The sequence below is a fragment of the Eleutherodactylus coqui genome, chromosome 13 (assembly GCF_035609145.1).
Source record: "Eleutherodactylus coqui strain aEleCoq1 chromosome 13, aEleCoq1.hap1, whole genome shotgun sequence".
In the NCBI taxonomy this organism is placed as follows: Eukaryota; Metazoa; Chordata; class Amphibia; order Anura; family Eleutherodactylidae; genus Eleutherodactylus; species Eleutherodactylus coqui.
The window spans coordinates 43,858,130-43,922,945 of NC_089849.1; the positions used below are offsets into that span (position 1 = coordinate 43,858,130).

Consider the following 64,816-nt stretch of genomic DNA (forward strand, 5'->3'; position numbering starts at 1 on the left):
ATTGCATGCTATGGACAGGCATCGCTGCGGAATTCACAGCGGGCGCCTGGCCATGAATTCCGCAGCAAAAATCCATCCATGTGCATTGGGCCTTAAAGTGGTTGTACCAAGATACACTTATCCCCTCATCCACAGAATAGGTGATACAAGTCTGATTGGTGGGGGGGGGGGGGTCTCCTCGCTGAGACTCCCACCAGTCCTGAGAACGGCGGTCCCGTGTCCTCCTCACTGTGGGCTTGCTGTACCCCGCACTAAGGAGAAGATAGAACGAAGCTAAAGCTGCGCACGCACGGTGCCACTCCATTCATATTCAAAGGGCCTGCCGGAGATAGCCCCACTGAAAGGAATGGCGCGGCAGCCACTACGGGTGGGAGCAGCAACCCTGCAGTGATAGGTAAAAAGGAACACGGGACCCTCGTTCTTGGATTGGTGGCGAGACCCCCAGAGATCAGACTAATCACGTATCCATAGAATAGGCGATAAAGTTCATCTTGGTGCAGCCGTCATTGGATGAGGCAATCACATGACTGCTGGCTGTGACATCTCTGCGGAGGGTCCTGTACTTTACATACAACAGCGAGGGTCACAGCAGGATAGAGGGGATCTGGCTGCACGCAGGACCACGGAGGTGCGCACGGATTTAGCATCATTCAATGGGCAAATCTGCTGCGGAAACCACAACAATTGATAGGTTACGGACACACCCCCACGGGAGGATCTGCCGTGCGGACCCTCCACAACAGCTGCAAATATTGCAAAAAAATCTGCCAAAATCTGTGCCGAAATTGTCCGGCGGAGCGGATTTGGGATCCACAGTATGTCAATTATATGATGAGATTTTGGGCGCAGATTCCACCAATGCGGAGGAAGAGGGGGGGGGGGGGGATACAGAATGGCGCAGATTTTGATGTGGATCTTACGCTGCGGCCACCGCACAGCAAGTCCCGCCCCGTGAGCACATAACCCAATTTATTCCCATTGGGGATACTGGGCTGAGGAAACCCCACCGTCAGCCTCTCCCAAAGCTGAACTGGCTGGTAACAGAGAACAACAGGCTGACTGATAGGACAGTGCAAATAGAATTAACACTACTGTCTCACGTGACGCCTGCTGAGTAACTAGGACAACGCTGGCTGCCATGCTCCCCTTCTACACAGTCGTGCCCACGTAGCCCCCCTCTTCCCCCGGTTCCCCGCTCCTCTCACCATCTTGATTGCGGTACGTCTGCTTCTCGCTATTCAAAACCGAAAGCAGCACCCGGTTCCTGCGCTGCTTCTACTTAGACACACCCACTAAAAGCTGATTGGCTCCCTCTCCAGGCAATCCGTGCGCTGATTTGATTATAGTCCTGTCAATAATCGACGATTGGTTGAGTTGCCCGAAGGGGGAGGGAATAAATAAAATAAGCGAAGTCATAGAGTGCCGCAATGCCTGATGGGTAAATGGAGGACCAGTGGGGAAAAACTAGTGCATTGTGGGAGTAGGTAGATATAGAGCGGCGGAAATAAAAGCATGATGGGATGCGGGAGGACTGGTTGCTATGGTAACTGAACGCATTTCGGGAAAATTGATTTAGATTAAAGAAAAATGATTAAGGGGCGGGAATAAAGCTTCTCCCATGTAGGGGCCGTTTATAAAGGCGTGGACACCGTGTTATTACTAAATTCTGTGCAGTTTAATAAAGCAATCGTTCATTTTATGCAGGCGTATAAATCATCGTTCGTCGTTTGCCTGTTGTCTCGTGTAAAAAGCGATCAGTCATTCGCAGGGGGGATAGGTAATATTTTGTAGAAAGGCACCCCCAAATAGACAATTCCACACCCACCCAAATTAGGCCGGGCGCACACGGCCGTAAGCGGAATCCATTGCCGGCCTCCCGCAGCGGATTACAGCTGTGAGCTCGGACCTGAATCTGTATACAGCCGTGAAATTGTACTGCGCATGAGCGTTTACACTCCGTGCGCCGTCGCTTAGTGATGGCACGGATGCCCGCAGCCCATACGCAATGTACTTGTGTATGGGCTGCGGGTATATACACGACCGTAGAAAACAATGGAATCTATGCCACGTATATCCGCAGTAAAATAGAACATGCTGCGTTTTATTTTTCGCTCACGGATTACACAATTCCGACTTGCTAATTTGATCGGAACTGCGTAAGGCAATACAACTGATTGCCTGTTAACTACCGCGTATCACACGCATGGACGGAGCCCGCAGAATCCGCAATTCAAATCTGGTCGTGTGAGATCGGCCTTAATTGCTCAGTGTAAACATGGCCTGACAGACTAAAGCCGGCCTCAAACGAACGATCCGGATTCCGCATGTGGGTTCCCGCAGCGGGATCTAGCTGTGACCCCAGCCGGCGACCCTGCGTACCGTAGTTCTGTATTGTGGATGATCGCGGACGCTTGCCGTCGGTCATGCGCTGTACAGATTTTTTTGCTAAATATTTGTATTTCCCGAGCCTATGCTAGGCGATAACGCAGGTACCCGCAGCCTATCCACAATGTCAATTGCAGGTCGCTCGGCCGCCATTGACTTTAATGGAGGCTGCCAATGCGGAGTCTGCAGCAAACCAGAGCATGCTGCGATTTTTCCTTCGCTCGCGGAACATGCAGTTCGTTTCCGCAAGTGTGAAGGAAAAAGCTATTTATACATACCTTTTAACCCTTTCCAATCCAATTTGTATCCTGGTTTTCCTAGGGGGCTTACTGTTTTACTGCTGTTATACAACGGCGCTATCTGCTGGCTAAAGCCAGTACTGCATGAGGTGACACGTTGGATAGGCTCCGACAGCAGAGAGGCTGGCAATTTACAGTAAGAGAACCCCGACGGATGTCTTCCAACATCGGAGCTGTACAGCCTTAAATCATAATGTCTTAAGACGTCAGACAGTGGATTGGAAAGGGTTAATGCATGCTATTTGCTGCGGATCCACCATGTAGATGCTGACTGCGCACTCCGCAATAGAAATCCGTTCGTGTAAGACCAGCCTAACGATCATCAAAACAAGCAAAATGACCAAAAAATGTAAATGATTCTCTGCCCGTATAAACAGATGCTGTTTGAAAGTAAACAACTTAGTCATTGCTCGCTCGCTCCGACGACTAATTGCACCATGTGAAAGGACCTTAAGGGGTCTTTCACACAGGATGGAATATTCCATAACAGCGTTGTGTTACACTCCCACTTGCGGAATATTTAGTACCTAAATCTGCACGGCTAATATACGGATTTTGTTGCAAAATTGGAAAATAGCGGAATTCTGTCAGCAAATCTGCATCAAAATCCACAGTTAGCCGTGTAGATTTTGGTGCAGAATACGCCAAGCCGGACGCTGTTGCAGAATATTCTATTACGTGTGAAGGTCCCTAAGAATAGCGAGAAATGGGGAAACTATTGCCTGGAAAAATCATTGAAATTAGTGATTTTCAGTGATAATTGTTCTATGTGAACACAGGAGTCCACCGGGTTCTGAGCGAGAGATCTCTCGTTTCAGTTCACTGAATACAATGCAGCTAGTGAGCAACTCTCGCTCAGTGTAAACAGGTAGTCGTTTATCCTTGAGCAACTGCCTGTTCACAGTGAATGGAAGCAGGTGGCCAGAAGAGATCTTTGGCGCGCTCTGCCTCCACTCACTAAATGACTGTCACTCCTGTGGGAAAGAACAGGAGCAATAACTGTTGAAACGACTATCGGGTGACAGTTGTCTCACTTAAAGTAAGTCACTCACCCAGTTTTGCAGCCCCTCACCCAGTCACCTGGTCGCCCCCACTATTCATCTGGGTCCTGACCATGGCTCCCGGCAGTGGAGACATCCTCAGATCATTGTTTTTATCCATGGGCCACTCTAGAAGTAGGCAGCGGCACAGCAAAGAGATCAAGTTCTTCCAGCAGACCCCACAATTAAAGTACCGCAGGAAAACCGTACTCCCTGGCTGAACGTCTTATGACGATTTTGCGCGATTTTAACATTACAAGTCCCATAGACCCCTGCAGAAAAAAAACGCGAATTTCGCAGTGAAAAAAAAACTGTAGTGGGTAGTCACCCTTAGGCCATCTGCAGACGGCTGGGTCGGATCCAGCTGCGAGAATTCTCGCAGCGGGACCCGTCCCACGCCCCTGCAGGGACCAGCGCGTACTCACCTGCTTCCGCGGCTCCCGCTGTTTGAGGTGCCGGCTGACGGGCAGCCGGCGCATGCGCAGACCGGAGCCGGTGGCCGAGAAGTGAGCCCCGCACAGAAATAGAGCATGCCGCAATTTGTTTGCCACGAGAGATTTTGCGCGGACAAATCGCAGCCGTCTGCCTAGGATTGCGTTTGCTAACGTAATCCTATGGCAGCTTCCATGGGCGGAAATTCCGCGGGAAATCCCGCTGTGGAACTTCAACCCGTGTGCAGGAGGCCTTAGGCGGAATTGCCACGAAATTTTAATCCCAGGATAAACCAGCAAAGTGAAAGAGATTTGTAAAAATCTCGTTCACACACTGCGGACACGTCGTCGTGGTCAAGCCGTGCCGAAAGTGACATGCCGTAAGGAGATCAAAGCCGCGGCATGTCAATTTTAGCGCCGTCTCTGTCTCTATGGGAGACTGATAAGGGATAACAAGGCTGAGGGACATGGCTGCAGCAGAATGCAGGCGGCGAAGCCGTCCTGGCGCGAGTTTTGAAGCTGCATTTCTGCAGTGGAAATTTCGCTGCATTTCTGTGCGGTCCCACTGCGGTCATTCTGCGAGATTTCCACGAGACTTATGCCCCGTGGGAACGCAGCCTAAATTTCTCACACTGATGGGCTATCCTGCCATTAAAGGGGCTGTGCCAAGATGCACAACCCCCAACAAAATGCAGGGCCTGATTCCCCTATGTCTTGCTCTTGGCACCCCTAGCAATCAGCTGATTTAGCTGGGGAAAGCTGCAGCCAGCTACACATTTCCCCTGCTGCGGCTACTGCAGTGAAAATGTATTATTACAGGATGGTCATTCACATGAATGGCTGTCCTGTAGATACCAGAACTGAAGAACATCTGCCAGAAAGGGAGCCTCTCTTACTGAGGCTCTTGGCACGACCCCTTTAACTTAGTGGCATGCCCACTATAGCCCATAAACCAGCAAAACACACAGGGTACGGAGCAGAAGCAGATAGCTTAGACACCTATACAGTGCTCGGCACTGGAAATGCAGGTGCATCTCCTATTAAAGGGAACCTGTCATCAGGTATGAGTCATGGAGCTCATACAGCAGATTCCCTGGAGTTCAGGGAGGTATTTCTTATACTTTCTTGGCTCCCCGATCCAGCACTTTCACCCCCGAAAGTCAAAGCGGACCATATAGCCAGACCCCTGCTCATTTTCTAACGCTGCGATCGAATGTCTGTAAGGCTCCATTGAAATCAATAGGAGCGTTATACCGCGATTACCGCGGCGTCCAAAGCGTTTAGTGTTGCGACAGCAGATGTCAATGATGAATACCTCGACAAAATCACTGAACTTCAGCAGCGCCAGGTACAGCGGCATCTCATAAGAACAACAGCGCGCTCAACGTTTTGGTGTCACCAAATCGTAGCGAATCCTCTTATTGCTAAGAAAGCCCTTGAGATCCTCATACCGTTTGTTACAACGTACCTTTGCGAGTTATCCTTTTCGAGAAAATGAAGAAAAGGAACAGACTGCTTCGAAAATGACACGAGAGTGGCACCTGCCAAGGTGAAGCAGCGCATTTCTGAACCTGTCTTTGAAAGGTAACAGGAAATGTCACATTGAGTTGGTTATGTACGACCGATGCACTAATAAAATATATACCAATGTTTTGGATTTGAAAAAAACATATTTTATTTTTCCAATTACGAAGCGTTCGGTGAACGCACGTACGAAACTTGTGAGGTTCATTATCTCCAACAAGATTAAGAGCCGCTGAGGTAGATGAAGTACGCTACTTTCAATTAAATCCAATCCCCAGCTGGTATATGTGTAATAAAAATAGCAATCTAAATCCCAAAAAATATCCCTACGTCAACACTGAGCTGCCATGACATTGGGCAGGAAGTGTTAGCATGGTCTGAATTCAATAAAGCACTAAGGAAAATCTTCTGAGTAGCTGTCAGATAGCTGATTTTACGGACTGAATATTCAGCCAGCGCTACATTTCTCCTGAGTGCCCTCTGCAGGGAAAATGCAGCATTAACAAGGCGGCTATTCGGATGACTGATTATATTCATGTGACTGATTTCATGTATCTGGCAATCACCACAGTGAGAGATGCTGCTTGTCAATGGCCCCCCAATATGCTTTATAAAGGGGGGGGGGCAAGTGAGGGAACTACCCCTTTAAGGGCTCCCACACACTTGCGTTTTTTTAACGCTGCGTTAACGCTGCTTTTTTTTAACGCGATTGTCAATGGGACTTTCTAATGTTAAAAACGCATCGCACAAAAATCGCAAAGCACAAACTTGCGAATGCGTTTTTAACAGAAAGTCCCATTGACATTTGCGTTAAAAAAGCGCAGCGTTAACGCAGCGTTAAAAAAACGCAAGTGTGTGGGAGCCCTAATTTTGGAATGACCATGTTATGGACAGATGTAGCAAAGTTTAACTTGACGCTTTTAATGCGCTATGATAACTTTCTGTGTTGACAGCAAATGTCAGGTGACCGCTGCCTGCCAATCAGACTGCACATGACCTTTCCGAACTCTTGGCATCATGGTGCCCAGGACTTGAGCACTAGATGAGAACAGGCAGCAGCACTATGATATAATTTTAAGGGCTTAGTCACACGGGCGCATCGGCGCCCGTGTGACTGAGCCCTTACTGCAGGAAGAAGACGGCCGTACATCAGGACGGACGACTCCCCGCAGCGCCGAAGAAAGAACACATGACTGGCAATGAAGCCGGTCACATGTTCTTTCTTCCGGCGCTGCGGAGAGACGTCCGTCCTGAAGTGCGGCCGTCTTCTTCCTACAGTAACACGGGCGCCAATGTGCCCGTGTGACTAAGCCCTAACAAAGCAGTTTGTATCAGGACAGCCCCCTTTAAAGGGGTTGCCTAAGATAAAAAAAAGATTTTTAGAAAGGGGTATGTGGAAATATTATAAAGAGCTCATGGAACTCATATTTACCTCTACTGGCTCCTTGCTCGTAGCCGGCAGCTAGTGGCCTAGGCTGCAACCAATGACAGAGCTCAATAACCATTCCTGAGTGTTGTCATTGGCTGCAACAGCTTGTTTGGAGACGATCAGGCTGACTGCAGCCTGCAAAGATGACGTCAGCGGGGAGACGAGCGGAGAGAGGTGAGCACGAGCTCTTTATTACGGTATGAGTCTACACTGGGGGACCTCTCTCCAATAGTTTTTGAATAAATTAAGATAGGATAACTTATTGCAGAAAGTTATCACAGTCAAGTTGAACTTTGTTACACGCGTGGATTCACCCTCTACTGCCATGTCCCCCAGCCTTGTTATCCATTATCAGTCTCTCATTCAGTCTCCCTATAGATTTATCTATAAATAGTATAAAATTGCATGATGTTCTCTCCCGGTGGCCAAAATTAATTCTCAGCTGACAAATCTATGAGTTCATGGTTATATAATTGCAAAGTCTTTCATGTATTAATTAGTGCAAAGCTGCGATGAGTAAAGAGGCAAACTGGTTTATCTGGGTCAGCAGCATCTTCTGGAACGCATCCTAGATGGTCAGGTGCTTTATATTTACACTTCCATCGGTGCTGATCGTGTCCTCATTATGGAGTGGATGCCGCTTGCTGAATATATGTCACTAGCGAAACTTCCTGTATAGTTTAGAGAACCTGACACATCGGAGACTTTGTCCTGGTTATTGGCGGCTTCTGGCACGGCTCATGCTCTTTCCTCTACATCTCACCTAACCGCTGGAAATACATAACTACCAATTGTTTGGATTGTCCCGGTCTGCTGAGTAAGGTATGCATTTAACTAGATATCGTAGACACATTTTATAACAAACTCATGACAGTATCTCAGTTTCACCTTCTATAATAAGAAAAAGATAAACCGAGACATCTAAGGTTGGGTTCCCGTATGTTCATCTATCATGTTTTTAGCCATCTAGCGTGGTAGTGGAACATCAAAGGGAAACTGATGCCACTGCGGTGCCCATAGTATTCTATGGGATTGTTTAAATGACATCAAGCACATTAGTGTTGACGCTGGGTGTTTCCCTGTGCCAAGCAAAAAAACTTTGCATGCACCAACGTTTGCTATGTTACTTCCTTTGCTTAGTTGGCCAAGAGGAAGCAAAGTGCATGTGGACAAAACGCATGAGCAGCATCACCAGTTTGGTAGAAAGATCATGGAGAGCAATAAATCCTAGATTATAGTGCCATAGGGTGAATTATAGTGTGTGTGTGTGGGGGGGGGGGGGGTGGATGACATTTGGGCTGTTTATTATTTCCCTTCCCCTGCTTGGTTTCTTTTACATTTTCATGAAAATGTATACAGCTTTAAGGCTGGGTTCACACTAGGCGGATTCCTGGCGGAAATCTTGCGGTTTGGCCGCAGCGAAAAACCGTGAGATTTCTGCCGGCAAAGTGCTGCTTCAAAACCCGCGGCACTTAACTACAGGTTTTGAAGCTGCCTGGTCGCACGCTTTTCCGTTGCGGCGGGCGCTCCTATAGAGGAAAGTGCAGCCGCAGGGGATAGAAAAAAAAAAAGAACATGCTGCGGCTGGCGAATCCGCACCGCAGCGCCAGCTTCTGTCTGCTTTGCTGTGGCGGATTCACCGTCCCGTGTGGACGAGATTTCTGGGAAATCTCGTCCACATGGCCAGCTAATCCTGGGATTAGCGGCCGCAGGCGGATTTGCCGCGGTGAAACTCCGGACGGAATTTCCGTGGCAAATCCACCCAGTGTGAACCCAGCCTAAGAGATGAAGGCTGTGGTGGGTGTTCATGGAAGAAGCGGAAGTACTTTTCCAGAAGTGTGGTTGTGGGCACAAGAGAAAGAGAGGAAACCTGCTACATTGCTGGTCTCCAATTTCGGGCAGATGGCACATGGACATTCTTTTACGTCCGATTTTCGGCCAGAAAATTTGACAGAAATAGCACCCATTCATTTGAATGGGTGTAGGGACAAGGACTTTTTTTACACGTACTAATAGCCCAATTTTAAAAAATTGCAGCATGTCCTATTTTTGTCCGATTTTAAGACAAGAATAACACTTGTCAAAGTGCAGTGTTCAGCACATCGACGAGATGTCCGAGTGCTGTCCGATGCAAGTTGCTCCTAAGAATCTCGGGCGCAACTTTTTAATCACCCTTGTGCATGAACCCTCCAGGAAAAGGACATTCTGCCTTGATCCCGTTTCCGGAACTCCGCAGCAGAGAAGAGCAGTGTGGGAAGAGTTGTGAAAGTAGTGGATACTCGCACAGCTGTTACATCGAGAGAATTGCGCAATGCAGCTTTCAATCCTTGGGCATCCTATAAAGGTCAGGGAGTAGCACTAATGTGTGTACACTTTGAATTATTCCTTTAGTTGAAATTAAGGGTACGTCCATATGTAGTCGGAAATGCTGTAGATTTTCCGCAGTGGAAAATTTGCAGCAAAATCTGCAGAATTTCCGCATCAAAAACACAACATTGTTGCAGATTTTGACTAGGATTCAGCTGATTTCAAGAAAAGAATGAGCAGTATTCGAAACCATGGTGTTAAGCAGGTTCTGAGCTTTCCATGGAGAGCAGGTGAGCTAGGATCCCGTAACCCCTACTCTGTCTCCCTTCCAAGAGCCAGGGATGTTTCTGTTGAAACCCCCGTGTCATCTAGACCTGCGTCTTGGGAGCCCATGCCAATTTTCTCTGGCCCCGTTACAACAATATAGTTCCATTCCGTTTTCTAATAAATGTCACCATGGCTTGCCTAAATATTACCACTGTTGGCCGCCGTTTAGTTTGCAGGGAGCCATGAGAGCAATTTGGAGAGAACTAATCACATTTGGTGTCGCCAGATTCCTCTCCTTGACTTTGAACTGCCAATTCTACTCAGGACTTCCCCTATTAATCAGGGCAGAGTCAATGAAAAGGGCATCGTCTGCTATGGGAAATTCAGCATGACCATGTTTTATATGGTTGCCTACTTGTTGGAATTGGTGCTATATACTATGTTGATCTCTGCCTCCAACTCAATATCACCAACTGAACTCACAGGTTTTTACTTGATTCTATTTGTAGGCTTTTTTCTCACATTGATTCTTTGTTACATACCATGTAAAGAGGTTTTCTGGGGCTTGATTTTTTTCTACAGCTGTGGAGTGTTGTAATTAGAGATGAGCGAATGTACTCGGTAAGGGCGATTTCGCAATCGAGCACCGCGATTTTCGAGTACTTCACTACTCGGGTGAAAAGTACTCGGGTGCGCTGTGGGGCGGGGGGTTGCAGAGGGGAGTGGGGGGTAGCAGCGGGGAACAGGGGGGAGCCCTCTCTCTCTCCCTCTCCCCCCACTCCCCGCTGCAACCCCCCGCTCACCCACGGTGCACCCGAGTACTTTTCACCCGAGTAGTGAAGTACTCGAAAATCGCAGTGCTCGATATGCGAAATCGGCCTTACCGAGTACGTTCGCTCATCTCTAGTTGTAATAGAAAGAAAAAGCCATATTTGCCTCCTTCAGTGACTCCCCTCCAGCAGTTGAGCGCAGGTCCCTGCCGCACCGAACCCGGAAGATGCTGGCTGCAGTTATGTACTGTTTAGTGTGCATGCGACCACACAGCCAATCACAGGCTTCAGTGATCATGGCAGAATTACCGCTGAAGTCTAGGATTCGCTGAGCAGTCATGTACACAGTGAATGACACGTGACCACAGCCGGCTTCTTCAGGGTTCAGTCCAGTCGGGATCGGGGCTCAAGTGTTGGATGGGGAGCCACTGGAGGAGATGAATATGGCTTTTTGCCTCGTTTCACAACATTCCATAGGCATAATTTTCTTTATGTCCCACAAAAGCCCTTTAAAATTGTGTTCATTCTTCAGTGTTAAAACAACAGTCTACTGCAATGATGGGAAAAATCTTAAATTGGAAGATAAATGTGTCACCTTGTACATGCACAAAGATGACAGATCAGCCCAGGTGTGGCCAGGTTCGGATGTTAGAATTACAATTAGTATACTCCACCTAATTAAGGTTAGCAATAGTGCATTGACATTTCCAAATGTCATTATACATATTAGGGAGTCCTCTTCCTGTTGATCTCCGATTACTGCTGACGTTGAATAACATAGTCTAATTATTGGTCTATAGACTCAGGCGCAACTCAGATTAAACAGCACATAGACACCAGTCCATGTGCTGGGTATTAGTGTACCTTGACGCCACCGGAAGCTAGGGGTTTGACAGGGGGAACGCCCCTGTCACACGCCTAGCTCCCGATAGGGTGAAAGCTGGAAGGGCCTACCAGCTTAAATAAGTAGCTGTAAAGGTAAAGAAGCAAAGTAACCCTCACCCTTAGCCTTCCGGGGCCGCAAAAAGAAAAACTATCCAGACACTACAGCGGTCACTCTGACCGCAGCAGCCGTCCCCCATTGAATGTGGATGCTTGTTTCCAGGCGCTGCCTCAGCACTCAGAGGTGGGTCGCAGGCGGCGGCTCGGTGCTACATGACCGCCACATCTGGAGCCTCGCATCACTGTGAGTGCAGCAGGTGTCCCACGGTAGCATCTTGAGCCTCGCTTCCGTGCGGTGGCTGTGTTCTGAGGTCACTTGCGGTCGGCGGGTGTGTGCCGGTCCCCCGCTGCCGTACCATGTGGAGGCTCCGTCTCGGACGCTCCCTCTGCGCTCTTAGCTGGTAATGGTCCGCCGCCTCAGTGCTGCCTGACCGCTGCTCCCCCATTCACAGCTCAAGCAGCTGTGGCAGTATGCAACTTCGGCCATTAAGTGGAAGGACGCTCTGATGTCCCTGCTGCCGAGGCGGCCTGCCCCTTCATCAGTCAGTAGGGTTCCTCCTTCAGGGCCGCAAGCGGGGGAACACCGTTGCAGCTGTGGCCACCGCTGTATGCCATTCGAACAAATGTTTTGTGGCCTTCCAGGACCTGCAGGGAGTTCGGCTCTGCAGCCAATCAGCATCAGGGGGCGTCACCCCCTGTCAATCGTGATTCGGAGGACTTCCTGGTGGCGTCAAAATACACTAATACCCATGTGCTGTCCAATATGCATTCAAGTGCATGGGATTGAGCTGCAATAACAGGCATAGTTGCTATGAAATGTACAGCACTGAACCGGATATGCAGTGAAGTGCCGCAGTGCTCCCTCGACTGCTGCCACTTCATACAGTTGATTGGCATGGGCCCCACTGATTCGATATTGATGAGATATCCTGAGGATAGGGAGTAAGAAAGTGAATGGGACTCAGCCTACAGTTCCAGCCAGGGCCACTGCCAGTGCATGGAGTTGTCGCTTCCACAGGCAGACAGCTGTGCAACAGGGGGGCCCAGGTTCAACTTTGTGCTGTAATAAGCTCTGTAATGGTTCTCATAGTTATGTAATTTGGATGGCCGTCAAACATTATTGCAGTTTGTGTATTTCTCAATGGAGTGTTGTATGTGACTTCCAATTGGTTGCAGACGTTAGGTGGGAGAGATGTAGGACTTGAGATCATAGAGAGCTGCAAGCTGGAGAGCCAATCCAGTAGTACTGAGCCTTAAGAAAGACTGCAGTGCCAGGAGAGAGAGCTGCCAAAGGAGTGAGGAGTCAACTTCGGGAGCCATGAAGGGCATGTCCTGGAAGACTGTGCCTGTAAGAGAGGGTACGTGGCACAGGAAAGGAGGCAGCCGGTGTTTGAGAAGCGCAGCTCCATAATGCACTAGAACCAACGTTGCTGAGAGAACAACGCTGCAGGGAATTCAGCTAGAGAGACTGCTACAAAGGATTCACACCACTCTGCAAATCAGGGTACCCCCAACAGATGTCAAAAGACGCATCACCTACATTTTGGAACCAAACACGCTGGAGATCTGTAAGTGGGGTGGGACCTCAAGAAAAGGCTGACGTGTGCACATGGGTGGTGACTTAAATGTAGGCCTGCCAGTTAAAATATGCGTGTTTGAGCCGAGAGCAGAAAAAACGCATATTTACCCGCCAGTTGCGGATAAGTTATTGGACAACACTTGCGTTACTTTTGCACTGTGTGTGGGCGACCACCATTGGTGGGTTGAAACGTTGGGTGGTACTGCCATGTATTCTACGGTTGAAGTGTGTCGCTGATCTTAGTGATTTATAACAGATTGTTGCCATCCCCCACTCAGGTTCGTTAAGCTTACTCTTAGTTAGAGTCAGTTAGGTTGCCTAATGTTTCTGAATAACCTCATAATACTCATCTATTAACAGAAGCTTCTACTGCCGACTTCATCTCCAAGTTCATTTATTACAATAAAATAGTTATTTTTGTAAGCCTTGTGTCCGCATCGTAGCCTGCGTCCTGTGTGGCCTGCCCTACTGCAACAGCTGCACTAACACCAGCCTGGGAAAACAGCTGATTGCTGGAGTCCCAAGCGCCGGACCACCGCCAATCTGCTACTGATGGCCTATACTGAGGGTAGCTCATCAATAGCCAGAAGTGAGAGAACCCCTTTAATAAAGATCAAGGGCAGAGCAGTTACTTGTCTGGGAAAGAACTGCTCCATTCTGTATTGTCAGGCAGGGCACTTGCATATGGTAGCACTCCTGCCCAATCATTAAAGGAGTTTGCAGAGGACTAGAAATAGGGCTGATGTCCATGGGTGGGTTGGATTCCACAAGGTCTTCTTTTTTCTCTACTGCAAATGTGTGTGGAAGTACTGGCTGACGCACATGCGCAGTAGAGTTCTTTTTTTTCAAACTCCTGCTTTCCCGCAGATCGGAAAAGCCGTCCGTGCGGGAATGGCACTAAAATGGAGCATGCTGGGATTTGATTTCCGCACCCACAAGTCTGCAGATCAAACCTGCATGCTTTAATTCAGTTGTGGATAGAGATGAGCGAGCATACTCGGTAAGGCGATTTACTCGAGAGAGCATTGCCTTTTTCGAGTAACTGCTGGCTCGTCCCTGAAGATTCGGGGGGGGGGGGGGGGGTGGAGAGTGAGAGAGATCTCTCTCCCTCCCGATCTCCTCCGCAACCCCCGCTCACTTCCATGGCCCCCCCGAATCTTTAGGGACGAGCCAGCAGTTACTCGAAAAAGGCGATGCTCTCTCGAGTAAATCGCCTTACCGAGTATGCTCGCTCATCTCTAGTTGTGGACGCCCATGTTTCCCTATGGGCGGCTTGAACTGCGAATCATCTGTGCGGGTTCCACACGCGCATTCCGCAATTTAAATCCACCCGTGGACAATGGGCCAAAGGATGACATTTCTCCAGAAACAGTGCCACATCTGTTCATGGGCTACGTCTGGTACTGCAGTTCAGCTCCATTCACTTGATGAGATGGAATACCAGGCGCAGCCCATGCACAAACATGGGGAAAAAATAGACCCCTTCTTCTGGTGCTGGACAACCTTCTTTAATAACTCTAAAAATCCCTTTAAGGCCGCTTTCAGACGGCTGAGAATATTGTGCGCGATTTGTGCGTTGCGAGATTCACAAATCTCGCACGAATATGAACCCCATTCTTTGCAATGGAGTCCTATGCATGAGCGTTTTTTTTTTTTTTTTTTTCCCCGCACCGCATCATGCTCTATCTTGGCTCGTTCCTCAGAACGCATCACGCATTGTTTACAATGGGATAGGAAAACACATCGGCAGGCGTTCGCTGCGCCCGCGAGTGCGATGCAAGATTTCCTATTGACACCTGTGTTATCAATGCCAACCCTATCTCGAATCCTCGCCTCATTCATTTAAAGGGGAATCTATTTTGGCCAGTGAAAGACAGACCGATTCCACTACATGTGTGCATGTTGCACACGTTTTATTGTGCATGTGCGTTTTGACATACATGTGTCATCCGTGTGTCATAAATTTTTCATATGCACAAAAAAAAAACCAAAAGAGAAAAAAAAAAAAACCAAGAAGGCCCCATAAATGTCACTTTGTTTTCCATGTTGCCTGGCAACATGCCTAAAAAACAGCGCACATGTGACAAACAGACCGATTTCACCATGCTTTTCAATGACTTCATTCCCGTGTGCGATGTTTCCTGTCCCGCGATGTTGCGAGATTTGTTATTTTTGCTATTTGCTATTTTTTCTCGGCTATGTTTCCCTATGGCGCCTCCGCATCGCAACAAAAAAATTTGCGATGTTCTTGCGATACGTTTTTAACTGCAACTCCTGTTGTCGTCTATCATGCGAGAAAATCGTAGGCTGCTACGATGATTTTCAAGGAAAAAGCACTGCTGATGCTCAAACATCGCATGAGCAAATATGCGATTTTCTTGCGGTGATATCGCGCTCGCCAGTGTGAAGCAGCCCTAACAGCTCCTTCACACGGGCGTATTTGCACATGCAGTTCAGAGAGAATACAACCATTGATTTCAACAGTTTTGTACACATTTCCGTATTTTGGGTGCGCATTTTTCGCACAAAAAACCCGCAGCATGCCAAACATCCCCATAGAAGTCAATGCGGGGGCGCATATACGCACGGAAATGCGTTCAACACTACGTAATTCCGCTAGAATAAAAGAACACATCTGGAACTCATTAGACGAATCAGCCATTTCAAACAGGGCGTGCTTGCATCCCGCGCGCAAAAATACATGCCCTGTGGCCGAAAAGGTACAGCAAACTATGCCGATACACATGCATTAAAGTATCGTTTATAGCGCAAATATATTGGCCTCAGGCGCGCACAAATGTGCATACCCCCTGTGAAAAAGCCCTTATTGTTGCGGATTCGCACCAGAATCTGCGTTGTGAAAAACGCTCAGATTGGCGCTAATCTGCGCACAGATGCCCGCAGCTACATATGCGAATCCGCGTCTCGACGGTGGATTATGTGGCAGATCTGCATCAAAACACGTGTAAAGATTGCCTCGGATTTCGATGCAGATTTGTTGGCGCTGGATTTTTATGCCACGTGTGAGTCAATCCCTAAGGATCCAGCCGAGGGGGGCATCTAGAGGGGAAGGGGGGCTCCAAAATCAAAAAGCCAGTTGCTACTATGACAAGCGCCTCCATGGCAGCTACTATGCCCCTGTCTCTGGGCAGATGACACATGGTGGCAGGGGCACTGTCTATGGCAGTGCCAGCCCAGAGGAAGCCACAGACACACAGTCTGGCAGTGTCTGGCTCTTTGTCCTCTCCACACATCCCAGCTCCTGTTTTCCATTCCTTCTCCTCCCCCTTTGCTCAAATCCCCAGGGAGGAGGAGGGGGTCACATGACCGGGGGGCGGGGCCTGTCCTTGTCTGCAAAAAAAAAAAAAAAAAAGCCATTTTGAGAGAGAAGAAAAAAAAAGAGAGAAGAAGAAGAGGAAGAAGAAGAAGAGGGGAGGAAGAGGAGACAAAGGGAGGGGGAGACAGGCGAGGAGGAGAGGAGAGTGCTGAGACTGGAGGGGGAGGGGAGAGACAGTGGAGAAATAATCCTGGAGACAGGCGGACCACAGAGAGAGCATCATCATCATCAGGTAAGGGCGCTGGGGGCGGACCCAGGGGGGATGTGCTCTTTGTTGGGGGGGTGCTGAGGTTGGGGGGTGCATTGTACTGGGGGTCCCCCTCTGTCCCCCATGTGTGATCCTTCCTGCTCACCCCCCCTCCCCAGCTTGTGCTGTGTCTACTCACCCCTCTCCCCACATATGTCTCAGTCTGGGGGGCTCATCCCTGCCCCCCTTTATAATCTGGGGTGATCCTGTGCATTTCCAAATGTTACCGTCACATTCTTACTCCATAGTCTGATTTACCTTTTTTTTTTACCTGTACGGTTGGCGTTCGATCGCGTGGTAGCGCAAAAGTCATGGCGGAAATGTCCTGGCCAAGATGGAAAACTTTAGTTGTTTACCCCACAGATGCATTATTGGGGGCTCATCCCCATAGCGCTTACTAAATTGACATGTGATTGCGCTCGGATTTACGTCATTTCATTACACAACGGCGGTAAATCTCTACGTAGAAGGCGCCTTTAATCTTTTGGGGTTTTCTGCTATACACTAAATTTTTTTTATCCCCTGCATCCTAAAAAAGGGGCATTTCTAATCCGCACCTAAAGTGAATTACGGTGACAGTAATGTGCCTACCCAGGCCGGTCTGACCATTATCAGATGTGCGCCAATCTAGGTAGAAGGGTGACCGGACCAGCAGGTGACAGGGTGGCAGCGGACGGTCCCTTTATTTACTCCATGCATGACAGCGTGCATCTTCCCTGTCTTCATAGATGACTATTTTTAACCCTTGATTGCCGTTACCAACTATAGTCAAAAAAATCGGATTCTGCCAAACTGGAAAATGTTCTGTCTTGTCAGTTATTAATGACATAAGTGACAACCAGTATGGCTGCTATCACAGCCCCCAGATGTCGGATTCGTGAGTTTACCTCGTCCTACTCCCAGGATCACTGCGCAATTAGGAAGATTTTCAGAAATTGTATTGGCAGCTGTATTGGACTTTACCCAACTTTCCCAGGACCAGATATTCGGACGGAACGATAGAATAGAACGTGACAGAAGAGGACGACTCAAGGACTTTTTTTTTTTTTTTACATGCAAGCAAGATTTTGAGTAGAGTTGTGCTTGAAGTGCAGATATGAGACGGCGAATCCTGCAGGCCGTGTGGACCTTTTCACGTGTGTGACGGGGTAAGCAATGCGAGGGCTATTATCTTGTACTCATTGCGAAATAGGAAACCCAACTTGATCCGAGCCGTTCGCAAAGTGTGTTGGTTGACACAGCGGTATCCGAAATGGGTATTTCCGTGTAGATTCTGCCTTCGAAATCCGCGGCTAATCCCCGTGCGCAAAAGGTTTCAGCATTGTCAATGGGCTAAATCCACGAAGCTATTTAGTGCGGATCTGCATGAAGTCGCGGCGCTCATATATATGGCCTTCACACGCACTGATTCAGAATGAATGGCGGACAAATAATCGTGCATACTGTCGTATCTCCCCCGTACACTTTCATCGTTGTCGGCAGCAATCCGGCGAAATGCGCTGCTGCTGCTGCTGATCTTCTTCAACCGCACAAAAGATACGATCATCCGATGAGCGAGCGTTTCCTCATTCTTCGGCTGATTGGGTGCAACTTTCACAGCGTATTGATTGGGCAAATTACGAATGTTCTTGTCCGATCAACAGGCTGCATAAAAGTACCGTAAAACTACTGCTACCATATATGTTCTGCCTTACCAGTAGTCATCGTCTTCTTTCCCCTTTTCGGCAAAATTGGGTGGCAACCAATGGCCACCCTTACATCTCGCATAGGGGTTGTCATTCTTCTGTGTTACACTTATGAATCGTAATTCCCCCAAAAATAAGACCTATCCCAAAATTAAGCCCTAACCAGATTTTTCAGAATTTTTTTGGGAGGTTTGAAATCTAAACCCCACCCCAAAAATTAGCCCTGGCTAGATTACATTAAAAAAAAAGCAATACATTACCTAGCAAGCTCGGACCAGGTCCTCCCGCTTCTCTCTGGAGCTCCAGCTCGCTTGCTTCAGTCCTCGTCCGCCGACAGAAGATCGCTTCCTGGTTACAGAATTCACAAATCCCGCTTTCAGGAAACAATGGTTCTAACTGGTTCTTGAGTGCTGCTAAGCCGATCAATGCAGCGCACGATGAACCAATGCGATGGCTCTGATTAGTCCATCAAGCGCTGCATTGATTGGCTAAGCAGCGTTCGAGAACCAATCACAGCCATTGCATTGTGGAGGCGGGATTCATGGACTGGCTGAGTCGTGGCATTGATTGGCTAATTCATAAATCCTGCCTCCACAACATGATGAATGTGATTGGTTTTTGAGCGCTGCTCAGCCAATCAATGCAGCACTCGATGAACCAATCATAGCCATCGCATTGGTTCATTAATTACTGCATTGATTGGTTGAGCTGCGCTCAAGAACCAATCAGAGCCATCGCTTCCAGGTGGTGGAATTTATGAATCCCGTAACCAGGAAGCGATCTTCTGTCGGCGGCCAAGAACTGAAGCAAGCGAGCTGGAGCTCTGGAGAGCAGTGGGGGGAACCGGACCGAGCCTGTATAATAAGACCTGGTGCCTCTTTTGGGGCAAAAATTAATATAAGATTGGGTCTTATTGTCAGGGAAACACGATAATTAGAGATGAGAGAGCATACTCGTTAAGGCGATTTACTCGAGAGAGCATCGCCTTTTTCGATTACCTGCTGGCTCGTCCCTGAAGATTCGGGGGGCGTCGCGTGGCGGTGGAGGGGAGCGGGGTGGAGAGTGAGATATCTCTCTCTCTCCCTCCCAATCCCCTCCGCAACCCCCCGCGGCCCCCCCGAATCTTCAGGGACGAGCCAGCAGGTAATCGAAAAAGGCGATGCTCTCTCGAGTAAATCGCCTTAACGAGTATGCTCGCTCATCTCTAATGGTAATACATCCCCCACCTCCCCCATCGCTCTATAGCTAGGTACATTTGCTTATCAGGACTCTAGGAAAGCTGGGTGAAAAAGCCTCTGGAAGCCGTAATATCATAATGGAAGAAGCTACAAAGAGTTTCTGGATTTCCCAAAAAGCCTTAAATTGGGTTGATTGCTAAAGCCGAATGTGAACACTTGTATTTTCTAGGATTCCACGTATCTCTAGACGCTTTATCGCAGTGGAACACAAAATATAGCTAAAAGCCTTTAATTCAACACTTTGGGATGCGAAAAGCTCGATGACAAAAATAGACCCATGTTGGATTAATAGTTATTACCGCGGCGGATTGTCTGCAGTCCACGGTGATTTAAACGGAGTGTCCAGGTATGACAAATGATTTTTCTATACCCTGTTAGGGAATTCTGAGTTAATAGAAGGGGGCACTCTCTTCAGAACCCCCAGCTTTTGTTATAAAGAGTGTCCCTCGAGCTGGAGGACCTGCCCTGTCCTGTCCGGTATTACATTCACGGAGATGAATGGGAACTGCATAATACTTCATTTACCTTGAGGTGGCGCTGCAGAGAAGGTAAACCCTTTACCGCCAGGATTACAGTTGATCGCTGGGGTTCCCAGCACGGGGACGCCATGTCCAAAGCAGAGAACCCCTTTCATGTTTACCTTTAAACTCCCTGCAGATAAGTACATGCTTGTTTAGAAGCGTCCAGCAGTTTGGAACATCTAATAATCCGGCGCAAGAACCTTACTATTTGTGTGTCAGACTCCGATCAGATTCACACGGGCGTATTTACGTGCGTAATATTCAAAGAATAGAACCCACTGACTTCAACAGGTTTGTTCACCTGCGCATTTCGGTGAGGGAAAAAAATCAGCAGCATACTCTACTTCCCTACGCATTTTCGCATCAAAAGTCCCCATAGAAGTCAATGGCGGTGCACAAATGCGTGCGCAATACACTTGGAGACGTGTGAAACATTGCATAATTGCGCAAGCAAAAGAAAACATTTGGAACTCATTAGACTAATTAGCCATTTCAATCAGTGTGTATTCTTTTGCCATGCGCAAAAAAACATTGTTAATTCCACAAATACGTAGCGCTCGTGTGCGTGCAAGTACGCTTGTGTGAGTCTGGATTTGGGTTATGTTCACACAGTGTTTTTTGCATCAGGTTTCGCATCAAATTCACATCCCATTACAATTAAAGGCAATCTGCGCCAAAGTCTATACGAGGCTTTTTTCCGTACATAGATTTGAAATCCCCACACAGAGAAAATTACATGTCACTACGTGACGTGGAATCCAGGCTGAATCTCCACGGAACGCACACACGAAATTACGCAGTTTAGAAGCGTTGAGTTCACATGGAGATCTGCAGGAATAATCAACGGTACAGACGTGGATTTCTGCTTTGGAATTTTGCGGAATCCGCATGGAAAGATCAGACGTGATTTCCACCTGTTAGAACATAATAGCCTTAAGGGCGCCTTCACGCTTGTGATAAAATCACGCAATTTTCGCATGATGCGAGAGAGGGTGAGAACGCAGAATTATGAAACCAATGATTTTCAAGGGTTTCCCTCATGCGATGTGGAGTGAAAAAAAATCGCTGCGTGTCCTATCTATCTGCGTTTTTTTTTAAATCTCCCATGTTTCCCTATGGTGCCTCCTTTTTATCGCGTCGCAAAGCACTAACTTATGATTTTCGTGTGATGTGATGCGTTTTTAACGTTCGATAAAATCAGCAGCCATGCGAGATTACTGGCGCAAAAAAATCATGTGAACAAAGACTCGATTTTCGCCGCGATTTTCTCACGGCAAAATCACGATCGCCATTGTGAAGGAGCCTTAAAGGACCCGTTGACATTTTTGAACTACATATTACATTGGTATACATGTACACTTTAACCGAAAGTCTGCCGATTCCTCTGTTGCCGCGCTGGACACACGATCAAGCTGCTTCGAGAATTTGGGGACTTCAACTAACGTCCTTCAACTTTCCGTGCGTCTTCTCTTTTGGCGTGAGCAATATGGCACGCCGTTAATGACGACGTACATAGTCTGGTCAAATGTGCTGGGGAGATACTAATAATTCTGCACATATGCGCAATTTGTTTGGAACCCTGCATATGTGTGAAGCCTTGTCAAGCATAGTAGTCGGAGTGATTGACCTGCGCCAGATTTGTCTATCCACATCCGTAAGGTGACGTGCCCGGTAGTGAGGGATGTAAACAAACAAAATTTGGCAAAATTAGCCAAAAATGTATTTGGGTTGGTTTGTGGCTGGGTAAGCTTGTATAAAAAGTAACGATATCGGAGTCGGAAAACCGCTTTTAAAGGTATAAATTCTGGTCGCCAGATTCTCTTTTGTGGATCCGCGAAAGCGTTCCTAGCTCTGTTCCTTTAAATAAATGTCTGCAGCGAACGGTATAATATTATGTCTCCCCTGGATGCGTCTCCCCGCTGCACCAGTACAGGATCGTGCAAGCGCAATATTTCTCTATCCTCATATGATACTAATAAAAGCCATTTCCAGACGCTCTGCAGGTTGCTGTTCTAAATGCTTTCCGGTGTCCACACGTAATTCATCCGCTCTTCGGCGCATGTTCACACGGGCGGTTTTCACATCCGTATTTTGCGTGTATTTTGCAACTGACTGCACACTGACCCATTCTGAGGGTATACAGACATGTTTTTTTTTTTTTTTCCTTTTTTACATGGACTGTTAAAAAATATCCTATCACATGTCCTGTTGTGGTGCGACAGTCTCCCATTCAAGTTAATGGGCGCACACAAAAAAACGTAAGACACGTGTGTGCACTGTGCTCTCCACTGGGCATTGCTGAGCGACTCTAGAAAAAAATTGGGGTACCTTCCTTTTATTTAATTTTAATTTTTTTTTTTGCATATGAGAAAAGCCGAGCAGACGCAGCTGAGGCGCGGACGTAAAAACGGACATTTACATGCATTAAAATTGTCCTGTTTCTCATGCACTAAAATAAGACATGCTTGTGCAAATAAGGACTTTGACCCCGTTCACATCTGTGTCTCGCAGTTATGTTCCATTTCAGCGTAGGACAATGAAAATACTGGAAATGCCGGCACGTGCTGGACACGAATGGCGCCAAAACGGCCCCCATTGACAATAATGGTATCTGGTAGTCCGACTGGCATTTTTATGGATGAAATAGCGTGAAATCTTGTTGTATTTCATCTGGGATTTTTTTTGTGGGATCTGTGCTGGAGGCCCTGACACAAATGTGAATAGACGCTTATGGGGAAGGTTCATCCAGAGCCTCCTAGTTCACGAACTGCACTGAAGCTGTACAAGAATGTACAGGATGGGGGGAGGATTGTTCTATATAACCATGCAGATTGAAATGCCACTCAGGGTCAGTAGGGAGCTGGGTGACAGTGCCCATAGGAAGACCGTCTGTGTTGCCCTTAGCAACCAATCAGAGGTAAATTACAATTTCTCTAACTGGTAAAATTGAGCGCTGGTTGGTTGCTATAGGCAACTGTTCAGGTCTCCTTTATCAAAACTGATCAATAGCATAACTGCCCGTGTTGCCCATAGCAACCAGTCAGAACGCAGCTTTCATTTTACCTGAGCAGTTTAAGCCCTCATGTCCACTAGCTAAATGGAATTGCGGATTCCGCAGCGGATTTCATTGGCCATCCGCGGATAGGGAATCATTGCCATCCACGGTCCATTAAATTGATTTTTGCACCCGCGAATGGCATTTTAAAAGAATTGCGTTTTTCACGCGCGGGAGAAAAAACGCGGCATGCTCCATTTTGCCGCGGATCGGCAACATTGCTATCACATATAGCATGATAGCAATGTGTGCGGATATCTACATGCAAAAAAAATACCATTTAGGCTATGTTCACATGGGGCGGATTTGCCGCGGAAATTCTGGCCAGAATTTTGCCGCGGCAAATCCGCCTGCGGCCGCTAATCACATGATTCGCCAGCCATGTGAAAAATCTCATCCACACGGGATGGCAAATCCGCCGCGGCAAAGCCGGCTGAAGCCGCACTGTGGCGCGGATTAGCCGGCCGCAGCATGCTCATTCTTTTTCTTCCTCCGTTGCGGCTGCGCTCTCCTCTATGGGAGCGCCGGCCGCAGCGGAAGAGCGAGCGGCCGGGCCGCTTCAAAACCCGCTGCTAAGTGCCGCGGGTTTTGAAGCAGCGCTTCTCCCGGAGGTAATAAGCAGCAGTGAAAAACCGCGAGATTTCCGACGGGATTCCGCTGTGTGGGAACCCAGGCTTAAAGCGTATCCGCCGCGGAAATCCGTGGCAGATTCGGCACGGATTGTATTTTTCGAGTGAACATGAGGCCTAAGAAATGAAAGCTGAGCTGTGATTGGCTGTATGAGCAGCAAGTTCAGCCTTAGGCTAGGCTACATTCACGCAAGCGTCAATCTCACGCCGTTTTGTGTGTTGTCAGACGCACAAAACTCGCGTGAATATAAATTCCATTCTTTTGAATGGACTCCTACACATGAGCGATGTTTCCCCTCACAGCGATGTTATGAGGTAAAACATCGCTGTACGTCCTATTTTTCCGCATTCCTCAGAACGCATCGTCCATTGATTTCAATGGGACAGTCAAAGATATCGCATGCCGTGTGATATGCCCGTGAGTGCGATGTGAGGTCTTCCATGAAATCAATGGCAAACACTTGCTGATTCACCGACGCGCGTGAAACAAGCATCGGAGGGTCACAGTTCCACAGAAGTGATGTGAGGCGCTTTTGCATGAAAAACATCTCGTATCCGCGGGTAAAACGCACGTTGATATCAGGTTGGGTTCCTCGGCCCGATATCGCGCTCGCCCGTGTCAAGGTAGCCTCATTGTTTTCATAAATGAAGCCCTCTGTTTTGCCTATAAATGTTGGTATATTCCATGTTTTCGGGCTACTAGGGGTTGTCACCGCTGACCAGTGTGCGGCTCATCACCCCATTATCATCATTAGGCCTCATGTCCACGGCCGTACCAGTAAAACGCTGCCGTGGACAGCAGAGACCACGTATGGAGTGTACTGCGCATGCCCGCGTATCATCCATGGACGTTCATTGACTCCATGCACTGCGTATCACGCAGCTGCATGATACATGGTGGAAAACGCCCATGGACATGAGTTCAGTGTCTTTAGGGTACTTCATACGCAGCGGAATTAGTGGAGATTTTCCACAGCGGGAGGTATGCGCCAAAATCCGACTCAATTTTCATCTCAATTAAAAGGGTATAATCTGCTGTGGACTTGCACCAAAATCCGCAATGTGTGAACACACCCAGGAGAGCCAACCACAAACCCTGCTGTGACATCAACCGCCATCTACCGCACGGTTTATTATTTCTTCCGCTCTCTGCCTATAGGGGCAGGAATATGGGAGGAGTCGCACTTTACAAGGTTTAGTGCCTTGACATCAGCCGCTGTCGGGGATTTGTGTCACGTTTGACTTGCTAGAAAAGCGCAGCATGCGAAAACAATGGGAACCTTTATGGGACTTCGACAGATCCCATTATAAGGGCTCATTCATACGGGCGGTTGACGGTGTATTTCCGCCTGTGTGAATGAGCCCTTAGTCAAAGTTGTCCATTAGTTGTCATTTGAATCGGTATGTGGTGGATCCGGCAAAGCATCATGCTCTAAACAGAAGCCGTGACGCCAGTGCCTATATAGCTTTATATGTAGCTGCTACGATTTTTGAAGGGCCTTTTACACGGACTGATAATCGGGAACAGCTCTTCGTCCGAACATACATTCACCTGATCATGCCCTGTGGAAGGTGCCAGTGAGCAGCCATTGTTTGTCAAGTCATTGGATTTTTCATGTGCCATCAAAAATCCTCTGTTGTCACGTAAACAAGAATGTGCTGTCGATGAAAATGGAAGAATATGTGCCTAAAGGATCGTACTAACAATTACTCGGTTTCATTTATCAAAATTCTCTAAAAGGAAGACTGGCCTTGTTGCCCATAGCAACCAGTCAGAGCTCTTTCATTCTACCGGAGCAATTGCAGTTGAGCTCTGGTTGTGCTCAACGAGGCCATTGTTGGGGTACTTCACACGTAGCGGAAACTTCTGCAGCAACATTTTTAAAAGTTTTTGACTCAGAATCGGCTGCATCTTTGCAGTTGATTTTATCGGCTACGACGTTCCCCCCTTACCTCGCAATTCCTGGCGCTGACAGTGCACCCCTTCACTCAGCAGCCTATAGAGAGTGCAATAGTGGCAGCGTTATTGCGCTCCCTAGTGGACGCCGGGTAGAGGGCACTTTACACACCTGTCCCACGTTCATGCTGCTCCGAAATCGGGAAGCTTGAATTTAGTGACCAGTTCCCTTCAATTTTTAAGGGCACCCTAAACCTAAAGTTTAATATGGTCACATTTTAACTTTCTGTTAAGGTCTAAGGTTCCTTTTACAAGGGGACGCTTGTTGAGCACTTCACCGCCCGACAGCGTCCCAACGATTATCACATCTGTGCAATGCCATTCAGTGAATGGAGGCAGAATGCGCTGGAGATCTGGTCTGACGACCTACCTCCATTCACAGTAAGCAGGCAGCCGTTCACAGACGATCATCGATGCCTGCCTAAACTGAACAGCGAATGAATTATTATTCGTCATTCAGTCCCCGGCAGTGTTTACACTAAACGATTAGCATTCGGTTTTGCACGATCCAGCGATAAACTAAATGATAATCGTTCCATGTAGAAGGGCCCTAAAGCCTTGTTCACACTTGTGCTATAATTTCCGTTGTTCAGTTCTGTCATAGAAGCTAAAATATGGTAAGTGCCGATGGAGTACTTTACTGACACGGAAGGGGCTTGATTGACCCTGCTGACTATAATGGGGTCCGCCAGGTTTTTGTCATGCTGCCCGGTATTTTATTCAGACGTTCCGACGCAGATGTGAACAAAGCCTGAGGCCGTACTGTGCTGCAGCCTTCTGTCACAAATATTCAATTTCCTGAAGTATACCGCTGATGAAAGGTGCCATGTGTGCCACAGTGTAGGCATGTAATGGTATGCATTACCAATAGGCTTCTGTTGTGAAATAAAATACCAGAGATTGCCAAAAGGAATATATATTGGAATATGCCAGATGCAGGTCACCACTTGTGATGTGAACACAGTCTAAGTTCAGTTCAGTACAAGCACAAGGGGACCTGGTGTTTCTGGGTCTTGCAGCTATATATAAAGGCCATCTGAAACCAGCCTAACAATTGTAATAATAATCTTTATTTGTATAGCGCCAACATATTCCGCAGCGCTTACATGGACGGGGAATACAGAAAGACAAAAGTACAAAAATTACAGAACCACGGTTACATAGTAATCAGGTGATGGAAACAATAGGGGTGAGGGTCCTGCTCCAACGAGCTTATATACTACAAGTAATGGGGTGATACAGAAGGTAAAGGGCTGGAGATGTGCACAGTATGGCGAGGTGGAGAGTGAGGGATGCTATACACAGACAATGGTCAGACATTTAGCCATGTGACGGCAGAAACGGTATGACTACAGGGGGCAGTTGATAGTGGCTAGCAGGGATTGCAGTCAGTAGGTCAGGGAGCATGTTATCAGGCGGAGTACAGAGGGGTTTGTTTAGGGAATGTGGTATGCCTCCCTGAAGAGGTGCGTTTTTAGAGCACGCCTGAAGTTCTGCGAGTCCTGGATTGCCCGGGTATCTTTTGGTAGTGCGTTCCAGAGGACCGGTGCTGCTCTGGAGAAGTCTTGGAGGCGGGAATGAGAAGTTCGAATTAAAGGGGCGCTCAGTCTGATTTGGTTAACAGAGCGGAGAGCCCGGGCTGGGTGATGGATTGAAATGAGGAAGGCAATGTAGGGGGCGCTGCGCTGTGGAGGGCTTTATGGATGAAGGTAGTGAGTTTAAAATGAATTCTGTATTTAACGGGCAGCCAGTGCAGTGACTGGCACAGGGCAGAGGTGTTCGAGTAGCAGCTGGACAGGAAGATGAGCCTGGTTGCCGCATTCATTGTACTTCTATAAGCTGCGGACTTTTGGTTTACTAGCGCTTTAAATGGATTTGTTATTTTCACAGCATCGTTGCCAGGGAAAGCTTTTAAAATCCGTGGGGACATTGTGGAGTTTTATGATTGGATAATCTGCAGCTGGCCAGGCAAGGGTAGATGTAGCGTCGGTGGTGGGTATGATACCTGTCTGCCTGCTCTTGGCCGGCCAGAATCACGTGTTTCAAATTATGCCCATTTGTATGAAATAATGGAAGCATGGCCAGCCTTAGCTACTTGTAACCCGTGCGACCACACAGGGCACTGGGCATCAGTCGGTAGGGGCGTGCACAGGTGGATTGTAGACTTGGGCGATTGTTCCCATTGAGTCTACCTGGGCAGATAATTTACTTCTTCTGTGTGGAGCTATGTGAATTATCCTCCTCCTGGCTCTGTCTCCTGCCCTCTGATGTTCCACGGTGCCAGAACACAATCGCTTAGTTTTGCTACTGTATTTATGAGCTTGGTTCTGGTATTATATCTGTGCACTCTGGTTGGTTCATGTTATATTTACATTATGGGCTTGGTTCTGGTGCTATGATAATGTTACAAGCTTGGTTCTGGTGCTATGATAATGTTACAAGCTTGGTTCTGGTGCTATATTTATGTTATGAGTTTGGTTCTGGTGCTGTACTTATTCAATGAGCTGTTCTGGTGTGGATATGCTGCCATCTTGCTGCTTTCTGCAGAAGCAGAATACGGCAGACCGTAATATATATATATATATATATCATTTTTTTTCTTATGATTAGAGTTCTGGTGCAAAAAATGGTAATGCACAGAGGGGGAAATTTACTTGGCCTGGCATTTCTGACGTCAGGCTTGGTATAATTTCTCCCTGTGCACAGTGTGCTTAATACATAAAGAGATGCATCCTGGCACCAACATGTGCCTTCCCAGAAATGTACGCCAGGTCCAACCTGGCATACATTTCTGGTAAAATGTAAAGTAGTTTCTGGTGTAAATTATTCATAAATCTGTTCGTCTAGGGCTGCCAACCCCCATCCCCCCCCCCCCCCCCCCCCCCACACACACACTCCCCTTCAATAAGCCTTACCCACTTTTTGGAAAAGTGCCGGGGCTGGCGCAGAGTGAAGAAAGTTCCTGACTTTTTGTGCAAGAATTTGCAACTTTTTTTTACACCAGAGACTGGCATAAAAACCTTTATAACTATAACCCATAGTGCCATCTAACGTAAGGCTGGCATTGCATGGATGGATACTCCATATCATACACAGCTGTTCTTAACATGCTGAAACACATCTGATCATCAGAGATGTACAACTCACTCTACCTGTGATGATCAAGCCAAGAAATCGTATGGGGATCATCCCTCCTCCATCTACTGGCCTGCAGTTACCCAACAGCCTGCAGGGGGCAGTGTTTCTAGTGGTTTTTCCTAAAGCAATGGCCTTGTGATAACAGGAGCACGCATAGCAGATGAATGAATATATATATATTTCTCTTTTCATTACATATTACATGACACCGTTAACCCTTTTGTTGCTGCTTATGGTTTAGATTGGCATATATTTATTTAATTCTCTCTTCTTCTTTTTATCTGCAGCGTCCCCCTCCCTCTTCCCCTCCCCCTGCTGCACAATGCATCGGACCATGCGGATCAAAATGACTGAGCTGAACCCGCACCTCATGTGTGCCCTGTGTGGAGGGTACTTCATCGATGCGGCCACAATTGTGGAGTGTCTGCATTCCTGTAAGTGGATGTTGTTCTGATTGAATTCTATGCATTATGATAATATATGAAACCTTGTTATTAGTACAGAACTGACTATGGCAGGCGGGTATGGAGCGTGACGGGATATCATACTGGAGAGGCATCACATCTGGCTGTGACACTTCATCGTATCTGTCTATAAATCGGTGCACAGAAATTTCTTTATTGCCGAAAACGCTAGCAATAGTTGTAATGCTTTACTGCATCCTTCCGGATGTGGGTGTCTGCAGGTGTGGGCTCCTTTCATGCCCGCTGACACCATGGAGCTCCACCATACTGATACTTTGTTTTGGTTGTCTTTCCACAGTCTGCAAGACCTGCATCCTGCGCTACTTAGAAGCCCACAAATTCTGCCCTATGTGTGACTCTCAGGTGCACAAAGGACGCCCGCTTCTTAGTATCAGGTGGGTATTGTGGAGGGCGCTATGAGAGCTGCCAAGTTTCATGGCTTTCGAAAGGTATTTAAACCGTACAGTGAGTCGTACTTTGGCGCTATTGACTTCTGATACTTATGATGGCAGCAACATCACAGATTGAAGTACTGTTCTTGACATCAAACATATCAGACACCTAACTGATCATATTAACCCCTTAGTATAGAAGCCTGTTTGCAGCTTAATGACTAATTTTTCCAGTTTTTTTTTCTTTCTTTTTTCTTCTATTGTCCTATTCTTAGAGCCATAACTTTTTTAATTTTCTGTCGATATAGCCATATGAAGGCTTTTTTTTTTTTGCAGGATTTTTTTAATGCCATCATTTTGGGGTACATATAATGTACTGTATCACTTTTATTAACTTACTTTTCAGAGGGATTTTAAAAAATTGCCATTGTTTTATTGGATTTCATTTTTATGGCGTTTAGTCTGCAGAATAAATAATGTGACAACCTTATTCTCTGTGTGTGCCGGCACGATTCAGGCGATACCAAATCGATACCAAAATACAAATTTATTTTTTTTTTGTTTCCCTATTTTTGTACACTGAAAATACTTTTTCTTCTCTTTATTTGCTTTTGTGTTGCTGCATTCTAAGAGGCAAAACATTTTTATTTTTCCTTCGACAGAGCTCTAAAACAAAAAAAAAAAAGAAAAAAAGATTTATTGTTTTCTATTGCTGCATTCTAGGACCCCTGACATTTTATTGCTGTCAACGGTACTGTGTGAGGGCGGCTTCAGACGACCGTATATCGTGTCCCTCTCTGCAGGAGAAGGAGGCTGGAAGAGCTGGGAGCAGTGCACTGAGCTCCCGCCCCCTCTCCGCCCCTCGCCACTATTTGCAATGGGAGGGGCGGGGCATAGCTAAATTACAAGAAATAGCTCCGCCTCTGCCCCCCCTCCCATTGCAAATAGTGGCAGGGGGCTGGAGCTCAGTGCACTGCTCCCAGCTTTTCCATCCTCCTCCCCCTGCAGAGAGGGACACTGTATTTATTTTTTTAACGGCTTGCATCGTGCAGGTTAAATAATGTACTAGCTTTTTCATGTGGGTCATTACAAAAGCAGTGATACAAAATTTATTTTTATTTATTTTTACATACTAAGGGAAAGGTGGGGTTTTGATTTTAAATTTTTTTCAGATTTTAAATTTTTTTTTATTTTTGTCCTACTGTGGGACTTTAGGTTCATAACTATTAGATTATTTGTATAACATACTGCAATGATTCATTATTGTAGTGTATTACATTGCCTATGAAGCTGAGCCTAATAAGCCACTGTAGATATCAGATCCAGAGGCCATCTTAAAGGCTTCGGGTGCCATAGCCATAGCAACCCATCCGGACCATGTGATTACATCATGGGGGTCTGATGGGTGACAAAGGGATTCTAGTGTAAAAGATTCTGCGATCCAACGAGACAATATTATTTTGTTCAGGTATTTCTGTGTAACTAGGCAGATGTGACACTAAACAGTGAAGGAAAGCTAGGTGGCAACACTTGTTGGAACATCAATGGCGGCCATATTGAAAGCCGAAAACTAGAACTACAACCTCAATTACAAAAAAAGTTGGGTTGCTGTGTACAATGTAAAGAAAAAAAAGAAAGAGAACACCTATAAGATGGGGAAGTTTGACATTTTCCAATGTCATTTTAAAATAATCAATTAAGAAATTGATGGCAGCAACACATCTCAAAAAAGTTGTGGTGGACCCATGTCTACCATTGTGTAGCATCCCCTCTTCTTTTTACAGCAGTCTGTAAACATCTGGGATGTGAGGAGACAATTGCTTGAGTTTTGGAGATAAATGTTGCCCCATTCTTGTCTGATGTAGGCTTCTAGCGGCTCAGGAGTCCCGGGTCGTCTGTCGGATTGTTCATTTCATAATGCGCCAAATGTTTTCTACTGATGAAAGGCATGATCACCCGGACTCTTCTACTGCAAAGCCATGTCGTATGTGGTTTAGCATTGTCTTGCTGCAATATACAAGGCCTTCCCTGAAAGACACGTTGTCTGCATGGAGCATGTGTTGTTCTACAACCTCTATATACGGCTCAGCACTGATAGCACCCTTCTAGATGTGTAAGCTGCTCATGCCATCAGAGCTGCCGGCCTATGAACTGTGTGCTGATAACAAGCTGATGGTCCCTCTCCTCTTCAGTCCGCAGGACACGCCAGCCGTGGCTTCCAAAAAGAATTTCACATTTTGATTCTTCTGAATCATAGAATAGCAGAGATGGAAGGGACCTCCAGGGTCATCGGGTCCAACCCCCTGCTCAATTCAGGATCACTAAATCATCCCAGACAAATATTTGTCCGGCCTTTGTTTGAACACTTCCATTGAAGGAGAACTCACCACCTCCTGTGGTAACCTGTTCCACTCATTGATCACCCTCACTGTCAGAAAGTTTTTTTTCTAATATGTAATCTGTGTCTCCTCCCTTTCAGTTTCATTCTATTGCTTCTAGTCTTTCCTTGTGCAAATGAGAATAGAGCTGATCCCTCTGCACTGTGACAGCCCTTCAGATATTTGTAGGCAGCTAATAAGTCTCCTCTCAGCCTTCTGTTTTGCAAGCTAAACATTTATATAGTAAATCCTGCATTGAGCAGGGGGTTGGACCCGATGACCCTGGAGGTCCCTTCCAACTCTACCATTCTATGATTACCAGATCCTTTAATCGCTCCTCATAGGACATGATTTGCAGACCGCTCACCATCTTGGTAACTCTTCTCTGAACTTGCTCCAGTTTGTCTATGTCTTTTTTAAAGTGGGGCTGTCCAGAACTGGATACAGTATTCCAGATGAGGTCTGACTACAGAAGAGTAGAGGGGGATAATGACCTCACATGATCTAGACTCTATTCTTCTCTTAAAGGGGTTGTCCTGCGCCGAAACTGGGTTTTTTTTTTTTTTTGCATAGGCCCCCGTTCAGCGCAGGACAAACCAAGGGATGTGTTGAAATAAAAAAAAAAACATTTTACTTAGCCGAATCTCCTCTCTGCAACTTCTTCCTTCTTTTCCTCCAAGATGGCCGCCGGGATCTTCACCCACGATGCACCGCGGGTCTTCTCCCATGGTGCACCGTGGGCTCTGTGCGGTCCATTGCCGATTCCAGCCTCCTGATTGGCTGGAATCGGCACACGTGACGGGGCAGAGCTACGCGATGCCGCGTAGAAGGGGCGGACCCAGAACGCCGCTCGTGCCCGGACCGACCAGAAGGGAGAAGACCCTTCTGCGCAAGCGCGTCTAATCGGGCGATTAGACGCTGAAATTAGACGGAGCCATGGAGACGGGGACGCCAGCAACGGAGCAGGTAAGTGAATAACTTCTGTATGGCTCATATTTAATGCACGATGTATATTACAAAGTGCATTAATATGGCTATACAGAAGTGCTTAACCCCACTTGCTTTCACGAGACAACCCCTTTAATACATCCCAGAATTGTGTTTGCGTTTTTGGCTGCTGCATCACATTGTTGGCTCTTGTTCAGTTTATGATCTATTAGTATACCCAAGTCTGACAACAGAACAGTTTTACCATTTTGCCTCAGTCCATTTTAAATGAGTTTTGCCCCAGAGCATATGACATCGTTTCTGGATTGTGTTGATAGATGGCTTCGTTTTTGCATGATGCAGCTACCTTCCATCTATGGATTACATGGCGAACGGTATTCACAGACAGTGATTTCTGGGAGTATTCCCGAGCCCAGACAGGGGGTTGAATTACAGAATCATGCCTGTTTTTAATGCAGTGATGCCTGAGGGCCTGTAGATCTCAAGCATCCAATACTGACAGCCTGACCAGTGTATTGTGCACATGAATACCCCCAGATTCTCTGAATCTTTTGATCATATTATGTACTGTAGATGGTGAGATATTCAGAGTCTTTGCAATTTCACGTTGAGGAACATTTTTCTGAAATTGTTCCACAATTTCTAGATGCAGTTTTTCACAGATTGGTGAACCTCTGACCATCTTTGCTTCTGAGAGACTCTGCCTCTCTAACATGCTCTTTTTATATACAGTCATGTGACTTAGTAGATAATTGACCCTCCAGCTGTATTTCATAAGTACCACTTAGTTTTCCAGCCTTCAGTTAACCCCGTCCCAACTTTTGTGAGATGTGTTGCTGCCATCAATTTCTAAATGAGTTAATTTTAAAAAAATGAAATGGAAAAATATCTCCCCTCCCCACCTTCTGATTATGTTCTGTGTTCTGTTGTGAATAAAATGTGGTTATCTGAGATTTCCAAATCATTGCATTGGTTTTTTTCTTTACATTTATTTTACAGAGTGCCAACTTCTTTGAAATTGGGGTTTATTAAAAAAAATGCCTGATTGTACTCGGAGGGCTACAATTCCTGATAGGTTTTATCATTTGATGCTTGGCTTGGTAGACTTGATATATACCGTGTATGTTGTATAAGTATGTAACGTGTGTATATATGTTTATTCTCTCTAGATCGGATAAGACATTACAAGACATTGTATACAAGCTCGTGCCAGGACTCTTCAGAGGTGAGAGACATTGGTTTTTGTGATTTGATCATACTCTTCTTCTTTGCAGAACACATGAAACAAACCGGGTTTTCTTCCATGGGTTGTAGTACCGAATATCGCACTTAGGCTGGCTGTATTCAGGTGGTGTGGTGAAAACCGCACCAAAACCCACACGCGTTTTTTCTGCATTTCGGTTGCGAGTTTTGAGTGCGGTTGCGATCAAGTCCAACCACTTACACATCTCGAGCCCTATTGGCGCTCAGTCATAGCTCTGATTAAAGCCATTTTCAGATCATCATAACACAGCCATTTAACAACACCTATATTTGGACCGCAAGATTCAAAGCCCTGTAACGCCTTCAGGGTATATTTACATGGGTGAGTGCAATATCCATCTGAGAAAATTGGACTAATTTTACACTCATAAATTTGCAATTTTTTCAGCGTTTGCGTTGTGTATTGCAAGAAAAACATATTGCATTGCTGTATATGCGATTTTTCACGCTTGCGAAAAAATTGCAAGTTGCTAGTTAAAATGGAAAAAATACATCATATTCGCATGGTATGCTAGTGTGATATGATTTTTTTTCAACCCATAGGAAAGAATGGGTGATTCTTAAATAGAAGTACTCAAAAATGGGACATGCTACAATTTTTCTATCTCAGACTGCCTGCACATGGGCGGAATTCCACACCGGAATCCGACCCCTGTGCCCGGCCGGAAGTCTTTTTGCTATACTGCGGATCGTCTGCGTGGCGAGCCGTCGGACATGCGCAGTACAGATTTTTAATATTTTTTTAAATCACTGCTTTTACAGCGTCATTGTCTAGTGATTACGTGGAATCCTCGACCTTTCCGCAATGTCGTTGCAGAAGGGCTGTGGATCGAATGGCTTCCATTGACTTGAATGGAAGCCATCCATGTGGAGTCTGCCCAGAATTGCAGCATGCTGCGATTTCTTCTCTGTGAGTGGAAAATTGTAATAAATTTTTGCTCATGGAGATTAAATCACAATTTGCCATAGCATGATATGGGCAGTATTTGCAGCATAATCCGGAGGTGCTCCGGATTCCGCAATGCAAATCCGCCCGTGTGCAGGCGGCCTTAGACTCTGGGTCCAAGAGAAAAATCGCCAATGTGTAAGAACCCATTGAAAATATCCATATCGCTTTGGATGGAATTCGCACTAGTTTCTTGTCAATGTAAATACAGCCTTAGGCTTCTTTCACATGAGCGCACATCGGCCGGCCGTTTTCACAGCCGTCCGATATGCGCTGTGATCTGATGCATTGGATTCCAATGCATCAGATCACATGGACATATTTCTGAGACGTTGGGCCCAAAAGATAGTTCTGGCTGCTAAACTTCCTCCCTCCCTCTGTTGTCCTCACCCCCCCCCCTCGGGGAGGGTGGAGCCAAGCGCCTGTCTTCCCTGCCTTATTTCATTGATGCTATAGACAAGGGGTGGGGCGGGGGCAGAGCCAAGTGCCCTCCCTCTTCCTGCCCCTTGTCCATAGCATCAATGGTAGGAGGCAGGCCCCCGTCCCGCCCCCTCCCATTGCACAGAACGAGCGGGGAGGAAGAGAGGTGAGCCTGCGACAGGGAGGGAGGGGAAATGAGAGATAGCCTGGTGAGGTTGGCGCATTTGCGCCGGCCTCACCAGGCCATATGTACGGGCACACAAATGTTTGATTTGTGCGCCCATTCACCAGTTTTTTTTCTCCCACAACGTAGCATATATCGGCCGGCCGATATGTGCTCATGTGCAAGAAGCTTTAAGCTGAGGCTTTACAGTGAATTTGGCCGAGATGGTGGTATGGTCAGGCATGCATCACTGGTAATGTAAGTGAATGTGTTCCAGTTGCGACCAACAAGTTACCACAACCCAATAGTCTCAAGGAATCCAGCAGCTTTGGATGTCTTGCGAACGCTGTATCTCGTACATTGTAGTGTGACCACATTCACCTAAATGTTAATGTGATGCAGCAATGGCGACACGGAGATATTTGGCTACTTGAAGTATGTCGTCGTCAGTCACTATGTAGCCCTAGCTTACACTGGGATGGCAACTTAGCCTATTTTCAGGCAACTGTTAGCGATGTTTTGTGACACAGTTGTTAAACACTGCCCTAATGTAGATATCGATGGACAAGTTGATCTTCCATGTTAGTTTTTTTTTCGGTTGTTGTCGGGTGCCGTCTTTGGAAGGTCATTCTTCTTCAACAACAGATCTGTGCCCTATCCATTGAAGATTAGACAAACCCACAAGGCACAACCAAGACTGACCCGCGATTTATGTTTATAACTTACGGACCAACCATAGACAATGCCAGCTAAAGAAAGGCTGTCTGAAAGCCCCAATATATGGCCAGCTTAAGCTTTGACTAATTAATAAAACCGACAACACATCTACAGTAGATGGAGCCATGCTATTCTGTGGAGCAACAGACTGCATGCACTGTTCCGATATTTTTATAGATGAGACTTGCCCATTCAAGTCCATGGGGAGAGGGTAAAAAAAAAACGTGCTGTTTTTTTTCTTCTTTTGAAACACAGAAAAAAAGAATTGGGCTTGCCTCGGTTTGTTTTTTCCAGCGGATGGGAAAACCGCATGGCATACATAAAAAAAAAACCTGACACCTCAACCAAATACAGACCAAATATGGAGGCAACATGGAGCTGCACACGTATGGAAAAAAATGTCTGTTTTTCGCGGATCAAAGACAGACATTTTTTTCCCGCCAGCGTGCACGTAGCCTGGGGGGGCAGAGTGACTTGAAACCCATCAGTGGTCTTAGGATTTTACTATGTAAACACCAGAGAGAAGGTTTTATTACGTCTCTATCGCTGCTGCCCTTTTCCTGTTCTGAGATTTCATCCTGACGATGGCTGCTTGCCAAACTCCACACATCCCCATTCCGGCGGTAATGTCTTCCGTGTACGGGGAGTTGTGTACTTACAGCAGGTGTGGGGAGATTGGTTTTATTCAGTTCCTCTTATTTCTTTACTTTGCATTTTACATGTAAATGAGGATCCATTTCTAGAGGTTTCGGGTAGTTCTCCGTCAGGTCACCCTTCCAGTTCTTCACTACTCAGCCGTCATCAGAAAGACTATTAAAGCCTTAGAAGACAGGAATTCCTGACATTACCTTTAATTCCCATATTTATTGTTAGTCCCTAAAAACCATTTCGGTCCACACTATCTGGAAACCTAGAATATGGTCTGTATTGACCAGGCTCTGTCCTGTTCCTCCTTTGTAATAGCTGGGAGGGGCGGTATGTGGATATCAATGTGATCAGTACGGGTCCTTTTAGACGAGCCAATTTATCGTTTGAATGAGTGAGTGACGTCAGCGGGCATTCGGCTGCAGATCAGCCGCGGAAAGCCTGCCCCTAAATTTACACCATTTGGTGCGAGTTTTATTGCGAATTTCTGTGCAGAATTAACCCCCTCATTGAATTCCGCAGCAGAAACAGCAATAAAATTCAAAATCTCATCCACTTGGCTGTTACTGTAAATATCAAGGAATTTCTGTGCAGAGGGTCTGCATGGAAATTCCATGGAAGATCCACCCCATGTGATCCCTACCTAAGACTCTCGGAGCTCTGGAAGCACCCCAATCATATAGCGGCGGCATAGACTTTCAAATTGACCCCGTGAACCAGCAAGAAGTCTGCCTGGCACATTAAAACAAGGCCAACTAATTCCGTACACCCCATAGTGCGCATTGGGGTCTGTGTATTAGTAGGTGATGGTAGTGGTAATGGATTACGTAGTGTAGATGGAATTGTTGGGTATAAATATAGCCAGAGACAGGATAGCTGTTGGCTAAGAGTTATCCATTTTTAAAGGGGCAGTAAGTACCTTTTGAGCCCCATAAACTATGTAATGGGGCTCAAAGCTGAGGGAACGGGGAGTCTGGGAGCTGTGTTTCATACTCTCCGGGCACTCCTGTTCCAACAATGTGTCCCTATGAAGTTGGTGCGCGGTACCTGACTCTTTCTATGCACGCACATCCCATAGAGGCGGGCACTTAAAGGGTCAGGCTGCTGGCACATGCCACTTCACGGGGACATATCACTGGAATGGGGCACCTGGTGAGCATAAAACACAGCTCTCTGCTCCCTCACCTTTGAGCCTCATAAGGTAGTGTACGGAGCTCGTTGTTTCTTGGCACGGATGAGCAATAGCAGCAGATGACCGGCTCCAGCGCCATTGCTATAAACAAAACAGAAAGATGAGGCTTCAAGGGGCAAAAGAGTGGAAAAACCGGCTGATCTGATCAATCCAGATATCTGCGGGATCTTGCTATGGGAGTGTTAGGATTTGGCACAAGCAGCATGAATTGATGACCCCTTCCTGTCAGCTGTTTAGAGCATGTCAGCACCTCCATCTAATTTGCTAAAATGCAAGAAGCGTCCTGTGTTTAAGGGCTCCTGCACACTGGCGATCGCGATATCGCTGTGTTTTTTAACGCACTTGTCAATAGGACTTTCTAATGTTAAAAACGAATTGCACAAAAATCGCAAATCACAAACTTGCGATTTTTGTGTGATGCTTTTTTAACATTAGAAAGTCCTATCGACATGTGCGTTTAAAAAAAACGCAGTAATATCGCAATCGCCAGTGTGCAGGAGCCCTAAGGGGGAATGTCCCTGCCGGATGTTTCCATTACCTAGTGGAATCTATGTTACAACAACCTGCTGCAATTCTGAAGGCCAAGAGAGGTCCGCCGAGTGGGGTAGGGCTGTGCGATTAATCAAATTTAAATTAATTTACCGCTTTAGTTCTGCAGATTTTTGTCTGAATCATGAAATCAACATTAGCCCCGCCCCCTGTGAGTGGGGCTAATATCAGGGCGAGCAAAAAATTTGCCAATGACGTGCTGCATCGGGGAGGGGCCAAAACAGGCACGTCACAGCAGGGAGGAGCCAAAAACTGGGGCGGGGTCGAACACGATTTGATGCTCGTTCGAGTAACGAGCACGATCGAGTATGCTAATGCTCGAACGAGCATCAAGCTCGGCAGAGTACGTTCGCTCAACTCTAGGTAGAATGCTACAAGTACAAAGATTCTCCATTCTCCAAGCCCTGTGCTATAAGAGCACTTCACACTGGATAGTAAATCTAAGGGGTTGTTTTTTGTCTCCTCCACAGATGAGATGAAGCGACGAAGAGAGTTCTACGCCTCTTATGCTCGTAAAGAAGGTGAGTGTGCCAGCAGTTTGCCACCAGGTTTATGCTTACCTGAACCCAGGACAGGTAAGTACAGGGCACCCATCTATGCCTAGGGCAGGCTCACACGAGCGTACGGGAGAACCGCTGCTGCTTAACCTGCGGCGGCTTTGAAGCGGCCCGGCCGCTCGCTCTTCCACTGCGGCTTGCGCTCCCATAGAGGAGAGCGCGACCGCAGCGGGAAAAAAAAAATGGACGTGCTCCGGTCAGCAAATCTGCGCCGCAGCGGCGGCTTCTGCTGTCTTAGCCGCAGAGGATTTGCCGTCCCGTGTGGACGAGAAATCTCGTCCACATGGCTGGCTAATCCCAGGATTAGTGGCCGCATGCGGATTTGCCGCGGCAAAATTCCGCACGGAATTTCCGCGGCAAATCCGCCCCGTGTGAACCCAGCCTAAGGGTGTCTTCACACTTGTGATCTCGATATCGCTGCGTTTTGTTTTGTTTTTTTACACGAATGTCAATAGGATTCTCTAATGTTAAAAACGCATCGCACAAAAATCACAAGTTTGTGTTTTGCGATTTTTGTGCGATGTGTTTTTAACATTACAAAGTCCTCTTGACATTTGCGTTAAAGAAACGCCGTGATATCGCAATCGCAAGTGTGAAGGCACCCTAAAGATAGCAGGAAATAGAAAAAATCTGCGTATATGGTTAAATTGAAAAGTGGCAACAGGAGGAAATTTAAAGCCATCGGTGGCCCTGCCTCTTGCTTAACCCTTTCTACCCCATAGAACTTCAAGGTTTGTGTATCTACGAAGGGCCGGGCCGCACCACAATGTGGTAGATTTTCAGAGATATAGGTGAGGCGTTCATGATTGTGGGTTTTCAGTTTCCTGGAAGTACGGCCAACACAAACAATAAGTTACATCTATCACAGAGAATTACATACATAACGTGATCTGAGTCACACTTTAAATAGCTATTACTCTTAGTAGGCCCTGACCTGTATGTGTGTGCGAACAATAAGGTTTTATGTAAAGCAAAAGCACAAACCCCACACCGATTACTGGCCCATTTATAAAAGCCTACATCAGCTAGCCAATTACACAACCCCGTGGGTTTCATAGTAAAGACTCATGGAACCCCCATTTAGGAACCGAACCCTAATTAACCCTTTAAGACAGGGTGTATCGGGGTCAATTAGGATTAGGTTCTTGAACTGAGTCACCCTTTTCAGGGCGGCTGCTCCGTTATTTATTACAGGATAGTCTAAAGGGTTTATTAGGGACTGGTGGTGCTCCTGGCATTTTAATGGCTCAACAACCTGCTTTTTTGTGTGATTCATAGCACTAGGATATGCCATCACTTTATGATAGTGGAGGGTCTAACCTCTGGGACCCCCACCAATCCTGAGAATGAGGGGGCTAGACCACTGACTCAGTGTCTTTCTCTGCATAGCAGCACCCTGGCCACCCACCGCACAACTCTGTTCAAGTGAATATGGCCAGCTGCACTTCCCATACAGCCGGGTGACGGGTAACACCGCTGCGAAGGGGAAACTGAATCAACACTGCATGAATTTGATCCCCCACTGATTATAAAATCATGGTTTATCTTAGCGTTATGACTAGAGATGAGCGAGCGTACTCGGAAAAGCACTACTCGCTCGAGTAATTTGCTTTATCCGAGTATCGCTGTGCTCAGGTCTGAAGATTCGGGTGCCGGCACGGAGCGGGGAGCTGCAGGGGAGAGTGGGGAGGAACGGAGGTAAGATCTTTCTCTCCCTCTCTCCCGCCCGCTCTCCCCTGCTCCCCGCTGCGACTCACCTGTCAGCTGCAGTAGCACCCGAATCTTCAGACCCGAGCACAGCGATACTCGGATAAAGCACATTACTCGAGCGAGTAGTGCTTATCCGAGTACGCTCGCTCATCTCTAGTTATGACCTCATTTATAAGATTGGAATATCCTTGGTATGTGCTTTGGTGTATGGCATTGTACGTCAGTAATGCAACGTCTTCATCTACAAGACAGGAAGCTGATCATACAACATGACTTCTGCAAGAGAACAGCCATCCTTTCATGCTAAAGTTCATTTGCATAGTGCTTTTGTTTAGGATGCCACTGCCTACACTTACACAGCAATTTATTATGGAACTGCACTATGAGCAATTCCCTAATAAACATCTATCACTGCCTTTACAAGAGGGCAAATCTGATAACAGAAGAACAGTTCTCCTCTGTCATCAGATTTGCCCCATCTTGTAAAGAGGGTGATAGATATATAGAATGTCCTATGCATTCCTAAAATGTGGCAGGCAAAGAAGATGTCGCCTCCCCTCCCCTCCCATCCCATCCCATATCTAAGTATACTCGTTGACTAAAAAATAATGCACCCAGCAGTTGTTGGAATTGAATGAAACTTTCTATGTGTGAATGCAATGATGATATGTGTAAGTGATTACAATATTAGATCGAAAGGATAAGTTTATTGGAGAAAACTGTACAATTCATAGGAGGCTCTAGTACCCTGTTCGGCCGCCTCTAGCCTGGATATATGATGAGATACGGTCGGGCATGGAGGCTCTAGTATCTTGCTGGGCCCCCTCGAGTCTGGATACACAATGAGATACAGTCGGGCCTAGAGGCTCTAGTACCCTGCTGGGCCACCTCTAGCCTGGATACACTGAGATATGGTCGGGCATGGAGGCTCTAGTACCCTGTTGGGCCACCTCTAGCCTGGATACACTATGAGATAAAGTCGGGCATGGAGGCTCTAGTACCCTGTTTGGCCGCCTCTAGCCTGGATACACGATGAGATACGGTCAGGCATGGAGGCTCTAGTACCCTGTTGTACCACCTCTAGCTTGGATACAAGATGTGATACAGGCGGGCATGGAAGCTCTAGTACCCTGTTGGGCCATCTCTAGCTTGGATACACTATGAGATGCGGTCGGGCATGGAGGCTCTAGTACCCTGTTGGGCCGCCTCTAGCCTGGATACACTATGAGATACGGTCGGGCATGGAGGCTCTAGTACCCTGTTGGGCCACCTCTAGCCTGGATACACGATGAGATACGGTTGGGCATGGAGACATACAGGCTCCATATGTTATCCTGCTGCACATTTACCCACAGATGTTGCAACTGAACTTCTAGATCCTACTGCACACTCCTAGACTGCTAAAGTTGGCATCCTAGATGGTTCCATAAGTACCCAATCAGCAATAAATCTGCCAACCAGGCTGGCCAAGGAAGTGTGGCAACCTGGTAGAGGCATTTCTGGGAAAACCCTTGCTGTTTGCGGTCGAGCATTATGCTGCTGATGAAAGCCCTGCCATGAGAGGCAACAGCGCAAGATTTCTGGCACATATCACTGAGCTGTTAGTGTCCCTCGATCATTACTAGGGATGACCAACTGTTGTATGCGTTGGCTTCCCAGATCATTACACCAGCAGTTGGTGCAGGATTGAGCACTTACCACAAGGCCTCTATACTCGAACACAAACATTTTTGGCCCATTAACAGGACGTGGAATCGTTGCTAAAGACGATACAGTTTTAGTCATACCGTATTTCCCCAAAAATAAGACCTACCCCAATAGTAAGCCCTGCCCTGATTTTCGGGGGGGGGCTTGAAATATAAGCCCTCCCCCACAAATAAGCTGTAGCTACACTACATGAGAAAAAATAGTCACTCAGCAGGCTCTTGAATACCCCGCCTCCAGCAAGAGATTGCTCTGATTGGTTCATCAAGCGCTGGCTCCGATTGGCTGAGGTGGTGTTCCTGAACCAATCACAGCTATTCAATGATGACATTCAATAAATATTGCTAGGTGAGCATTAAGACCCCCCCCCCCCTCCTTCCTGAAAATAAGACACTGTGCATCTCTTGGGGCGAATATTAATATACGACAGTGTCTTATTTTTGGGGAGACACGGTAGCAGGTTTCTTGTTCACAACACCACTGCAAATGATGGTGACGCTGTTGGGGTGTTAACGGCAGGACACGTAATGGGCGCAATCCAATGATCTTCTTTACTGGTGGTCTGTCTGGGCCATCCAGAGCTCGGGCAGACCGGCCTGGAGGGCGGGCAATTCATCAGAACAACCATCCTGCTTTTCTCATTCCAGTGATGCGTTCCCCTCTCAAAGTCTTTTAATTGGGCAAGTGGTCTACAAGTCATGTCTAGTGGTCAACGATCTTTGAACATGAGGTCCACTACACAAGAGTAGCCTCTGAGAGACTTTTTATAGGGCAACGGGGAAGCCGTTTTATGGCCTCTGGTGACAAGACCCGGTGTGTAATCAGACCACAACTGTAATCATTCACATATCCGCCTGAGATATAACTGCAGGACGAGTTTTGTAGCAATCTGACATTTCTATATGGGTGCATTATTTTTCTTGTCAATTAGAGAAAAACACTGCAAACCTCACGATTTATGGGAATACAATGGAGAGAACATGTAATGTAAAACACCACTTCCCTTATTGATTAGTCTGTTCTATGCGGATGTTTTACAGCTAACAGTGGCTCCAGCTCCGAGCCGGGGGACAAAGGCACCGAGACTAGAGAGATGGTGGTTCACGAGGAGGAGAGTATCAGTCTGTCAATCCAGTTCTCCGAGGACGCGAGGTATAAGCATGGGGTGTAGACTGGGCCTACAGGAGTTGTTCTCATCAATCATACTGGTTTTCTAATATTCACTTACCACATTTTAAATTCTACCAGGGATGAATTAGGAGACAGTGAAGACCTGGAGAAGGTAAGCAGCGATGCACGGATATATAAGTAGTGGCCGAGCTGTTCCTTCCTTGTACGAGGTCTGTCTTATCTACGTGATAACTTAATGTAATCTTGCAGAATGGTTCACGTTGTTGACTTTCCTCATCTTTCCTTACAGAGAAACAGTCTTCGTTTCCTGCGCTGTCCTGCAGCCATGACCATAACTCACCTCGCTAAATTCTTACGTAATAAGATGGATGTTCCAAGCAAGTACAAGGTAAAGGACAAAATAGAAGCCTGATGGCAGCTGAACTGAGAGACATTAAAGGGGTATTCTGGGTAGGAGGTGTCTGGGATGACAGAGCCAGATGAGCATGGCTGTGCTATGCGGTTTCAGTAACTTCCATTCACTTCTAAGGTTAATGACTTAGGCTTCATTCCCACGGCTGTGACTGACTCCGCCAGCGAAATATCGCAGCAGAGTTTGCCACGGTGCCCCCCCCAAAAAAACCAATACTCACCACTCCAGATCCGCTGTACGCATCCTGCCTGGCGGGCATGCGCAGTACAGCGCGTGACTCTCCAGCAGTGCCGGATGGCGCGGTGGGCAGGGATGCGTATTCACGCGATACTTCCACTGTGCTCACAGCAGAAGTATAGCGTGATGGCCAGCTTCCACTGACTACAATGGAAGCCGGCCGCGCATATTCCCGTGTTGTGAACATTGAGCTATTAGGTTCAATAGAACCTAATAGCTGCGGGACAACGCGGATTTCCCGCGGCAGAAATCCGGCTGTGGGCATTAGCCCTTAAGTGGGAAAACGACCACAGACAATAAAAAAAAAAAAAAAATCAGATAAGCAGTAAATTGTATATGTCAATAGGGTTACCAGTGCACAGACCCATTGACATGATATGTCAGGAGATAGTCGGAGGTGAAGCTTCATATTAGATAGTCCTGTGTAATATAAACTGGTTTGGGATAATGATCTACATTGTGATGTTACATCTGTGTGAACAAGATACATGATACCGGGATGGAGTGTTCTCTGATTTGGCGGTTGACGTCTCACCCTATGCTCTTGTTTGCAGGTTGAGATCCTATATGAAGAAGAGCTGCTAAAGGACTACTATACACTAATGGACATTGCCTACATATACCCCTGGGGACGGGTAAGTGCTATGCCATTACATTATGGGGACTCGGCCTCCCTTTGGATTTCAACATCCCTGGTGTCTACCAGAGACTTATTCTCCTCTTCTCGTTGAATTAAACATGCACGTTTAGCTCGTCCAGAGAGATAAGTCAGCCGTTTGGACCAATATCTAACCTGCTGTATATGGCCAGGTTTAGCTAAGGTTACATGGTGAATTTAGCACACGTTGCATGGTCAACAGTCACAGTATCCTGATGCGACAGACAGCGTAAGAACAGTGAATTTGGTCACCAGTAGTTGCAACGACCATAAGTTGCCTGAAATCCAGAACTACTGGAGTTTTCACGATTGTTTTGTTGCAGTAATTTGTGGGTTGCGACGAGAGAACATTAACGATCATTAGGTTGTGATGTGCCATCGGGATCTTGCAATTTTGTGCTACACAAGCCGTGTTGCAGCCGAAGTTGCCATGTAACTCAAGCCTTGTATTGATATGAGCGCAGCTCTGATTCTCTTCACCACTATGGTGTTCACAAGGCAACTTCGGACAACCATAACCTCACGAAGAAGAACAGTTAAAAAAGAAATTAAGATTTCACAAAAAAACTTTTTCACTTGTTTTTACATCTTTTTTAGCCCCCCCAGATACACTCTTTCGGCCCATTTGAATGTTGCTGTTGAAATTGACAGTGACATCTAAATGCTTAACAGCTGCAATCGGAGTTATATCCGAACTTGGCTGGGTGTCAACCGTCAAGGACAGCTAACACCAGCCATGTATAACGTGGGCTTGGCTCCAAAGCCTACTCCATACAATCCGTGCGCCAAGGTTAAGTAAGTAGCTGCCAGGGAGTTACATATGTCATTGTGGGATGGCAGCAAACTACGGTAACTGCTACATTCTGCACCAGGAAACTGATCCATGTACACCTCTCCTCTTTCTTCAGACTGGTCCGCTACCTCTCAAGTATCGGGTTCAACCAACCTGTAAGAGATTACGATTCAGTCGTCCAAGGAACCTACAAGAAGCCAACCGCGGAACAACGTCAGAAGGGGAGTCAACCAGTGACAAGGCCAGCAGCCCAGCGCCAATCCCCTCTACCTCTTCCTCCCTCCCCAGCCCTGCCACTCCATGCCAAGGCTCTCCAAATCCCAGCACTGAACTCGCCCCCGCGTCCGCCATCCATAATGGGCACTCAGCCAGTCGAGGGCGTAAAGTTACGCTGAATGGGGTTCCTGGACCTCCCCTCACTTGAGAGTTTTAATTGCCCAGAGTCTTTTATACATATGTATATATTAAAAAAAAAAGAACTTTTTTATTTTCTATGGACGAGAGTAATTTAATCCCTCCTTACACCTAAAAGCTTTTTGTAATGTTTTCTTATTATAATTTATAAGCGGTTGGGGAGCGTCAACACCTTCTCGTTTGATTGTAGCCCGATCCATACCGGTTGATTTAGGTTCTCCAGTTTTGTTACATGTTTGTACTCTGACTGAAGGGAACAGACCTTGGCAGGTCATCGCTGGAGCCGACCGCCTCTAAGACTCCTTCCTACAGGCTGTTTAATAAGTTATTTTAATTGCGTGAACTTTGAAAGACAGGACAGAGCAGAAACATGACTGGAGGTCTTGTTAATGCTAGCCATCTATGTATGACGTGCACTCCAGGGGGCGCCACTTTTCTTATTGCGCTATTGAATGTATGTTTTCAAAGTGCCCTCAGTAGCACCTGGTCACCACAATAATATGGCACAACGGGGTCCACCACCCCTATATTTCATATTCCCCCCCCCCCTCTTCCCTCAAGCATTTTTGTGTCCCTGTTGTGGGTGGGATTTGGGGGTTGTGGGGTGTCTCTACCTGTCAATATAAATAAAGATATACAAACTGTTTTTGTGTATGTATGATTATGGTATTAAAAAAATCTGTTTTATGGGCAGCCTCTTCCGAATGTTATAGTTCTTTCACAATCTATCACTTTTAAGTGAATATCCAGCTTTTATCGGGGCCTTTTTAGGTCCAAAATTCTGTATTTGTTTATTTTTAATATATCTTTAGAGCTTTCAGAACTCTTGTACTGATGCAAAGCTGGAAAGCCTTTGCGTAGACCAAAATAAAGGCTTCCTTGCAGTCACCATTAGGTTGAACTTACTGTATTGTGTTCAATGTATAACCTCTTTCTAGTTTTTAAAGGGCCACATACATTTTTTTCCATCCCCAGCCCCTCACCTAATTGCCTGTCACACTCTGGAGGTTCCCTCTGTGTACTGCTGCCACTTCCATACAATGCAGCCTCCTGTCTGATGCTTATCAGGCACCATCTTAAAAATTTAAAAAAAAACTGTACTGCGCATGTTTGACGGTGAGTCGTGTGGACCATCCACAATACAGATGAAGAAACGTAATGGCAGGTATACAGAATCCGCCTTTGCCGTGTGCATACGCCCTAAATAGTCACTAACTTTTCAAACTGTTTAGCTTTTCAAACTAGTTATCACATAAGCAAACTAGCAATATTCAGCATTAATCCAGATTTACAATGAACTTGAGGACTGAAAAAAGATCTGCTGTAGATCCTACATAATATTTCTTGCTGTGTGTATTACAGAGGGTAGAATCTGCAGTTCTCTGGGCAGAGTGTATAGAATACAGCACAGCGGCAGGCTTCTTCCACCAGTTCTGAGAGAGCTGAAAATCAGATGTATACCCTGCAGAGAGAGAACAATGCAGGATACAAATAATATAGTAGCCAGAAATAGTTACTCCTCATGTTCATATACAGGGCAGCAGCTTATACTGAACAGCTAGGTACACTTTTTAAGAAAATACTATCAAAGGGAATCTGTCAGGTACTTCGAGCCCTATAAGATAAGGACAATGCATTCTGCAGACTATGTAGCCCGCTGGAAGTGTTCAGCGGCAGGTGGGACAGCTGACAGTGGGCGAACAACAGGGAAGGTATGAATAACACATTTCTGGACTCAGATTATTAGCTATTTTGAGTCCATAAGCGTACCTTGTCAGGCTCAAAGTAGCCGACTAGAGCCTCTTAAAGGGGTTTTCCGATTACTTAAAATTGCTCCACAAGCACTCTGTACTTTCCAGTTCTTGCGGGCCAGTGTTGCGTCTTCCAAACGACCAAACTCAGATGCAGAACTCAGACAGCTTAGACAGAACTCAGGAACTGGGACAGAATAAGGACACTGAGAAACAGACTACACACTTGCCAAACGGCAAACTAAGACCAAACACGGTAAAAGCGAAACAGACTTTAATGCTCGCTGAAAGGTGAACTCCACAGAACCGCAGGACTGAGAGATGGACTACCTACTCGTGGAAAAGCATAAATCAAAGACTGTCAAGCGCACAAAACACTCACCTGCACACCTAACTTTGGCAGGTACAAGGTATTCGTTCGGATTTTAGCCAAGATACTTTAGCCCGTGAGCCCACTCCATGAATCCTCATTGTCTTGCGGGTTCCTACACTAACAAGACAACTAACCCCAGGAAACCTGCCTGCATGCGGGGCGATCATCCTGATTAGGCACGAGCCCGCACTGGAACTTACCTCATCCTAGATGGTGAAGGATCCACAGCAGGGCATAGTTCACACTACACAAAAGGCAAACTGCAGAGGAATATGACACTGATCACACAAAGCTGCACAGACACACAGGAACATAGCACTAAACATACTGAACAAACAGAGAGAGGCCATCAGCCACAGCATAGGAGCTGGTATATATGAGCAACAGACCTGGGGGATTGGCTGGCTGGAACAATCCACAGCCAGCTCAATCAACCCTGCCTGTGGAGCTGAACTGCTGGAAACCATGTAGAACAACAGATCCCAGCAGAACGCTTTAACAGCCAGGACATGTGACTGCTGCAGCCAATGACTGGCCACAGCAGTGACATTCTATAGCCAGCAATTGGCTGCAGCAGTCACATGTCCTAGTCAGCAGCAACCAGGAAGTACAGAGTGGTTGTGGAGCAATTTTAAGTAATGGGAAAACCCCTCGCAGGCTCTGTTTACACAGAAAATGTTCCATTTATATAGCAGATGTATGCATATTGCCCTAAATTAATGTATAATGCACTTTTTTGTGGGATGCCCTTGTAATGCACAGCCAATACAGATGGAAAATAAAGGTATACTGACACGTTAAAAGGAAGCCTTCTCTTGGCATCTACCTCCCCCTAGGCCAAAAGCTCAGAGAGGTCAGTGCTTTGTGCCTTAGCACACTGCGAACAAAATATTGCTAAACACAAGACACGGATGGAAACGTAATTCCATACAAAAAGCCAGACACCGTGGCGCCATTATCTATACAGTTTTAATTACCTGGATCAGATTTCACATGCTCATTAAGATCAATGCTTTGACAGTAATTAACCTCTTTTTATTCCAGCGATACAAAAACTTAATCCAAGCTCCTTCATCAACGTGCATAGAATTTATGGCATAATTTATAAATTACAGTGAAATACCGCTTATCACAGGCTACAATGCTGATATGAGCAGTAGGCACGAGTCACCAGGATAGAAACGGGCGATGCCATCAAGCACGATGGACCAGACGTATTATGAATGTCATCATGTCTATAGTGTAATGTCACCCAGAACTGCACTGCAGGGAGCTGCCCCACTATTAGATGCACTAAACTGTAAGGACCTGCAGCTGATGCATTACACTGCAAGGACCTGCATCATTAGCAGATGCACTACACTGCAAGGACCTGCATCATTAGCAGATGCACTACACTGTGAGGACCTTCACCACTAGCAGATGCACTATACTGCGAGGACCTGCACCACTAGCAGATGCACTACACTGTGAGGAACTGCACCACTAGCAGATGCACTACACTGTGAGGAACTGCACCACTAGCAGATGCACTACACTGCGAGGACCTTTAGCACTAGCAGATGCACTATACTGCGAGGACCTGCACCGCTAGCAGATGCACTATACTGTGAGGACCTGCACCGCTAGCAGATGCACTATACTGTGAGGACCTGCACCGCTAGCAGATGCACTATACTGTGAGGACCTGCACCGCTAGCAGATGCAGTACCCCGCGAGGAACTGCACCACTAGCAGATGCACTACCCCGCGAGGACCTGCACCACTAGCAGATGCACTACCCCGCGAGGACCTGCACCACTAGCAGATGCACTACCCCGCGAGGACCTTCACCACTAGTAGATGCACTACAGTTTAAGGACCTGCACCACTAGTAGATGCACTACAGTTTAAGGACCTGCACCACTAGTAGATGCACTACAGTTTAAGGACCTGCATCACTAGTAGATGCACTACAGTTTAAGGACCTGCACCACTAGTAGATGCACTACAGTTTAAGGACTTGCACCACTAGTAGAGGCATATAGTTTAAGGACCTGCACCACTAGTAGAGGCACTACAGTTTAAGGACCTGCACCACTAGTAGAGGCACTACAGTTTAAGGACCTGCACCACTAGTAGAGGCATATAGTTTAAGGACCTGCACCACTAGTAGATGCACTACAGTTTAAGGACCTGCACCACTAGCAGATGCACTACACTGTAAGTACCTGACATGATCATTTTTTCTGTGGGTTGGTATAATTACTACGATACCAAATTTATATAGTTGTTTTTTTTTTTGCTGTACTATGTTTAGAAGATTAAATATCTTTGGAAAAAAAATAATTTTCTACTCGCATGTTCCGACAGCCATAACATTTTTATTTTTCAATCGACATAGTTGTGTTAGGGCTCGTTTTTTGTGGGACGTTCTGTAGTTTCTATTGGTACCATTTTTTTCAAACTTGTATTATCTTTTATTTTTTAAATAATTGCTAAAACTTTTTTAAACTGCTGTTTACATTTTTTTTAGTCCCCATTGGGAATATAAACCCATAGGGTTTGATTGCTCCTGCAGTATGATGTAATACCATAGTATTATATTATACTGTGATCTCACAAGCAATTTATCAAGCCACACCACAGGAATAGCTTGATAAGGCAATCCACCATGGCAGCCCTGGGTGCTTTCTGAAGGGCTCCCCGACTGCCATGGCATGGAAACCACATTGCACTCTGCGATCTCATCGTGGGGGGCCGTTTGACACCCCCGAACATCGATTCTGGCATTTAAATGCCGCTATCAGAATTAACAGTGGCATTTAAAAGGTTAACAGCTCCGGACAGCAGTGCTGCTGATCGCATCTGTTGGTGGGTGTTGGCTGTAAGAAACAGCTGGCACCAGCATTGTGTGAAGCGGGATCAACTCCCGATCCCCTTCCATACAATCCCTGAACCTCCATATCATTACTGTATGTCACGGAGCGTTAAGGGGTTAAAGTCAAGAAGCTTAAAGAGAGAAGTGAACCTAAAAGTAGAACAAGTTGTGTTCATCCAAACCTGTATTGTCCTTTTCATGCAGAACAAACACAGCTCATCTTAAACTGTAGGGGGTTCAAACCTTTGGCATATCATAGTGACAGGTCAGAAGCTTTGATCAGTGAGGTCCAGGTGCTGAGACCCCCACCAATCACAAAAACAATGGGCACTGTGCCTGATCAGCTCCCCTAGAAAAGGTGCATGGGCTCAATAGAAAGTTTGAGTCCATGCACAACTTGCTAATCACATCCCAAGGAGCACAGCGCTTACTTGAGTGCTTCTTTTAGCAATTAGTTGGGGTCTTGGCACCTGGAACCCCAACAATAAAAACTTCCAATGCAGTTTTTTGAAAGTTTTGTTATGCTTTAAGATTGTGACAGTCACTATGGAAAATCGATTAGCACCCATAGAACAGTGTCCCTATAACAGACGTCCCCCTCTACGGTCCTGCACAGCTCTGCTTCTCTGTAGTGATGTAGCCATGTCTCGGACACCATTGTATGAAATTGGCATGAATGGCAGATGATGACTCCTATAACACTGACATTACCAGTGATAAGGCTGCATCGCCTTACATCAGCAGCGCCCCCTAGTTTTGTCATACGGATCTCCACATTAATCATAACATATAATTACGGCTGATTGAAAGCTGCAGTTGATTGTCACAGTTAGATCCAAACACACCCAGACTGCAGCCATTGGGTGTTATTAACATTACAGAGTCCATTAATCACTGGTTCGGTTCCTGGGTACATTCTTGCACGTAGCTCTGCTTGTGCGTCCCGTCACAGTACGGAGGGGTTTTGGTCTGCTTGCAGCCACAGAGCCAGGCTTCCTTGTCTTCTGTTAGAGTGAAGCGAAGCGGGGCGAGATCAGGGGCGGCTTTCCGGTGTGAGCCATCGCAGAAAGGCTAAAGATTAGGAAAGGAAAAACTGGGTTACGAAGCATTCAATTATTCCTCAATTTGGTGGAACTGGTGATGTAATTGTCCTATTAGAGATAGATGTATACTCATTTCAACATTATTTTAAGGCTATGTGATTTCTGGAAATGAAGAGTTTTTGTAATTGGTTTGCATTAAAAATTTTATGATTGTTTGATTTCTATGCTTGTATTATTTTCTAAAGCATTGCAGATCGGAGGACTGAAATCTAAGCAAATTCCATAGTAAACTGGTGGGTTGTTTCTCAGCTCTTCCCCCTAGTCTGCTCCCCTGCATTCATTTCTGGGAGGGGGGCATATTTCACACTGAGGAATTTCTGAGAGACGACGACTCAGGTGTTTTGTGCAGTGGCAGGGAGAAGTCAGCACACTGTCTTTCATCTGTAAGTAAAGTCTATGGAAAGCAGTGTGTCATTGATTATTACATTCACATAAGTAGTAAAAGATGATAGAAAAAAAAAAAGGAACAGGTCTGGAGCGAGAAAATTACTAGTACAGAGAGAGGGCAGTATGACAGTGCCATCATCTAACCAGCCACCATGCCTTAACATCCTGTAGCTTGTAGTACTACTGTCTTGTTATGCTCTGCTCTCCATCCAGATCATCTGCCCCTAATCCACCTTCCCATAGTACAATTAGGCTCTGTTTTTAGTCCAGTTGATCTTCCACCATTTGATTTAGGCTTTATTCACACGGCCGTATGTAGGAGGCTATTTAGCGGCATAAACAAGAATTGGCCAAAAATCGCAACCCACTAGTAAACAGGGCTGTGGAGTCGGTGAGCCAAACCTCTGATATTTTCCCAGATTCCAACTCCTTCATGTTTTTAGGTGATAAATTTGCTGTATAAAATGGTAATATCATGGTTTTATCAATATTTTGATAAAATAATTATGCTACATCCTACATCATAGTTATAGATAGATACACCGTGGCTTAGATCAGAAAAAAAATTATATATATATAGATTTTTTTTTTTTTTATAAGCCAAAATGGAACTCTGACTCGGACTCCACAGCCCTACTAGTGAATAGTAAATGAGATAGAAGTTCATGAGAGAAACCAGCTGATCAGTGCTGGGAAAGCCCCTAAGTGAGAAACTGGTCTGTAGGAGACACTGCAAAACAAGTATGAAGCTTTCTAAATGCATGAAAAGCAAAACTCAATGCAAAAAAGATAAGTGCATCATTTTCTTCTGCAGAGACTTAGTAAGATATGTGTATATTGATCTTTCATGCACAAAAAATTCAATAGCCTACAAGCAATCTGATGGTATTAAAAAATTCCATTCCATTACACTACTAGGGCCCATGGACATGGCACACGGCAGAGCACAGTACATGGGGCCTGTAAGTCAGTGCACGGAGGCCATACAGATGCTTAGGACATAACTGCATGGCCTTAGTGTTCTGCTAAATAGGATCTGTTAGAATCTGCATGTACAGACATATTCTGCCCTCGAAGCAATGTTGTTGAGAGTTCCTATATACCAGTGGTGGCGAACCTATGGCACGCGTGCAAGAGGCGGCACGCAGAGCCCTCTCTGCTGGCATGTGTCGCCATCGGCCGCTCACCACGTCAGTGAATACCAGCAGGGGCTGCGGCTTCCTTGCCAGTATTCATTTACTGCGTTGCTAGCAGTGTGCAGCCGGGATCCTCCTCCCCCTCCCCTGACGTCTCCTACTACTTGGTTCCATGAGAGCAGGGGGAGGAGGCGTCCGGCAACACACTGACGTCACAGTGTGCACCGGGATCATCGCCGAGCAGCAACACTGAGCTGAGGAGCAGCGGACTTCCACAGAGGAGGAGGGGGCAAGTATGTGGGTCTCGGGAGGGATGGTGGGCCGCTGTGGGATGTCATTATTATACTAGGGCTGCTGTGGGGTGACACTATTATACTGGGGGCCCCTGTGGGGTGTCACTGTTCTACTGGGGGCTGCTGTGGGGTGTCACTATGATACTGGGTGCCGCTGTAGGATGTCACCATTACTACTGGGAGCCGCTGTTGGATGTCCCAATTACTGTTGGGGCCACTGTGGGGAGGGTGGTCACTATTATCGCTGGAGCCACTGTGGGGAGTCACTATTACCGCTGGGGTATGTTTACATGTGGCAGAAATGGGCAGGGCTGTTTCACAATGGGCAGTGTGCAGATTTTTACTACTTTTTGGATGTGGAAATGCTGCAGAAATTTCCTCTGAAGACATTCTGTAGTATTTCGGCATCCAAAAAGCAAAATCTGCACACGGTCTATTTTGAATGGGCCCTGACCTTTTTATAACCACGAAGGTAAAATCATATGTTGTGATAAGCCCCACCCCTGACATGTTGGCACTTTGCGATAAATAATCAGGTTTTAGGTTGCAGTTTGGGCACTCCGTCTCTAAAAGGTTTGCCATCACTGCTATATACATACGGCATCCAATTCAGCATAACACTTGGATTTGCATGCATGCGCTATAAGAGCGGACAACCAGTCCCGGCACGAGTACTAAGAGAAAGTTAAAGGTGAGATTTCAGCAGGCAAAAGACCACAAAAACTGGATCACTGAGCAGTGGAAAAACATCCCTTCTCTGATCAATGCAGATTTCTGTTGCACCGTGCTGCCGGGAAATCAGGATTTGGGGCAAGCAGCATGAATCGATGACCCCTTCCTGTCAGCTAATAAGAGCATGTCGGCACCTCAGTCTAATTTACAACAATTATAAGCTTCCTGTCTGCATGACCGTATTGGCCATATTCCTGCAGAACGACTTCAGCACCTGCTGGAATCTACACCACCATGAACTGCTGCGGTCCTGAAGGTCCAACATGGTACCAGATGGGTGCCTCGAATAAAGTGGCCATCAGTCTCTATACAGTACGCTTACCATTGAACTATTTTACAGCTGAAGGTCATCAAACATCTCATTTCAGAACAATATATGCTGGGTACAGGTTACAATTCACACCACCCACCTGCTTCTTGCTGTGTCCACAGCTGCACCATGGGTATAGTTTGCCAGATTTCAACTGCACTTTAAAAGGATGTTTTGCTGCGATAACCGGAGCCGATTTTGCTGTGCTGTATGCCTGTTAATAGTAGAAGGGTTACTGGCACCAAGTTACCCTCACATGCACCAGTGCCCTCCCTGTGTATTATCATCTGGGTCCCGTACCGATGGCCACCACCCTCAGGTCCAAAGTGCTGGCTGGTTCTTACAGAAACAGCTGAGCACCATGTGGGAATGGCGTAAGCAGAGTAGCACCAGGTGCTGGACTGTTTCTGTAAAATCCACCCAGCTCTGGGAGCCTGGATATGAGGGGATGGGGTCTGGATCATAGATGTGGAGCCCGCATCTATCAAAGTCTGATACGGGAATACGAGCGTATATACGCGGTGGATCTACGTAATTCCCGTGCATAGAACAAATTGATTTCAATGGGTTCATTTACATTTTTACGGTGTGTATATCAGTCGTATGAAAAGTTGGATTTTTTACTAGCACCACTCTGGGGTACATATAATGTGTTGGCGAACTTTTAGTACATTTTTTTAGGAAGGGGGGGATGGAAAAAAAAGTGTCCGGAAATTCCGCCAGTGTTTTTATGTTTGGTTTTAAGGCGTTCCCCATTCGGTAAACATAACATGATGACGTTCTTCTCTGGATCCGCATGATTATTGCGACGACGAGTTTACAAGAGTTTTTTTATTTTTATTACTGCACATTTTTCAAGAAAAACAATTGAATCTGCATCACCGCATTCCGAGACCCGGAACATTATATTGGGGGGAGAACAATTGGCACGACTCGCCTTGCTCAGGACACGGACTCCCCATCTGGGTGGCAGACCGCCATCTGCATGTTCTATTCTCATGCAAGACTCACACGGAAACAGAGCATGTGGCAGTTTAAATCACCCACATAAACGGCGCCGCGGACAATAATGGGTTCTATTTCTGTGCGTTTTGTGTCTCGCAACGGACAAAGCTTGCCTGATTTTATCGCCCGTGTGAACGCACCCCTAGGTCTGGTTTTTGCAGGAAGAGTTGTAGTTTTATTGGTGCCATTTTGACATATATTTGACTTTTAGATTGCTTTTTATTACATTAGCAAAAGAAAAATTGCATTTCTGGCATTACTTCTTAAAATTATTTTTAACGCCGTTCGCCATGCCTGATAAACGAGGTAATCATTTTTTTAACTGTAGTTTTTTTCCCTTCAATTAAACTTTGTTGGACTTTTTTCAACACTATTTTTAGTCCCTTCAGGGGGACTTGAAGTTGCAATCGTTCGGTCGCTGGAATATTACACCGCAGTGCATTCTACTAAGCCCATCAGGCTCTGCCGGAGGTGGAGTTTAATAGACCAAGTTAAATGGTAAACATAGAGGCTTTTATTAGTCTTCCGTTTTCATGGGAACCCATTGTTACCTTGCAATCGCACTGCAGGTTGATGATGGATGTTGCAGTGCTATTGATTGTGGCACATACTGGGCTAAACTGCCAGGATCTGAGTTTTCTCTGCCACTAACGGTTAGAGCAGGAGCCTGGCTGTCAGTAGTCGGTAAAATCACTGTCTTAGACCAACTGTACAAAGAATAAACCTCCTACAGTGCAGATAGCTGCCAGTTTGTACTGCAGGCTTGGATATTGGGGGAACACATTTCTTATTGCCAGGTCAAGATGTTCTACAGCGCCCTCCAGTGGTGTGTAGTCTGCATTCGGTAGCGCTGTAGTACTGATTATTGGCCGGCAGATGGCGCGCGTGCGTATTATATGGGACCAAAAAGCTCTCCAAATCCCGCAGCGGGGGTGATATACCGGCGGCGGCTCGATCCTTCGGGACTGCAGAATGTGCCCGGATTGGGGTGTCGCCATTACATTACACAGCCCCTGCAATCACAGACACTCACCCGCCACACTGTGACTTTCAATCCCTGCAGTGACCTCATTGTACGCGCTACCCGCCGGGATCTGTCTCCTCCGGAAACACTTCCCCCGATAACTTGGTTCCGCTTTTTCTTCGCTATCCACAATCGCAATGGTGGCGCCTTCTAGTGCCCGTTATTATGGCGTGGGCAGGTGGTGGGGAGTTGGGATAAAACCACTCAGGCATTCAGCGTATGCACTGGAAGCCACCACTAGGGGGAGAGGAAAGCACGTGCACGTATACAGCTACCATGCAGTGAGCGCCCTCTAGTGGCGCTTGGAAGAAGCCAGAGTATTCCCACATATGGAGGTTGGAACACGTTCAAATGTGCGCAAAAAGGTTGAAATATTAAAATTCGCACTCTATCTTCACGCTCTTGGTGTAGTTACCTTCTCAATCGTCCCACACTTCATGGATTTGGGTCGGGTTTATTTACACGGGAACACAGGTTGTAGTCAAAGTTATATTTATTCTCAGTGGGCAAAATACTCATTTATTTCTGCCTACGGGGAACCTGGCAGCAGAATTCAGTAACCCCAGAGCAGCGCTGCGGCCCACACATGGCGCTGTCCTACACGGTCCTTTTGGTTACCCTGGTAAGAAACACATACCGGAGTAGTTTATTCTTAAAGTATTCGTGCGTGGTATATAGATGATGCCAGGGGGTCCGGACTCTCCCTGCTCGTCCCATAATTCAGCCCCTCTCAGACACATAGTGCCGCAAAGTCACGGGTACCATGTGGTCACCAGCCCGCGCAGAAGAGCGAGCCGAAGCTGCCTACAACAGGCGAAGCTCATCTGCGCATGCGCCGGCTGATGACTCCACTGCACTGCGTATCCGAGAGGGGCAGAATTATGTGACGAGCAGCCTGCAAGCAGAGACAGTGCGGACCACCCTGCATCATTTACATACCATAAGGCCGCTTTCACATGGGCAGCAAAATCACGCGATTTTCTTGCGATGTGACAGCGCTACAAATCGCACGTATGTGAAGCCCATGCTTTCCAATGTGTTCTCGCACATTAGTGATGTTTTGTGTTGTGTGCTGCTAAATTGCGAGAATACAGACGTGATTTGCGGTTTTGTAGCCCATACTTCCCTATGGAGCCTAGCAATGTGTTGCATCGCATCACACGAAAACACATTCAGCTTTTACAGTAGGAAATCCCACTGCTTGAGCCCTAAAATAAACCAGAACTGCATAAAAAAAACAAAAAACAATACAATCACCTAACAGCTGCTGTCCGGTCCGCCACACTTCTCTTCTCAGATCCCTGGCACTTGTTTGAAGTCTACTGTCAGCGCTTCCCAAATTGGAGGTTCAAAATCCCCACTTTCAGAAAGCGTTGGCTCGATTGGTTCTCAAGTGCCACGGCTCAGCCAATCACTGCAGCACTGGATGAACCAATCACAGCCATCGCATTGAATAGCTATGATTGGTTCTCCAACGAGTGGCTCAGCCAATCAGGGCCAGTGCTTCCTGGAGGCTGGGTTTTTTGGGGAAAACTACAAGCAAGTGTGCCAGGGACCTGCGACAAGTGCGGCTGAGCAGACAGCGCCCGTTAGGTAATGTTTTTTTGCTTTTTTTAATGTAGCCAGGGCTTATTTATATTTCAAGCCCCCTCCCACCCTCTTTTCTCACAGCAATATAGCTGTTATCCGTATGAAAGAGGCCCTAAATGCTCTTGGGTTACTGAATTCTGCCGATAGGTTCCCCTTAGGCCGGGCTCACACAACCATATGGTAAAACGCAGTGTCTTCCCGGCGTCTGGAGCAGTGCATCATCGCGATTGTGATCACGTATGCCTTCTCTCCCAGTACAGCCATTTCAGGGTGGAGCCTCGTGTGGCGCAGAGTGTTAAAGGGAGCAGAAATGCTGGGTTCAATCCCGCGAGTTCAATCCCCCAGAAATGCTGGGTTCAATCCCTGCGTGCTTCAGGTAGCCGGCTCAAGGTTGACCCACCCTTCTGAGGTTGTTACAATGAGTTAAAGATGACTGGGGAAGGCAATGGCAAACCACGTCACAAAAGGAGTCTGCCAAGAAAATGTCACAATGTGACGTCACCTGAGGAGTCAGTCACGACTTGGTGCTTGCACCAGGGGACTTTACCTTAAGGTGCATTTACACTGCAAGGATGATGGCTTTTGAGCGATCATTTTGCATAAACTACTACTTGGTACTAATGAGTTTTAGCCACTGGGAGATGTAAAATCAGGGAGCAGACCACCCGCTGTTCCTTAATTACATTCCTTTTGTTCTGCCAGTGGAGCTGACAGCTGAAACTAAGCAAATCAGCTGGTATCAGCTCCCACCCCCAGAGCACAGCATGCGGTCCTGCTTATCAGCTCTTCTGCTGAGCAACAGATTTTAGGCAGAACTAAATTCTATTCTAAAAGCAGAAAACTGAAAGATGGGCACATTTACACACAATTATAGCTCAAAATTTGGCTTTTGACCGCTAATCGTTGTGTCTAAATGGGCCTTCACCTACCCCTCAGCAGATTTCTGGCCTATAGATGTGGGTCATCATTTCTACTTCAGGAGAGCACCTAAAAGGTTTGTAAGGCCTTAATTGTCTTCTCACACCTTCCATGTGCTCACCCTAGAATACCTTAAAAGACCCACTTTTTACAGATTTGCAAGACCCCTTTCATATTATTTACAAGTGCATGGGTCTACTGTGATCCCTACGATGCGGCGAGTTCAGGTCACTAGACACACTCATTCAGGTAGAGACACTCATCCATAGTAGTGTGTAAACCTGCATCCATAATACTCTCCTCTGAATGTTGCCAACCATCCACAGACATTACAGTGCGAGCAGTAAAATGGAGCACATACTCATTTCTGCGCAGCACTCTCAAATTCCCATTATGCACATCAATTCCTCAGGTTGTGTCCTTGTAGGAAGTGGGAAAATAGAATGAAGACAATCGGAAAGTTAAACGGACATTTTATTCAAACGATCAAGAGAAAAAACAGTCTTTGTTTTTATTCCTGCAGAAATGGACAAAAAGACACACCAAAAATCTGTACAAGGAATCCCATGAGAATTCTCACGGGCGCTATAAAAAATGCAAACAAAGATTATATTATTTGTGGAAAAAGGCTAAAACAAGTGCCATGTTTATTATTTCATAGAAAATCAGAAGATATTAGCAGTTCTTTCATCCTGCTTAATGCCAATCATCTCCAACATGTGCTCAGAATCCAATGTTGTGTTATAGCCGGACGACAAGAAGGGTTAAAAAAAAGTTATGTCATTGCTGTAAGTGCAGGTAAGTGTGGGAAATAATTGATTGCTGGGGGTTGTATTGGTAGGACCCCTTCACCGATCACAAGATAGGGCTTTGGAAACAGGTGATTGAGTACATTTGACCCCTATACTTATGGTCACCGGTGGGTCCCGGCTATTAGAACCCCACTGATCTCCTATGGAACAGTTTGGTAGCTGCAGAAGCATGCCACTCCCCCTCTAGATTTAACTGGAAAGGTTTATAGTAGCTTGGGCTACTCAAAACTAACCATGCGGCTGTTAGAAAACCCATTTTAATAATAGTTGTCCAAGTTTTCGTTTTTTTCAAACTTGCCACAGATAAACCGATAAAATTGAAAGAAAACCAAAAAACATAACTGACCTCTCAAATGTCCTGATGCTCCGGCGCGGCTGCTCTGGCCCCCACCACTTCAGTCCTGAAAGCTCCTGCAGCACAAGCCATTCATGGTTCCTATGACCACTGTAGTCAATCACTGGCCTCAGTGGTAATGCGATGGCACATAACCGCTGCAGGAGCTTCCGGGACTGAATGGAGAAGCAAGTAATGCATTGTCTTTTTATTCAGTTATCTGCTATGTGGCAACTTTGAAAAAACTTAGAAAAACGGCTTTGAAGGGATTGTCTGAAGCTAGAAAAAGTTCTAAGAAAAATGAAACTTACTAATAGACTTCTATCACAACTACACTGGCCCAAAATTCACTCCTGGTCCTGCAGTCCCGGAAGCACTGACGTTACGAGAAAGACATAGAGCTCCCCCTACCTGTGTTGGCGACATGACATTTCATTAACTAAGCCCGCTGACTTCTGTCTGCATTAGCCATGATAGAGAATGGGAAAAGGGCCTGGCTTAGCTAATTAAATAGCACCAGCTAGCCAGCCTCTTCATCACTCCAGAGGTTATACTTTCAGGAACCCAGATCCAGGCAATGAAGTCAGGGCATTGATGCAGCTATGACAATGAAAGTAGATTAGTGATAAACAATTAAGAGTTATGGCACTTTTTACAAACTTTTGACATGTTATTGTGATAGGTCAAAAGTTTTGATCAAGCAGAGCCCCGCTGATCGCTGTAAAGAGTGGATTTCAGTGCGTCGCTAAACAAGGTACCCCTTCAACAGTCTTCATTGCTTGCCAGCTCCTCTTGATAGCTTAAGGCCGCCTGCAGACGGGCGGAAACTCCGCGGTGGGATTTCCCGCGGAATTTCCGCCCGTGGAAGCTGCCATAGGATTGCGTTAACAAACGCAATCCTAGGCAGACGGCTGCGATTTGGCCACGCGAAATCTCGCACGGCAAACAAACCGCAGCACGCTCTATTTCTCTGCGGGGCTCGCAGAGCCCCGCACAGAAACGTCACTGCCCGGCCGCCGGCTCCGCTCTGCGTATGCGCCGGCTGCCAGCACATTGAAGAGCCGGGGCCGCGGAGGCAGGCGAGTGACGTGCTGCTCTCTGCAGGGGCTCGGGTCGGGTCCCGCTGCGAGAATTCTCGCAGGCGGATCCGACCCGGCCGTCTGCAGGCGGCCTTAGGCTTTATTCACACGAGCGCATAAACAGCATGTTTTTACAGCCGACCAATATATGTGACCATGTGAGGCATTTGTTTCCAATGCATTTATTCACACGGGCAAATATATGGCACGTAAATATGTCAGACCGTGAAAAATGGAACATACGCGACCTAAACACATGCCGACGCATATACGGTGGGCAAAAAGTTGGTTCTGGAACCATCTTCTGCCCGATATACCTTGGTAGCTTCCATAGGAAATGGAAAAACATATACGGACCTTAAAGAGATGCAGAGAGCTCTGTAAACGTCTTCCATTGATCTCTATATGTCAGCCTTCAAGCTGCCGAGAAGAGTCAACAGGCAGCCGAAGGGGTACAGCACTCAGGTGAGCACTGCAGCTCCCTCATTTCAGCAATCAGCGAGGGTCTTGGCAACAGTACCCAAAATGATCAAAATTCTTGAAATGTCAAAAGTTTATAAAAAGTGCATTTACTCTTTAAGAACTTTTCCTAGCATTGAACAACCCTTTTAGACCTGCAGGAGGTACTTCAGGCATGGTACGGTTGCCTCCGCTGCTGCATTTCCTCCTCCAGTTACATATTACAACTACTTCAATTTTTACTTGCTCCTTTTAAAAATTATAATATTGGGCCAATATATTAAAAAGCACATTAAAAGGGCATTTTTCCTATATTTTCATACGCTAAAAATACGATTTAAAAGTGCCATTTAAAGCTAAGGCTACAGGGACACTTTTTGTAGTGCGGATCTCTAACTTTAACTATTAAATGACAGCTGCAGCTCGCAGGAGAGCACTCAGTTGTATGCAATTCGCAGCATTCCCCTGGACCGTAGCTCGATAGTTAAAATTGGAAAGTCGTGCTACAAAAGGTCTCCATATAGCTCATTGTAGCCTTATAGTGTCTCCATGAACAGGCTCAGACATACATTAAAACCATTACATTTTTAGGGTCGGGGGACAATCTGAGCCTGTGCACTGCCAGCTCTTTAAGCAATGGTCACACATGGTAGTGGCATGCTTGCCACTTGCATTCTATAAAATGTGAATATAAATCTCCATCTTTTATTATCATGCCATCTTTAGGTCCAAATTTGTGAACTGATTAATTTCCTAACATATCAGAGCAGTTAAAATGTAGCTTTTCTGACACACACTATGCTGGCTGTGTGCAGACACCACTAGAGGGAGCTTAAGAGCTCATTGTATACTGTGTTTTCCTTGAGCTGAATGTAAAAACAGTATGCAGTAAGCGCCCTCTGGTGGGGAGTACAGGCAGTGCTATTTTTTTAAACTACTCTATGTTTAGGAAGAAGATTTGACTGGTACAAAAATATATAGAAATTAAGGAGCATAGTTTTCAACTAACTAGGGTAGACATTCACTTTAAAGTAAGATTCCACCTTTGTTTCCATGTGAACAGCTATATAAAAGGAACTGCATTACAAGCAATTCCCTTATACCAAATAGCAGAATTTCTTTTCCAACAGGAAGACAATTGAGTAACAGGGATTTAACCCTTTCAAATCCACTGTCTGACGCCTTAAAACATTATGATTTAAGGCTGTACAGCTATGTTTGAACTTGTCCGTCAGGGTTCTATTACTGTATATTGCCAGCCTCTCTGCTGTCGGAGCCTATCCAATGTGTCACCTCATGCAGTACTGGCTTTAGCCAGCATATAGCGCCATTGTATAATGGCAGAAAAACAGTAAGCCCCCTGGGAAAACCAAGATACAAGTTGGATTGGAAAGGGTTAAACTTGCAGACACTTGGCTGAAGGTGTCAAAACAGCAACTAATGATAAATTTACTGTAATTTCTTGTGGGCACTTTCCTCTATTACTTCAACTCTCCATGTATAACAGTCGAGGGCACCGATTCAGGTGAGCGCGCTATTACACCAGCATTAGGGGCTGCGGCTAGTGTTCACGGTTTACTGCTAATTGCCATGCCGCACATGGCTTGAAACTATGACAACTCCAAGTACAGCAATTAGCAGTAAACTGTGAGCGGTTCCTATTGCTGGTGTAATAGCACCCTTATACGAGTAATTTAGCGAATTGCCCATAAAAAAAAGTGGAGCTCCGCTTTATGCGAAACATGTCCTGTCTTCAGGGAATTAGAAGGTCTACTATACCATCCAAGAAGAAATGTCCACAGACACACGTGAATATGAAAATAATTGGGGTTAATGCAAAAAACAGAAATGTACAGACCCTTTGATTGCATTAATGAAATGATGTATATGTGCGTTTGGATCTGGAGAATGTAGTGTGTCGCTAACTTATGTCTTTCCTGCGAAACACTGTGGACCCTAGATATATTCGACCGGAGATTTTCCAGCAATGATGATTATTCTTGACAGATTTCCTTGCTGCGCTTTGCAACTACTGTATAGAATTGCCTAAGGAGCAATTTCCTAAAACTCCAAGCAAAGAGCGGGGCTATGAGATAATGTGTGATCACCCTGCTGATCCACCAACAGATGCAGTCTGGAGGCCCTACAGTTAGTTCTTTAAAGGGCTAATGTCCACA

At 46.4% G+C, this 64,816-nt stretch overlaps 3 protein-coding genes across 4 annotated transcripts in view; 1 reads left to right on the forward strand and 2 right to left on the reverse strand.

Annotated features, from left to right (window-relative positions):
* Positions 1-1,355, reverse strand: part of PSMB3 (proteasome 20S subunit beta 3) — a 12,719-nt gene extending 11,364 nt beyond the window's left edge. The window contains exon 1 of the mRNA XM_066586418.1: positions 1,206-1,355. Coding sequence (XP_066442515.1) covers positions 1,206-1,208 — 3 coding nt within the window. The 5' untranslated portion in view covers positions 1,209-1,355. The remainder of the gene's footprint in view (positions 1-1,205) is intronic.
* Positions 1,356-7,720: 6,365 nt separating this feature from the next.
* On the forward strand, positions 7,721-47,362 carry PCGF2 (polycomb group ring finger 2). 2 transcript variants are annotated; one of them, XM_066587982.1, is made up of 10 exons: positions 7,721-7,930; positions 29,068-29,214; positions 29,543-29,639; positions 34,132-34,187; positions 39,328-39,378; positions 43,869-43,980; positions 44,077-44,110; positions 44,249-44,347; positions 45,163-45,243; positions 46,175-47,362. In XM_066587982.1, the coding sequence occupies exons 2-10, from the start codon at positions 29,103-29,105 to the stop codon at positions 46,481-46,483; spliced, it is 951 nt and encodes a 316-aa protein (XP_066444079.1). In that variant the 5' UTR covers positions 7,721-7,930; positions 29,068-29,102; the 3' UTR covers positions 46,484-47,362. The 2 variants fall into 2 exon arrangements, with proteins under 2 accessions (XP_066444079.1, XP_066444078.1); XM_066587981.1 differs by lacking the exon at positions 7,721-7,930 and adding an exon at positions 16,348-16,542.
* Positions 47,363-49,547: 2,185 nt separating this feature from the next.
* CISD3 (CDGSH iron sulfur domain 3) lies at positions 49,548-57,624 on the reverse strand. Its single transcript, XM_066586390.1, has 3 exons — positions 57,457-57,624; positions 55,519-55,632; positions 49,548-52,528 (listed from the first exon to the last, which is right to left on the reverse strand). Exons 1-3 carry the CDS (start codon positions 57,493-57,495, stop codon positions 52,349-52,351), a joined length of 333 nt encoding a protein of 110 aa, XP_066442487.1. The 5' UTR covers positions 57,496-57,624; the 3' UTR covers positions 49,548-52,348.
* Positions 57,625-64,816: the final 7,192 nt, after the last annotated feature.

Bases quoted from the DNA above. Each gene is read 5' to 3' on its own strand.
- CISD3 (XM_066586390.1), bottom strand. From the start codon at position 57,495: ATGAGGTCACTGCAGGGATTGAAAGTCACAGTGTGGCGG. The intron at 55,633-57,456 runs GTGAGTGTCTGT...TACTATTAACAG, and splicing joins TGAAAGTCACAGTGTGGCGG to GCATACAGCACAGCAAAATC. The intron at 52,529-55,518 runs GTGGGTGGTGTG...CCTAATCTTTAG, and splicing joins GTGGACACAGCAAGAAGCAG to CCTTTCTGCGATGGCTCACA.
- PCGF2 (XM_066587982.1), top strand. From the start codon at position 29,103: ATGCATCGGACCATGCGGATCAAAATGACTGAGCTGAACCCGCACCTC. The intron at 29,640-34,131 runs GTGGGTATTGTG...TATTCTCTCTAG, and splicing joins CGCCCGCTTCTTAGTATCAG to ATCGGATAAGACATTACAAG. The intron at 44,111-44,248 runs GTAAGCAGCGAT...CTTTCCTTACAG, and splicing joins ACAGTGAAGACCTGGAGAAG to AGAAACAGTCTTCGTTTCCT.